Source organism: Astatotilapia calliptera, chromosome 3 (assembly GCF_900246225.1).
Source record: "Astatotilapia calliptera chromosome 3, fAstCal1.2, whole genome shotgun sequence".
NCBI lineage: Eukaryota > Metazoa > Chordata > Actinopteri > Cichliformes > Cichlidae > Astatotilapia > Astatotilapia calliptera.
The window spans coordinates 1,501,453-1,573,541 of record NC_039304.1 but is presented as its reverse complement, the minus strand read 5'-3'; the positions used below and the strand labels follow the sequence as shown (position 1 = coordinate 1,573,541).

The 72,089-nt window shown below is 42.8% G+C and overlaps 2 protein-coding genes and 1 pseudogene across 3 annotated transcripts in view; all 3 read right to left on the bottom strand.

The window, feature by feature from the left end:
* Nucleotides 1–38,180: 38,180 nt before the first annotated feature.
* Nucleotides 38,181–59,500, bottom strand: LOC113015945 (NACHT, LRR and PYD domains-containing protein 3-like; annotated as a pseudogene).
* Nucleotides 52,465–55,018, bottom strand: LOC113016033 (uncharacterized). The gene is made up of 3 exons (XM_026158487.1): nucleotides 54,700–55,018; nucleotides 54,309–54,590; nucleotides 52,465–53,816 (listed from the first exon to the last, which is right to left on the bottom strand). The coding sequence occupies exons 1-3, from the start codon at nucleotides 54,914–54,916 to the stop codon at nucleotides 52,786–52,788; spliced, it is 1,530 nt and encodes a 509-aa protein (XP_026014272.1). The 5' UTR covers nucleotides 54,917–55,018; the 3' UTR covers nucleotides 52,465–52,785.
* A 7,054-nt stretch (nucleotides 59,501–66,554) lies between the features above and the next one.
* LOC113015885 (NACHT, LRR and PYD domains-containing protein 3-like) overlaps nucleotides 66,555–72,089 on the bottom strand; it is a 525,401-nt gene continuing 519,866 nt past the window's right edge. For both annotated transcript variants that reach the window (XM_026158251.1, XM_026158257.1), the window contains 2 exons: nucleotides 67,267–67,316; nucleotides 66,555–67,118 (listed from right to left, as the gene is read on the bottom strand). In XM_026158251.1, coding sequence (XP_026014036.1) covers nucleotides 66,562–67,118; nucleotides 67,267–67,316 — 607 coding nt within the window. In that variant the 3' untranslated portion in view covers nucleotides 66,555–66,561. The remainder of the gene's footprint in view (nucleotides 67,119–67,266; nucleotides 67,317–72,089) is intronic.

Here is a 72,089-nt window from a genome sequence, read left to right as displayed (position 1 = left end):
TTGAGCCACCCAGTCCAGCCAGAGGTTACTGTCACTGAAGCCGGTGACACGCTCAATCAGGTCCTCAGTCCTAGTGTAATCCACCGTCAGGACTGGTCTCCCGTTTGTTTCCTGCTCCTCTTAATGTAATGGTACATTTTATTTTACTTCATCAGATTTACCCAAAATCTATATGCTTTCGTTACTTTGCTCCTGTCTCCCTCCAGTAGCAGCTCTTTTAATAATTTACTGTTTAAAAGGGAAAAAACCTTGGTCACTTGGACAAGTCTTTGTTATTCTATAACTGCATTTTTATATGAAAAGTCTAGCGATCCCCTATTTGACTCATAAATATTACTTTGGTTGTAATTATTTTCCTCTATCAAACTTAATTGACTTCTACAGTGGCCTGCTTTTGTTAATAGTAACATGAGTAGCATCCAACATTTTCTCCCCTTTAGCATTTGGTATTTCCCCACTATATAATTTCATAATAATACCAATAATACCATAATACCATAATCTAAACCAAGTCAATAAAACAGAATTTTTCAAAGTAAACATCAGCAACCCAAAATCAGCAGCCCCAGAATTAAGTCTTGCGCTCCTCCTGCTCATGGCAAAAGCAAAGCAAAGCAAAGCAAAGCAAAGCATCCCCTTTCTCATGCCAGCGTGGTGAATTGTTTGTCAGCATTTATTCATCCTACTCTTGGTCCAGTCTTTATCTCAGTGTCCAGTCAGTCCGACCTTTAGTCCACATCGTCAGTCCAGTCACAGTCCAGTCTATTATTCTATATTTATTTTGTTTTGTTATTTAGGAAAAGAGTTCTTTATGCTCTTGGACTGGATTGACTCGCTGCAATCATTTTAGACAGGGACTTACAACCTGATCAGGTCCCCACAGGTCAGCTTTTCCTCAGCCAGTTGTAATCTGGAAAAGCTCACCTTATATTTGTTCTCCCAAAAATTTTTACAGCGCTGTTAATTCAATCTTGCAGGCCTGCTTAGAACAAAAATGAGAAAAAGAGAGCTGATTATTAGCTCATCAGAGCACAAAACATCATCACCTGACAGGTTTTCTCTAAGTGCACTGTTACCATTTTAAAGGGCCCAGTTCTAACCATGTCCATGTTTAATAAAACTCCCTCTATTAAAATAAGAAAACAACCCAAACCTAACCGACAGAATCAACCCATCACTAAAACAACAACCCCAAAAATCTTAATCACAGAAAAGTTTTGCCTCAAGTTCTTCAGCGTCCTGACAGTCTGAGGTCAACTGACATAGTCTCACCTGATCAATACACAGAAAATCTTGTTAAAAGCTGCACAGTTTTGCAGACCATTGATATTCTCATTAAGCCCTTTCTAAAGACGTTATAACCAACTATCATCACTAAATTCTAAATTTCTTTTCCAAATCTGGACGACTGCACTTAGTCACAGACCTGACCACTTTATTTAATTATCCTGTCTGTTACCAAGCCTTTCTTCTCACACAGTCACAGTGTGTGTTTCAGTGCAAGCTTCACTCATCCAGTCAGACAGGAAACTATCTGACTGGAAGTTCTTCTTTTTCTTTTCTTGTCCCCAGTCATTCAACTCATTTGCATACTGAGTCATACTGAGTCATATCTCAAGAAGTTGCCGTGCGACATTACGTGATGGCAGAGCATTTAAAAAAAAAAAAAAAAAAAAAAAAAAAAAAGAAGTTGCCGTGACAAGACAAATGCATATTTAAACATCACCACATTATTGAATTATTTTTATTTTCTTTCTACAGTAATAACTTGTTTTGATCAATCTGTACAGGAGCACTTCTAATTCACTATTCTAAAAACTACTTTAAGCTTTAATCACTTTTTCCTTTTCACAAAAATCACTCTATTGTCATGGAACGTCCCTGAGTTATTCCTCTGCTTCAGGGTTTAAGTGTGTTACATTCACACTATTTTAACACTGATGAAAGATAACAAGCTGATTTTCATTGCATGTGTGTTATTAGTCAGGTTTAATCTATGTCTGTGCAGTGGAGCTGCAGATCCACCAGGGCATGTTCTCAAAGCTGCCTTTCCTACACATTTCTCTGCTATAACTGGATCATTTTTAACTACTTTGCTATGAGTCCAATGATCTTTGTATCACTTTTTCATCACACTAAGTGACTTGGACAAGATGATAAACAGACTCACATGCTGAAGATGCTGTCTAATCTTCATGAGCTCTCTTGTCTTTGTAAGGTTAATACATTTTCTGCTTGTGTGTGTGATTTTGCATATGTTTCTTTTTGCAGTGTTTCAGACTCCTTCACAATTTTCCCACTTAAGCAGTCAGTTTTCTTTTCCCCAGGTTTGCTAACCCAAATTTAGATTTCCCACATTAAATAACAGCGTTTCTCTGTGTTCTCACCTACTGCTCTCACTCCTTTGTCCTCTCCCACTTCAACAGTCCAATAACAGGAAGTTCTCTTTCAGCTTTGTCCTGCATTCTCCACTGTCTCTCTTTAACTGCCGTGTTATTGCTCTTTGGAGCTGCATTCCTCGTCTTCAGTTAGGAGTGAGAGCTCGCTTGTCAGGTTTAGTGACACATGGCGCTGTAAACAATTCAACCAGAAACTTGGCCTGAACGTTTCCAGTGATGTTAACCTATAACTTTCTTCCGACTGCTGCATGTGGGAAATTGATCCAGGTCTGCTTTTCACCTAAAAGTGACAAAACTAAGACATTTTCATTATTATCATCACTACTTAAACAACACACTCCTCTCTCTCCGGCCAGAAACTCCAATTTATGTCATGTATTCACATTCATGAGTGTAAGCGTGTCTTTGTTGCGTGTATGTTGTGTATTCATATTAATATTGAGTGTAAGCTGGTCTTCGTTGCCTTGATGTGTTTTTATAATCAGGTTTAATTCATGTATCCACTACAGAAGGCCTAAATACCGTGGCTATACATTTATAGCCCATAATTCTTTGGGTTTCGACAGCTATATTCTCCTGGAATACCTCGTTAAACAGGGTATTGCTCCGGGTGTAACAATGAGAGGGAGTCGTGTCATTCTAATGTATGACAAATCCTATGATCAGAGATGGATGGACTCATTTAGCTCTCTGCCCATGCGTTTGGCCAAAACACCTTCTGCCTTGGGATTCGAGGACCTTGAAAAAGTCATTTTTCAACACACATTTAACACAAGGGCTGACGAATTCTATGTAGGTCCTTATCCTGCCCCGTCTTTTTACAGGTATGAAAAAATGTCTGAATTTGAAAAGGAGAAATTGATGGCGTGGTACAAGCCTGCCTGCGAGAAACCATTTGATTTACAGGCTGAAATGCGTAAGTACTGCATTAATGATGTCGAAGTGTTGAGAATGGCTTGTAAAATATACCGCGAGACCTTGATGGAGTGCACGCAGATTGATCCATTTTCACACGCCACCCTGGCATCATACTGGATGGGGATTTTCAAAACCTTGTTTCTTCCAAAAGACACCCTGGCATTGACTCATCACGGTGCGTATGTTGATCAGAATAAGACATTTTCAGACGTGTCTCTTGAATGGCTTCAATACGAAACAAAACATTGTCATCAAGCATGCTCTCAGAGGCGGCGAACAAAAAGTAGGACCTTATTTTGTGGATGGATTTGATGCTTCCAGCAGAACTGCATATGAATTCGTTGGGTGTTTCTATCACGGTTGTCTCCGCTGCTACCCGGAGAGTGATGTTAACCCTGCCGCCAAGCTGTCATATGGCGAGTTGTATCATGCAAGTTGTGAGAAGGTGAATGCTCTAAGAATGCATTATGGTCTTAATGTCGTGGTCATGTGGGGGTGTGATTGGTCATCATTAAAGTCGACTGATCAGTCAGTCAAGGACTTTATGCACAAATACAAAAAGCCTGAGCCTCTGGACCCTAGAGACGCGTTGTTTGGGGGAGGACTAATGCGATGAAACTGTACCACAAGGTTGATGATGGTGGAGATGAAAAGATCAGATACTATGATTTTACAAGTCTTTACCCCACTGTTCAGTGCACGAAACATTATCCAATAGGTCACCCTCAGATCATATCCAATCATTTTGACAGAGTTGAAAATTATTTCGGGTTTGTTAAGTGCACTGTGCTTCCTCCAAGGGGTCTATTTCATCCTGTTCTGCCCTACAAGTGCCACAATAAGCTGATGTTTCCTCTCTGCAGAACGTGTGCTGAAGAGCAGCGCCAGCACAGTGATTGTGTGCATGCTGAGCGTGAGAGGCAACTGTCAGGTACTTGGGTTTCCTTTGAGCTTGAAAAGGCTATTGAAAAAGGGTATCAGATTGTCTGCGTCGCTGAAGTTTCGCACCTCCCTAATAAGACTGACACACTGTTTAAGCCGTATGTCAAAACATTTTTGAAATTGAAGCAGCAGGCATCTGGATACCCGAAAAATGTCAAAACAGCTGAGGAGCAGCAGAAGTTTGTTCAAGACTATTATGAGAGAGAAGGCATCAGACTTGACCCTGCTAAGATTTATGTAAACAAAGCAATCAGAAGTTGTAATAAACTGCTTCTGAACTCTCTCTGGGGGTGATTCTGCATGCGAACAAATATGCCATCTTGCGAGCTGATTACAGACCCTGCCAGATTCACACAGCTGATGTTCAGTGACCATTATGACGGACGCCAGTTTTGTTTCATCTCTGATGATGTTGCAATGGTTCAGAGGTGTCACGCTGATGGTAGAGGCTTGCGGGTGAAGGATGTGAATGTCTTTGTCGGTGCTATGACTACGGCCTATGCGAGGCTCACTCTGTATGACTTGTTAGACAAGCTGCAGGAACGCATTCTTTACTGCGACACAGATTCAGTTATCTTCACCTCTCATCCCGGGGAGTGGGTACCCCCTTTAGGACCACACCTCGGTGAGCTGACTGATGAGCTCAATGATGGCGGGTCTGGAGAGGATGATCACATTACTGAGTTTGTCTCTGGAGGTCCAAAATGCTAATGTTATTACACAAAACAGGGCAAGACTCAGGTTAAGTGTAAAGGTGTAACACTCAATGATGTTAATTCTAAAGTTGTTACCCACGAATCGTTGAAAGGCTTAGTCAAAGCATTTGTGGCCAACAGGGATGCGCGTTTAGTTGCAGAGTCTGACACCATCAAACGCAATAAGAAGAGGTTTCATCTCAGGAATGAAACAGTTGTAAAAAAGGTTCAGGTGGTCTAAAACAAGAGAAGGGTGCTGCCTGACTATACAACACTCCCTTATGGATACTGATCAGGATCAAGCCTTTGATGGGAGGCTCCAGCACCCTTTAGTTTAGTTATTAGTGGGCCGAGTAATTGTGGAAAGACTTTCTTTGTCAAAAGCATCATTGAAAAAGCATCCACTATTATTTCAGCCAAAATTGACAATATTGTTTACATCTACTCCTGCTGGCAACCTTTATACAATCAACTTCTTCAGATAAGAAAAATCACCTTTGTGAATGGTATACCGGAGTCTCTGAGTGACGATGTCCTTTTACCTCCGGATAAGAACAACTTGCTCATTATCGACGATGTGATGAATACTGCGTCTGACAGCATAGAAGTTCAAAATGTGTTCACACAATACGTTCATCATAGGAACTTGAGCTGCATGTGTTTAGTTCAGAATTTTGTTGAACACTAATTATTTAACTCTGTTTAACAGCCCCAGAGATAAATATCAAATTTCAGTTTTAGGTAGTGTTGAAAACAAGCAGTTCTTTGAATCTTTGGGCTGAAGGAAGGACAATACTCGGTGTATAAATGCTCAATCAACAATTCTTTATTTCCATACAATCCAACAATCAGAGCATTACAACATCCGGACGGGAGAGATGTCTGCCGAGGGTCAACAGCATGTCTCAAAATGGTGACAACATTCACAGGCTTTTATAGCTAGTAACAGCCCCCCTCCTTGTCATAAAAGCTGCATCTTCACATGTTTTTCTAATTCTTAGCGAGACTGGCTCCTGACCTTGCCTCCCTGTCTTTCTGTGTGAAAGTAAGAAGGGGGGTAAGGAATGTGGTTTTATCTATTCCCTACAGACACCAAGTCTCCTGCTCACAACCTTCTTCACATGATTCAGCAATAAAACATTTAAAGAAAACAGTGTAAGACATTCACAGCCTGATCAAGGATACAGAGTGATGCACACTTTATCTAATGAACTACAAAATGGTTTTGTGTCTTTATTCAAGAGTATAATAAAGACTAAACTACATACACAGCACACCATCAAAGCTATAGGATTATATATGGCTTACAGCTGTTAAGCTAATCTACTACCTTGACTACTGGTCATAAAATGGCATATGTTTAACTACTAGTCTCCACAATCCCACCTTTGATCTCTTTTCTTCAAAGAGATCACTTACACCACAGATTCCAGGGTCATCAGGTCCAAGTCTCTCCACTCCTGAGGCTCATCCTTTAACAGAGGCAGCATGACCCCCCGGCCCTCCGGCCCAGAGGCTACGGCCCTGTCAATAAGACGAACTACTAGTGCTCTGAGGCAAGGGATCAAACAACAACCACATGTGGTTAAGATTGCAATGAAAACAGACAGTGAGACCATGATTGACATAACAAAGCCTTTCCACCGCCCAAACACAGAAGTCATCCATTCCTCCAGCGGATTCTCAATACCTGAGTGTTCATGCATGTTATGGGCCAGAGTTCGCAGCCCCTCCAGTGCTCTGGTTACAGATCCATCTGGAGCAGTATTATTGGGAATAAAAGTGCAACACATCTGCCCGAACATTTCGCAAACCCCTCCTTTTTCAGCCAGAACCATGTCCAACGCCATCCGGTTCTGCACTGCCATCAGAGAGGTGGGCCCTAATTGCTCTGCTAACCCCTCAACCGCATCACGGGTCAAATTTGACAGTCGAAGAACGTTATAGTGCACATAGTTAATTCTATCTACGTTTTTGTTGGGGGTGACAGGAAACAAGGCAGAAATCACTGGGATGTTTTCAAAACCGGCTGCTATCTGATCTGCTAATTTAAACTCATTTGGAACTCCACGCGGAACACCGATAGAATCTATATATGTGGGTGAATTAACAGTTAAATCAAATGACCACGATCCTCTAGGCCACCCCTGACGTCTGCGCCTAATTGGTCGTTCCACAATCCTCTCGATCTCCCTGGCTTCACTCTTTTGCCCTATTATTATCAGAGGCGCTCCTAGTCTGACCATGGCACAAACACCAATTGCTTCATTTGGTATTCGTACATGCAGACTCCCACCTCCACAATAATAGTACAAACCGGCTCGAGCCCAAGTCCCCACAACCGTGGCGCCCGCACGCGCTGCCTCCCCTCTTCCTGGATATATGGCCTCACACCAATCAGCCGGTATTTCTCCAGCGTCATACTCCTGCATTCCGGGTTCAACTGTGGTAAAATTAAAACAAGTGTAATTAGCTTTCCTAGGTGTAAACGGTCCGGGAACGGTGTTATTATCTATGGGGGGAAATAAAACAGACAATGGCGCACATTTTCCTGCAGTCACTGCTCTCCGAGTAAGTCGGAGCATGCAATCAAAACCCCATGGATCCTCTGGATGCAGAGGTGCCGGTTCAGTAAATAAATGGGGGCGTGCTGCAGCACAGGCCACACAATCGGCCACCTTTTGCTCTTTTGCATTTTCAATCAGCCAGTCCAACCACAGGTTACTGTCGACATAGCCTGTGGCACGAGACATCAGCTGTCGGGGTTTCCACTTTGTATAATCCATTTTTGTTACCTTAGAAACAGAAAGTGGGGCCTTGGTTAATTCGGTGTTGCTGCTGGATACATTACTTGGTGGATCTATAAAATTTATCTTTATTATGCCGAACGGATCTTTCAAAGATACATCTACACCTAACACTAAATAAAACACTTTATCCTCCTTCCTGTACCGCTGCGGTGTTACCTGCCACCCACCAATAGACATTGTAAGTGGATTTCGAGTGTTACTGAAATCACGCTGAATCGCAAACCCTTCCCATCGGCCCCGTGTATCCCAGCCTGGGAGGGTGTAACCGGTCACCATTTCCCACTCTGCGCACGGGCTGAATCCGGTGGCGGTGGGTTTACCTACAAGACAAGCACTCGTGAATCTTATGTCATGACATGCCCAAACTTCGTACCCGTGCCAACTAGTCTCATCCTCCCCACACTTTATCACAGAACAAAGATCGAAAGTGAAGGCTGTGGTGGATCCTCTAACGTAATCCACCTCTATGCCTCCATAATAGTCCAAACAAGCATCTGGTTTCTCACCTACATTGCGTTCAATTCTGGTCGCCTCAGGGTCCGCGAGAGGAAGAGGAGGTGGATGAGTTCTGTAACTGGGCGACTCACACAACAGAAAGACAGTGGTTACTATAGCAACAGTGACCATAGCTAACACTCCCATCAGTTTCCAGTTCTCCAGAAACTTCATTTTTGCATTGGACTTTCCCTCCTCCATTTTGTACTACTTAAGAGCTTCTAATCTAAAGCAGCTTATTTAAATTACTTTAAATTTTTATTTTTATTTTTATTTATTTATTTTTACTGCAGTTAACAATATCTTCTCGTCGGGTGATTCTCGACTTCTTTCTTCAACCTCCGGGGTGGACTACCCTTTGGTCGTTGCACAGACCAGGGGATTATTCTGCCCCTTCTATACTAAGATCTGTGTTTTCTTTTGGGGTCACAGGCGGGTCCCCCTTTTTTGCCAAGAGCCTCTCCGACCGCCTAGGCTCCTCTGCTGCCGCACACTGGCTCCAGTGGTACCAAGTGTCGCCTTTGCCTCTCAGCTGGACCGCGTGAGAGGTTCGAGTGGTCACCTCGAATGGTCCCGTCCACCTGGGCTCGTCCCACTTCCGCTTATACACCTTCAGCCACACCCACTTCGCCTCTGGAGTGGTCACCTCCTTTCCGGTTGGATCTCCCACCTGTGCAGTGAAACTAGAAACAAGAGCTTTTAGTGCTTTAAACTGTTTCACATGTTCAGACACATTTGCTTCCTCTCTTAATTCTCTTACACCTGCGGCAGGGCCTGGAAACTGTCTTCCTGTCAGCAGCTCATATGGGGTAAACCCAGTGCGCTGGTTAACGGCGCACCTCACACTCATTAGAGCTATAGGAAGAGCATCAACCCAATTCATGTTTGTCTGTGCACAGATTTTTGCCAATTTGTTTTTAAGATTTTGGTTCATTCTTTCCACTTTTCCCTGAGATTGTGGATGATAAACTGTACCATACCTATGTTGCAACCCCAACATACATTCCACCTCAGCGAGGTCTCGATTTTTAAAGTGAGTGCCATTATCAGATCTCACCTTCTCTGGGAATCCATGCCAGGGGACATAACAATTCACCAAACATTTGATCACCGTTTTACTGTCTTCTCTACGTGTTGGCCAAGCCTCTGGCCAGCCGGTCAAAGCGTCCACACACACCAACAGATATCTAAACCCTCGAACGGGAGTTATCATGTCAGTGTAATCAATCACAATCTCCTGGCCTGGTCTCTCTGGCAAAGGAAACTTACCCATTTCTGGTTTCACAGTGGGCTTCGGGTTGTATTGTCCACAAATCAGGCATGATCTCACGTGTTCCCTCACCATATTTTTCATGTAGGGATGCCACCAGTGACACAAGTCCCTCTCCATCTGTGTCACTCCTAAGTGTCCTAGCCCATGAGCTTCTTTAATTTTCTCCTGAGCCATTCCTGCCGTGATTACTGGGCGCCCGTCGGGCCCTCTCCACAATCCTTCTGATTGCACTGCTCCTCTCTCCTGCCACACCACCTTTTCCTCAGGTGAGGCTCCTTTTTGTGCCTTCTCGATGTCCTCTCGCTGTTGGGCTGGCAGGTCTCTCCATTCCATACCCATACTTACCATTTGTTTTCCTTCCTGATAGCCTGCCGCCCGTTTGGCTTCCTCGTCGGCTGCTCTGTTTCCTTTCGCCACCCAAGTTTTAGACTCATCATGCCCTTTACACTTTATGATGGCCACCTCCAGTGGTTCTTTCAGAGCGTCCTCCAGCTGTCTCATCTCCTCCTCATGTTTGATTGGTTTATTTGAGGCTGTTCGGAATCCAGCCCTCTTCCTTTGCCCCAGTTCCACATGTGCTGCTCCAAACACATATGCTGAGTCTGTGTAAATGTTAACTCTTTTTCCTTTCCCTAATTTCAAAGCCTCTATCACTGCCACAAGCTCTGCTCTCTGCGCTGACTGAGGCCCTTCCAGTGTTCCTGATTTCTCCACCTGCAGCTGGCCTCCAACTCCTTTCACCACTGCATAACCTGTTTTCAATCCTTCACTCGGATCTCTGAAACAACATCCATCTGTAAAATAATCATCTGCCTCACTCACCGGTTCTGCTCTCAAATCAGATCTTACTTTCTCTTCAACCTCTACTATTTGTGTACAGTCATGAGGTGTTCCCCCCCCCCCCCCCCCCCCCCCCATTTGATCTGCCATGTTAATCCCTTCATGTGTGAAGGTCAAGTTTGGAGACTCCAGAATTTTTGTCAGTCTCTGTTGTCTCAGTGGGGTCATTGTAAATGCCTGTGAGTTCACATAGGCCACCACACTGTGTGTTGTGAGTACTTTCAGTGGGTGTCCTCGCACAATGTGAGCCACTTTCTGAATTATTTTTGCCACCCCTGCTGCATGCTGTGTGCACGTGGGGTGTCTTTTTTCTGTGTTGTCCAGGCCGATGCTGATATACATCAGCACTTGTCTCTTTCCCCCCTTTTTCTGAAACAACACACCATTAACAACTCCATTTGTTTCAGAAACATCAACCGAAAAATCAGAGTTATAATCAGGGATTGCCAAATCTGCTGCACGAGACAGGGCCTGTTTTAATTCAATGAACCGCATTTCAGCTTCAGTGGTCCAGTTCAGATTAGCTGTGAGGTCTCTCATGCCGTGTTCTTTCACCAAATCCCGCAGAGGTTTGGTTTTGCCCACATAGTCAGGAATGTAGTGTCTGCTGTAACCTGTGAGGCCAAGAAATGACAACATTTCCTTAACTGTACGTGGCTGGGGGTGTGACATAATTGTTTCCCTCTGGGATGCCAACATGCCCACCGTCTGCATCGCCACCACACGACCTAGAAATGTAACTTCTGTTCTGACAAGTTGAAGTTTTTCTCTGCTTACTTTAAAACCTGTTTAGCCAGCTGACGAAGCACAGCCATCGTGGCTTGAAAACAAGCACATACTGGATCAGTGTGCATCCTTCAGGTAATACACATGGGGAAAGGGCATTTTTAAGTACCTGATTAAAAATCCCTGGTGAAAGGGCAAAGCCCTGTGGCAGCCGTGTGTAGCGCAGCTGCTGGCCCCTGTAGGTAAATGAAAAAATATCTCTCAAAGATGGATGCAGAGGGAGACAAAAGAAAGCATTTGCCAAATCTATGCATGTGAACCACCGCTGGTCTGGAGATAAATTAGTCAAAGCTGTGTATGGATTTGGTACAGGTACTGTAGGTGTCTTAAGGACAGAGTTTATTGCCCTCAGGTCATGTGCCATGCGATATTTGCCCGTACCTGATTTTTCAACCGGGAGAATCTGAGTATTCCATGCAGAGGAAGACGTTTCCAGCACACCTACTTGCAGAAGCTCTGAAATTGTTTCTGCAATGCCATTTTCTGCCTCTGGACTGTGTCTGTATTGTGATCGCCAAATGGGGGTGTTATCTTTTAACTCAAATGTGACAGGTGAACAACATGTTAAACCCACATCAGTGGGGCCTTTAGACCACAGAGTGTCAGGGAGTTCAGCCAGGCCTTTAACAGCCTCCTCATGATCAGATTTCTCCCTGCCATGTGTTCGCTTTAAAAGTTTGTGTTCTAACATACTCTGATCAGTGGCGTTTACAGAGATTCGATATGTTTTACAACTGGGTGAGTATGAGACATCAGTGAGCTGTGTTTGCTGCCAATCTGTGGCCCTTGTGGCTGTCCTCACCATCGGGCCTAAATCTTTAGCTTGATGACCCTCATGTATTGCCAAAGTCACGTGGGGAACTGCTTCATCACCCATTCTATACCAACTCATTTTATCCTCAGGGAGTGAAACAAACGCTGCCACTCCAGCTGAGCCAACATAAATGTCCTGAGAGTTAAGCTCCCAAGTTTTCTCATCTAAACACTCATTAAATATGTCCTCAAACCACTCAGTGCTCTCGCGATCGTAAAACAATGTCACGTGGTAGGGATCACGCGGGGCAGAATAGACAGACATGGACATTACCCAGGGGCGCCAGAGTTGGTACTGTGCCAGAATTCCATTTGATGTGGTCAGCCGTGCCCAGTAAATCTGCGCTGTGCGCTCACAATCCTCCGACAACAGCCACTGTCCTCTCATTCCTGATTGCAAACAGGACAGCCGTGTGCCATCTTTCAAAGTCACTGTTAGTCCATCAGCTCCACACATGATAGTAGCTCCAAGCTTAATGAGCAGGTCCCTGCCCAAGAGATTAACTGGAACTTGTGGTGACACCATGTATGAGTGTGTCAAGGACTGACGTCCTACTTCAGTCTTTAACGGGGCGGTCACTGGCAAAGTCATGGGTACCCCAGATGTTTCCAGGTAATACAAAATACTTCTTAGAAGCTTTTAATGATGCCACATCCACCCCATACGGGTATCTTCTAATCGATTATAAATCTAAGACGCCTGAGTATTTAAGACTCAGAACCAATTTGTTGTCAGATCGTCAAGTTGTTTATATCCCCAAAAAACAGCTAAAGCGGTAAAAAGGATGTCGTATTCACGGATGCAGAGAAACATTGCACTGTTGGAGTTGTTGTATAAATCCCCACCCAGCGTACGGAGGAATATTATTTGTAATGCAAGCATGGATTTTATTAATGCTCTGTGTGAGATATCGCTCAATGTTTTGAAAGGTGTTATCCCGCTGACTGATCAACAGTACAGACAGCTAAAAAAGAAAAAAAGTAATCAGGCTGGTTGCAAACAAAAAGGTCAAAAGTTTAAAAAAGAGAAGCTCCATCAACCAATCTGGAGGATTTTTGCTACCGTTATTAGGGGCTGCCATACCCTTCATCACCAGTCTTATAGCAAATAGGTGAAAATGGAGCACACACAGAAAATGTTTTTGGTCCCGCAGCATCAGTTGGACATGTTAAACCATCAGCAGCAACAACATACAGGCTCCGTCAGACATGTAGAGCAAAACGAGCGAGACAAAGCTATGGTTGAAGTGCTGCAGCTGCAGATTTGGATGTGTATGAGAGGCTAAAAAGTATTCTGCCATTCTTCACAGATACCGTTCACTTGTGAAACAAGGCATGAGTGAAAAAAATGTGCTAACACTATCTTTGCCTTCTGAAACCGGTCAGGATGCATCTGACCGCCAAAGCAATGTTGGTGGCGACAGACAAAAAGACATGTTTGGGATGAGATTTTGTCCTATATGGCAAAAAGGAGCAGAAAAAATGCAGAGCTTATTTTAACAGTGCTCACTCGTGTGTCGGGAGTTTCTTGGAATGATAGGGGTGAGATTATTATTGACAACCAGAGAATCCGAGGTTCGCATCTCTATGATTTGATCCAAAGTGCAACAGCAACACGTAGAGCAACAGATGTTTCATGGCCTGCAGGGTGGTCGACATTTTTAAAAACACTCGCCCGCTTAAATGTTCCTCTGTCTGCTTTTCCTAATGCTGAGGTGAGGAGGACTATTAGCCAATATAAAGGCGACACTGGCGACCCGAGTGTTGAAACAAATGGTTTGCACAAGAAGCGGTCACTGAGTTATCAAAGCTTATTTACCACACATAAAAAATCAAGGCAGAGTAGAAGCGGGTGGATCGATTTTTAATGTATTTTAAAATTATGTTTGTTTTTCTTATTCTTGAAAAAAAGATCATTTAACCTCGCATTTGTTTCCCTTTTTATAAACTACTACTTATGTGTTTTTTTCTTATTTATGTCTATATTGTTTTGTTAAACAGATGACAGTTTTCCCCTTTTTACTACTTTTTGAACTCTGTGCTGATGTTTAAAGATTGTATTATTACTAAATAATGTTTTTAACAATTAGGTGAAAATAAATACCAGATGAGACGATATTCTCTTCTGTTATCTTTTATTATTTGTTACTTGAATCAGTATCCGCACTGCACACAATCAAAGTTATTTTCAAAACATGCAGAAACAGGTCTTATTTTGTTAACAAAATGACAAACCATTGCATCGTTACAAACAAGGTTATCACTGTACATATTAATTAGTCTTGAATAAGACGCTCCTTTTTGGACATGATATAGAAAAAGCACACAGTGTTGTCCGCAGGTTACCGAAAAGTCCTTCTGAACCTGTCTCCCAGAATACAATATCCGAGCGGTGTTTTTTAAAAGAAAAACTTTTATCTCAGGTGAAAACTTATCAGGTGAGTTACCGAAGCTGTCAAAAAAGTGCCCTTGCTTGTCTTTTGTGATATAGAACGCCAACCAGTGCTTCCCAGGTAAGTCTGATGGATCTGTATTCACAATGCCCATGCATGGATATCTGATGGGCTTTGTTGGCAGCTGGTCACATGCTAAGACGCCTAGAAGATGAGCCCTGTTACTAATCCTTTTAACAACGCTGGTTAGTTCTATTGTATTCATTTTGAATGTTTAGTAGTCGTCCAGCAGCACTTGTCTCATATTAGATATTTGGATGACTGAATCAAATACAGAGTAACACACCAGGTTCATTGTTCGGGGTAGCGGATTTCTGAAACGGGTTTCCAGTCTCACGTTCCCTGTTTGAACTAACGATACGTTCCCTGAATGTCCTTCATCAGGTTCCAGATTGAAACAGAATAATGTGCAGCCAAAGTCCTCACGTGTTATGGCCAATGGTCTATCCTTTAAATGTCTTCCAGTGGTTTGTATCAGCTGACAAAATTCTCTGGTGTAGTGTTTTCTCTGAAAATTTGGCTGGAATTGTTTGGCCGGATACGACTGTCCATCAGCGTATAAACACATGAGTTCTATATCACAGTTTTAAAATTAAATGGATTACGTGTAAAAGAACCAGGATAAGCTTCGTTATCCACGAAGGCGATGATGACAAATTTAGGCAACCTGCCCATAAATAAGTTGTCATTAGTTGATATTCTTGCCCCAGCAGGTGTGGAGAAGGTCTTTAAAGAAACTCTGTCTACAGCATATTTTGCATTTGCATGATGCAGAGCCTTGCCGTGTGCCAGCCTGACACTTGGTGAGACGCTGATTCTTTTCACAAATAAGCTGGCTGAAGGAAAATTGCCGTCCCGGTTTTCCCTCCGTGGCGTGAGCGATAAGCAGAGTTTTTCCCTTTCCTTATAAGACTCCTAATTATTCAAAGTAACACTCAGGTATGCCATTCAGCAGGTTAGTTACGACGTCGGGAGCAGTTAGGAGAACAAAGTGACAGAGACTGTTCAGATTGCTCTCCCACAACTCAAAGGTTTATTTAGTACATAACAGCTTATATAGAGGAAAAAGGTTCGTGTGTCAGCAGGTTCTCAATTCAAACCGGTACAGACCAAATAAGGAAACGTCTTCCTGCCTTGTGAGCAAAGAAGTATCCTTTGTGTAGTTTATCAGTCCAGCTACGATTTATGATCATCCCAGCAAAATACACTCCTAGACATAGAATACAGAGTTCTTTCATTAGTGAATTCTGAAACAAACCACCTGGCTTTTTAACAAGCTCTTTTCTAAAAGATAAGGAAGGGAGGATGGGAGTAAGGAAGTGGTCTTGTCTCTGTGGTATTTTCGACCTTGGGGTACCAGCCTGTGATTCTTACACATCAATACATGGGTCAGAGAGAAAGAGAAAAACAACTAGTAAATGGGCCTTATTGAGTAATAGTTTTCCTGTATAATATCACTATAAAACAATATCCTGTAAATGCTAACCGTAGTATCAAAATATCACAACAGTTCTCTCCTTTTATCATGAAATGATAACATAGTATAAAGACAGAATGTAATAACATAATCTAAAGACAAATCATAAATGTGAAGTAAATCATAAATGTGACTGGTCTCTTCTTGGATAATCGAGTAATTCTCAATCTAATGCTCAATACATACATCAGGATCATCATTGATAACATCTGACACATAATCTGGGTCAATTTGTGCCAATTGCAAATACATTGAGGCAGCTGTACTAGTAGCTATACGGGTTATCATTGAACGTACACAGGGTACCACACAACAGACAATAATCATCAAAAACAAAATAATGCATGCTACAATGGTTACAAAAGCTACAATTAGTTCCTTCCATTTTCCAAACGTGTCCTGCATCCACTTGTCTAGCCACTGACCGTGACCTGCATTGGCTCTTAGTTCTATCTGCAATGCTTCAAGTCTATTCATAGCTTGTGTGAATGAACCGTTAGGGGTGGTGTTATTGGGAATGAAAGTACAACAAACATCTCCAAACATCGCACAAACACCTCCTTTCTCAGCTAACAGCATGTCTAAGGCCATCCTATTTTGCATGGTCATTAAAGAGGTAGCAGACATCTGTTCTCCTAGGGCCTTAAGGGCCGTATTGGTCAAATTAGTATGTCTTTGCTGATTGTAATAAACATAATTGATCCAGGCTACGTTTTTGTTTATCTGTATATACGGTAGTATTGAGGCAAACCCTGCGGATACTTCTCCTTGTGCCTTTAATTCACTTGGTATCCCGCGTGGAACTCCTATAGCGTCTATGTAAACGTTATGTGAGTAAGCGGAACGTTTTGTACGTCTGCTGGATGCAGGCATATCCGAGGTTTGTTGTATTAGTAGTTCCTGAGCTACAGTTACTAGACCGCAGGTGCCGGTCCAATTAACAGGTAAAGCTGATCTAAGGGTATTATTGCACATCCAATAAGCATGTGGGATTGGTCTGGTCAGGCGCGAAGCTGTATAGCCTTTTAATATGCCTCCCCAGTACGAGTCGTTCAGTGTGTTGGGGGCATGCAAGATTTTTACTGAATACTTACTCACATATGCCTGTATATAAGAAAACATATCTCTATCTTGTGTCCTGTCTATACTCGCTGATAACCATGTTTCGGTACAGCGTGCTCCTGGAGATTCAGAAAAGAATGTATAGTTTTGTGCGTCATAAGTTATGTTTTTAAGCTTTGGTCGGTGTATGCATATCATCGAGATATTTGGGTGATGGCGTACCTGTTTTGGGGGCGAAAGAGGTTCAGTCCGGTCTTCGGGGCGCTTTATGCAGGGGTAGGTAGTGTTGTCAATCATTCTGACATCTGTACCAGAGACTTGTCCTGTGTATATGAGTAAACAATCTAAAGGACTTAGTTCTGCTCGCGCTTCCATCATGATTGCTGTTAAGGGCCCCTTTTTATCATTATTGAATAGCATCTTTGTCAAGGGAAAACCTGAGATTGGGTATCCCACTATAACCTGTTCTGGATTAGCCTTTGAACAGACATAACAGTTACTGTTTCCTAAATCACGAGCAGCTGTTCTAGCATTTTCATACCAAGAGTTAACTCCTGCTCTAGAAGGCGCATGAAAGGGTTTATTAGTGGCATCTATGTTGCTATTTACTGATTTTAGGGAACGTAAGGAACGTATTAAGTGGGTGTCTTGCAAAATAAAGCATGAGGTATTGTCAGCAAAATGTGACCTGCAGAAATGTGAACATGGTTGCAGTTTACAATACAAAATAGTAAAGAAAAATCCTAAAAATAATGCGATAAATATGATAAATAACCTAAATATATAAGAAAAAACACAGTTCTTCAGTCGTCTCCTGGCCTGGTCCCAGGTTCGAGAGACATTGAATAAGCGTCGTATGATGACAATGGGCATTTCATTTTCTCCATTATCAGGATGGAATGAGTCTGGCTTTATCAGGTTAGACATCATGTGGTACTCTTGGCTTTCTATTCCTGCTGGATGCTCGAGTACCTTGTTTTTGTTCAGGTGAAGCATCAAAGAGCTCTCTGAGTCTTGGCTCTCTCAGGCGTTGTGTGTTAATCAGTGATTGCGTGTGTGTAGGTGAATTGGATCCTGGCGCTGGCTCGCCTGAGATGTCGTCTACTTGATCCGACGCCTGAGGTGGTCTGATTGGGCTGGTCTTAACCCTGCTGGCGTGTATCCACTGAGGTTGTCCGTCTGTAAGGATGCTGGTTCTCGTCACTGCCAGTACAGTCTGGGGGCTGGAAAACGCGGCCTCCCCGAGTGTCCTTGGTTTTAGCAACTTCACCAACACCGCGTCTCCTGGTCTCCACTGGTGCGTTGGAGCTGTGGGGGGGAGAGGCTGGGAGAGACAAACTTTCTGATAGTTATTATTCAGTGTTTCTACCAGGTTATGAACATAGTCAGACAATGCAGTGTCTATGTCCCCTTCCAATAGCGGTGCCCCTCTGGAAGCTGACCATGGTGTTGGAAACGGTCTTCCCATGATTATTTCAAATGGAGATAATTTGGTTGCTGCAGATGGAGTCATTCTAATCTCGCAGAGGACTTGAGGAAGTAATTTGGTCCAGGTCATTCCTGTTTCTATCATTGCTTTAGTCAGGCGATTTTTTATGGTCCTATTCATTCTTTCTACAACTCCTGAACTCTGAGGGTGGTATGGCACATGATATTTCCAGTTTATTCCTAAAGTTTTAGCACACTTTTGAATTACTTCTGATGTGAATGAAGGTCCTCTATCACTGTTAATCTGGTGAGGTATTCCAAATCTGGGTATTATTTCATTGCACAACTTTTGACAGACTACTTGTGCAGTTTCTTTTGAGGTTGGATAAGCTTCTACCCATTTACTAAATTGATCCACTATTACCAGTAAGTACTTGATGCTTCCTTGTGCTGGCATGTGTGTGAAATCAATTTGTAATGTATGAAATGGAAAATCTGGTTGTGGTAAATGCTGATGTTTTGCTTTTGGTTTTCCTACATTAGTTCGTGCACATGTTAGACAGGTTGCTAATATGCTTTTTACTGCATGCGATGTTTTCTCAATTACAAATCTTGATTTTATTGCTTCTGAAACCCCTCTTTGTCCGACATGACTCACCCCATGAAAATGTCGGACAAGGACTGGCAGCAGGGAAGATGGGAGGGCAATCAAACCCTCAAGATTTTTGTATAGGCCATCCCTGTCATCTAAGGTACAGTCATTATTCTCCCAATAGGTGTAATCACATGCAGAGGCTTGCTCTTGTATGAATTTCAAATCAACATTTGTGTCTAAATAGTCTGGGAGTGTAACAAGTGGCAGCTGTAGGGGCACAGATAATACTTCCTGTGGAGATGGGAGCTGCGACGCAGCTGCAGCCTTGGCTGTCACGTCTGCTAGGGCATTACCTGTTGCTTCGTCTGTGTCAGCTGTACTGTGTCCTTTTGTTTTTACAACTGCAACGGCCGATGGTAGCTGTATAGCCTGCAAAAGTCTTTGCACAAGATCAGAATTAGCAATCGGTTTTCCATCAGCAGATCTAAATCCTCTTTGTCTCCACAATGTGCCAAAGTCATGCACGACGCCAAACGCATAGCGGCTGTCTGTGTAAATCGTCACACGCCTATCCACATGTAACTCACAAGCGCGTATTAAAGCCATGAGCTCTGCTTTTTGTGCTGAGTGAAATGGTAATGAGTGAGCCTCTAGTATGATGTCAGGCAATGTCACCACTGCATAGCCACAAAGAAATGAGCTGTCATTCGGCCTCGAACAGGACCCGTCCACATAAACAATGACTGAGTCTGGGATTGGTGTCTGCTCTAAGTCTGGGCGTGGTGCTGTGGATTCCTGAATACGTGTCATGCAGTCATGATCGTCAAGCCTGTCTGAGCCAACCTGTCGGTCAGAAGAACACAGCATACGAATCAATAAATGTGCTGGCGAATCAGGTGTGCTGCTCGCTTTTATGGTGAGGTTTGCTGTGGAGGTCAGTGTAGCTTCATAACCTGAGCGACGTTGTGCAGTCATATGTTGTGTAGTTATGTTTGCTAGAATGGTCGTGACCTGGTGATTGGTGTGTAGAATAGTGTCATGTGAGAGTGTGAGCTTCTCGCAGTCCCTTATCATGATAGAGCAAGCCGCTACTGCCCTCAGGCAGGCCGGCATCCCCTGAACAACCACAGGCAGTACTTTCGAATAGAAGGCTACTGGACGGTAGCCACTGCCATGCTCTTGGGCCAGTACACCTGTGCAGGTTGTGCCGTTCTCTGTGACGTATAGGTGGAACGGTAAGTGGTAGTCAGGCAGACCCAAACAAGGGGCGGAGGTCAGCGCTCCCTTTAATGCATTGAAAGAGGCAGTCATTTCTGTGGACCACAGTATTCGAGGAGGCTTGTCTTTTTTGCAGCATTCACGCAGAATGTGGTCATGAAAAGAACAGTCTGGTATCCACTGTCTGCAATAGTTCACCATGCCTAAGAAGGACAGCATTTCCTTCTGTGTAGTGGGCCGAGGGACGGAGGTCACAGCTTTGACCCTGTCTGCAGTCATGGAACGTTTTCCGTGAGACAATGTGAATCCCAAATATTGAACAGAAGTCTGACAGTACTGCATTTTCTTTGCCGATGCTTTGTGGCCAGTCTGTTGGAGGTGCTGGAGTAGCATGTGTGTGGCAGTTTGACATAGTTCCTCACTCGGAGCACAGAGGAGGAGGTCATCCACATACTGGATCAGAGTACAGCCCTCTGGAGGAGTGAAGCTGTCCAGGGTAGCACGGACCACCATTGAGAAAGCAGCAGGGCTATCTACCATGCCTTGGGGCAAACGGGTCCAAGTGTACTGCTTATTTCTATGTGTGAATGCAAATAACGGCTGTGTGTCTTCGTGCACGGGTACTGAAAAAAAGGCGGAGCATAAATCCACCACAGTAAAATGTGTGGCTGTTGATGGAATAGATGTCAATATACTGGGGACATCTGGAACGAGAGGTGGCAGAGGCATAATGACTGCATTAATTTGCCTTAAGTCTTGTGTGAAACGCCATACGCCAGGTTTGTTAGGCTTTGGCACAGGATTGACAGGAGTATTATATGGAGATACTGTGGGCTTTATTACTCCTGTAGTCAATAAATCTCCTATGATGACATCTAGGGCTGCGGCTTTTTCGGCAGAAATGGGATATTGCTTGACATATACTGGCTTGTTGTGTTTCAGCTGTGCGTGATAAGGTGTGCAGTCAATAAATCCCACATCATTCTCACCTTTAGACCATAATGTCATATTCTGGTATTCAGCTGGCAACGTAACTGCAGAAATAGTACAGTGGATAGGGTAGGTTAGATCTATGTGTCGACATGGTGTAGTTATGTCATAACCTATGTCTGAGTTATGTGACAGAACCACTGTTTGACCTTCACTGGTGTGAGCAGTTATCATGTTGTTGAACAGTGTGAGAGAGACAAAAGTGTGGCTCCCAGATATGGGATTACCTGGTAGTGGTTTCTGAACACGTCTTTGGCACATTGTGTGTCGTGGAATACCAGACAAAAAGGTGTTGAGTTCATTCTCTGCTGAGGCGTCCAGCTGACACAGAGGCTGTTCCTTCTCCATAATGTCGGTACACAAGGCAGAGAAAACATAGCTGTTATCAGTATCAGCAAACATTTCACCCTTTGTGTTAAATGAAATACACAGATTCATTTTTGCCATTAAATCTCTGCCTAATAAATTCACAGGCGAATTTGGAATAATTACAAATGGATGATATGTGATTTTATCTGGTTTTGGGCCCCAACGTGTCTTTAGAGAATGAGTTTTAGGGCATTGCACTACAGTTCCATTAATTCCCATAGTGTTGATGCACACAGAGGAGACAGGCCCATTATAGAATTTTCCAGACAGTGAACTTTTAGTGGCTCCACTATCCACTAAAAATGGGTATTTCTTACCATCTATTTCGACTTCTAGCATGGGCAAATGTTCTGTGTTAGAGGACAGTTGTAAATGTAGCATCGTGTGTAGTGCTTCACACTGCTGTCCCTCATCATCACCTGGGCCTCTCTATTGGCGATCCAGCCGGGTATTACCAGATGATGGGAAAAGATCATGGTGAGAATTGTAACGCACCCTTTCCCATTCTGAGTCATGCTCTGGGTTTCTGCGGCTACTGGAAAACTGAGCTAAATTTGCACCTCTAGCTTGTCTACCTTGTGGGTTATAATGCGGATTATAAGGCTGCGGCCTAGGTGTGAAGCCTTTATTGCATATTTCTTGTGGTTGCCAGTTACCTTGACTGGAAGAGCTCTGCTGACGCCTAGTGGCAGGAACTTGTACTGCGTTCTGTGGTCGAGGCGCGTGTGCCCTGTTGGAGGCTGCAAAATGACATTCCCTGGACCAGTGTCCTCCCTTTCCACAGCAAAAACACACATCTCTACTCTTATCTTTCCATCTTCCGAAACTCCCTTTCTGTGCTGGAGCGGGTGATCCTGCATACATTAGTTTCTTACTTTCCTCTGAGCCTTCAACGTCAAAATTCAACAACATCTTAACACTTTTAGCTTTTGTGGTAACAGGGAAGAGATCGGCACTGGCCTTCAGTTGTACAAGCTTTAAGAAAGCATCTTTACTCAGTTCGTAGAGATTATCAGTAGCTGTCACTTTTAGCAACTGAGAGCATTCAGGGTGGATATTGTTCAAAAAGGTAGTAATGAAAATCTGATCATTACCATCCTCTGGCATGCATGCCTCGTTAGTCCAACAGTGCATAAAGCGTTTTATGAATACTAGGATAGATTCATCAGGCTTCTGTTTACACATAGTTACTGCATTTAAGTCAATTTTGTCTCTGGACATTGTTAGCAGGAATTTCTTTAGATTCTTAAAGAAATCGGTGATTTTGTCATTGTTTACCCACAAAAACTCTGCAGTTGTGGATGCTTTATCATGCTTTGGATCTAATTCACCTATCTCTCTTATGAATTGTGACTCGGTTACTCCAGGAATGCATTGACACAATATGTACCTGTAATCCGGACCACCCAAATGGTGATATCTGGTACTTCTCTGTAGTGCAGAGACAAAGGCTGTAGGATTTTTAAGAGGATCGGGAAGCTCTTTAATAGTTGCCACTAATTCTGAGATTTTAGGGGGCTGAATACAACACTGGTCTCCTATTATCATAAAGGGGTAAGTGTCATTGACGTCACTAGATTTTGGTTCTGTTTGTTTACTACTGCGAGTGTTAGCGTGAGGACCTTTGTCATTCCGGCTTTGTTTTTCCTTTTTTTCTTTTAGATAAGTCTTTATTAAAGTTCGGGTAACAGGTATTTCTTTAGCTACCTCTAAACCTCTAGCTACGATACCGTGGCGTTTCATGTGGGTGTCTATTGTGGACACTGCCTGATGCAAAAGTTTTTCTTCATAGTCGTCTAAATTGTTTTTCATAAGTTCCTCACATTCTTCTTTCAAAAGTTTTTCTCTTTTTCTATGTTCTGCTAATTCTTCCTCGCGGCGTATATATTGTTTTTCCTGATCTTGTTCAATTAGGTGGCTAAGATCCGTTGCATGTGATTCAGGTTTTTTGTCGCTTTCATTTGAGCTGGTTGGATCAGAATGCTGACATTGTTTACGTGCAGCTGCTACAGCGACTATTAATTCGGTCTCATCGTAAGGGGGTGGGGCTGTAGGCTGAACGGCTGAACATGCAAGACTAGCTTTTCCTGCGGTAGGTTTATGTTCTTTGCTAGAGCCTGCACTAGTTTTATTTGATGTTAAAGCATCTACACCTGGTTCCGGTCCCTTTTTCCACAGCGGTAGCATTTGATGTATCACGTCACGACATTCTATCATGTATTTTCTACAGGACTTTTTAAGCAGACTACTTTTCTTATCGCAAATGGTATTCAACATTTCTACTGACCTGGTTTCTGGCGATAATCGTTCGGGATAGGGCTCCGAAAAGAGATTAGAATGCATCGTACTTACAGTTCTTAAGTTGTAGACAAAATCAGTCACATAAGCACTTCCACACGTTCTGGAAACGTAATCATGGAAGTCTTCACCGACTCGCGGGAGTGGGTTGCACGTGACCGGAAGTGGGAGGCGCACTGAGCCGTCATTCGAAACTTTATATTTTATTTTATTATTTTTTGGTTTTACAGATAATTTTGATTTTTTATCGGACCTGTCTGTGGTCTTTGAATTATTCTGACCCATGTTCAGTGATTTCCAGAGGGGTTTACACGCTTTGAAGGATTTATGTTAGTATTTTGCTGTGGCACAGCTGAGGTTACTTTAAATTTATTGCTAGCAATTTTTGTTTGGGTGAGTAACTTCTCACATAACGAGCAACTTCTCGCAATACAACAGGCAACTTCCTGTGTCTTTTCAATACAACAGGCAACTTCCTGTGTCTTTTCAATACAACAGGCAACTTCCTGTGTCTTTTTAATACAACAGGCAACTTCCTGTGTCTTTCTGCTTTTAATTTACCTTATTCGGGGACTAAAGAAGTCGTCAGTGTATCTCTCTGGATCACTAAGTGAAACTTGCATCAGCATATCCCGTTTTTTTTTTATTTTATGGGTAGATCACTGAGAGAGGTATAATACAGTCTCATATAAATATAAAAGACATATATTTACCTTCGTCAGCGTCCCACTTCTTGACACCAAAATTGAAGGAAAATTGCCATCCCGGTTTTCCCTCCGTGGCGTGAGCGATAAGCAGAGTTTTTCCCTTTCCTTATAAGACTCCTAATTATTCAAAGTAACACTCAGGTATGCCATTCAGCAGGTTAGTTACGACGTCGGGAGCAGTTAGGAGAACAAAGTGACAGAGACTGTTCAGATTGCTCTTCCACAACTCAAAGGTTTATTTAGTACATAACAGCTTATATAGAGGAAAAAGGTTCGTGTGTCAGCAGGTTCTCAATTCAAACTGGTACAGACCAAATAAGGAAACGTCTTCCTGCCTTGTGAGCAAAGAAGTATCCTTTGTGTAGTTTATCAGTCCAGCTACGATTTATGATCATCCCAGCAAAATACACTCCTAGACATAGAATACAGAGTTCTTTCATTAGTGAATTCTGAAACAAACCACCTGGCTTTTTAACAAGCTCTTTTCTAAAAGATAAGGAAGGGAGGATGGGAGTAAGGAAGTGGTCTCTCTCTGTGGTATTTTCGACCTTGGGGTACCAGCCTGTGATTCTTACACATCAATACATGGGTCAGAGAGAAAGAGAAAAACAACTAGTAAATGGGCCTTATTGAGTAATAGTTTTCCTGTATAATATCACAATAAAACAATATCCTGTAAATGCTAACCGTAGTATCAAAATATCACAACACTGGCAGAGACAATTCTAACTTTATACGCGGTGTTAGCTCCAGTCATGAGAGCAAATTCGTCTTTAGAGCGCACAAATTTCAGCGACAGATCGATTCCATTAAGTAATAATTTTTCTTGAAAAAACAGGTCTGCATGTACTGGAGCAATCAATTCAACAATACTGCTATTCGCTGTATAAAAACCTCTGGTCATGGTCTCTATACATGTACCATTCATGTGCGAGGCTGTGTCTGTACAGAATAAAGCGCTGCTGAACAGTGTGTCTAAAGTCTCCTTATTATAATTGATAAGACATACTATTATGCCTTTCTATGGATACGTGCTGGATGATTGGCTAATCAAGCGATCCCCCAAATTTACATCTACCTGACTAAATAAGGTGCAACCTGTGTTGTCTTCGTATAGCTTTGAATAATTACACAGCATCCACTTGTGTTTTACGAGCGTCTGCTCCAAACATTTTATTATCATTCACAAGTCAGTCTTCTTTTATAGAGGCATTCATGAGCCCTCTCAAATACAGCGCCCCCTACTGGCAAAACCCCATTAGCACATGAACACCCACACATTACCACATCCCCTTTTCTCTGACAACATAGGGCCCATGAATCAACATATACACATAATTGTATTACATCAATATGTCTCCGCCTTTTTTTTTTAAAACACCATCAGAATATTAGATAAAAACAAATCCAGTCGTAGCTTTACAAATTAAGCCTAACTGGTCTTTGGACCTTACGCTCTGACCTCCTCAATACCGGTTCTGAAACAACTGCACTCTTCTCCTCATGTCCATCCAATGGTTTCAAACCAGACACTGTCTCTGCATGTGACACATCAACATTTTCATCTTCCTCACCAAATTGTTCCTCCTGAAATGTCTCTTTAGTCTTCAGCAAGTTACGACGGTTCCTTCTGAACACGTCCTTCTTCAGTTCTTACGTCATATGATCTCGGACCTGCTTCCTGAAGAACAATGGCTTTCCTGCTCCATGCATTCTGATCTTGAATTCTCACTACATCATCCTTTGCAAGCAACCCAAGTGCTCTTGTCCCCTTGTCGTATCGCAGTTTTTGTTTCCATTTCAGATGCTCTTGTTTTTTTATAATTCCTTCACTCTGCTTGCATTCTGGATAGCAGGGCAAAGTTGTGTGTAGCTTACGATTCATCAGCAATTCTGCAGGGGATAAACCACAGTCAAGAGGAGCAGTCCTGTAGCTCAGCAGAGCTAAATAAGGATCTGATCGACTATCTGTAGCCTTCTTCAGAAGCTGCTTGATGATATGCACTCCTTTTTCAGCCTTGCCATTTGCCTGTGGATGTTGAGGACGTGATGTGACATGTTTAAAGCCGTATTCTCTTGAGAAATTCTGCCATTCTTTGCAATTATAGCAAGGACCATTGTCACTAATGACAGTTTCAGGTATTCCATGCCTTGAAAAGATAGACTTCACATGTGTGATCACATTATTAGCAATTGTACTTGTAAGCAGTGCAATCTCAGGAAAGTTAGAGTAATAATCTATCACCAACAGATAGTCTTTCCCATTAAAATGAAATAAATCTGTTCCGACTTTCCTCCAAGGCGCTGTAGGAAGTTCAGGAATCATCATGGGTTCTCTTGCCTGTCTGCTCTGAAACTTGTTACATGCTTCACACCTTCCGACCATGGTCTCAATGTCTTTATTAATGCCAGGCCAGTACACAGTGTCTCTAGCCCGCCTTTTACACTTTTCTATTCCCAGATGTCCCTCATGTATTCTTTGAAGTATCAACTGTCTCAGACTATGTGGTATCACAATCCTATTGCCTCTCAACAGCAGTCCATTTACCACACTGAGCTCCGATCTAACATGATAATACTTTGAACAAGACCCTTTGGGCCAGTCTCCTTGGATATTTTCCATCACCATTTGCAGCTCCCTGTCGGCAGCTGTCTCCTCGCATATTTGTTTTATTTTTGCATCAGAAACTGGCAGAGACTCCACTATCATATTAACATGATCGCCTAAGTCTTTCTCAGTGGAGCTTGCGTGACACACCTCTGATGCTCGCGACAGTGCATCCGCTAAAGCTAAATGCTTCCCTGGTGTGTATATCAAGTCAAAGCTGTACCTTTGTAGTTTCATCATGAGACGTTGAATCCTCGGCGACATCTCGTTCAGATTTTTCTTAATGATTGACACCAAAGGACGATGATCTGTCTCAACTGTAAAGGTAGGAAGACCATAAACATAACAGTGAAAAATATCAAGTCCATATGACAGTCCGAGACATTCTTTCTCAATCTGAGCATATCTAGCTTCAGACTTAGTCATGGATCTAGAAGCATAACCAACCGGTTTCCAGCCCCCTTCTTCAGCCTGAAGTAAAACAGCTCCAAGCCCATCCTTTGAGGCATCTGTCGAGATTTTCAGACTCTTAGTTGGATCATAATAGGCAAGCACTGGGCGCGTTGTCAGTGTGGTTTTTAAATCATTCCATTCTTGTTCATGCCTCGCTGACCATTTAAATTCTATGGAATCACGAAGTAACTCCCTTAGTGATGATGTTCTCACTGACAAGTTAGGTATGAATTTTCCTACAAAGTTTATCATTCCCATCACTCTGAGCACACCTCTCTTATCTGTCGGGCATGGCATTGTTGCGATGGCTTTTACTTTTCTTTCATCTGGCTCAATACCTCCAGCAGAGAATTTGTCTCCCAGAAATGTTATTTCCTTCACACCAAAATGACACTTGTCACGATTTAGCTTTAATCCATTCTCCCTCATCCGCTGCAGCACCTTCACCAGTCTTTCATTATGTTCTTGTAGGGTGGAGCCCCATATAACCACATCATCAACATAACAGCGAACACCTTGTAAACCCTCTAACATGTTGTCCATGGCACGATGAAAAATCTCAGATGCTGAGATTATGCCAAATGGCATTCTGAGGAATCTATACCTGCCAAAAGGTGTATTGAAAGTACAGTATTTTGAACTTTTCTCATCCAGCTTTATTTGCCAGAAACCCTGTGCTGCATCTAGCTTTGAAAAGTATTTGGCACCTGCCATTTCACTTGCAATCTCTTCACGCTTTGGTATCTGGTAGTGCTCACGTTTTATGGCTTGATTTAAATCGCCAGGGTCCATGCATATTCTCAAATCATTGTTTTTATTCCTTTTATCCACACATACCATTGAGTTTACCCACGCAGTCGGCTCTTCCACTTTTGTAATGACCTGCAACTGTTACATCCTGTTAAGTTCTTTCTTCAAACGGTCCTTCAGTGGAGCGGGGACTCTACGTGGTGCATGGATTACTGGCTTTGCATCCTCTTTCAGCTGGATACTGTAAATGCATGGTAGACATCCCAAACCTTTGAAGACATCCTCATAATGCTGTACAATGGAGTCAACTGCTCCTCGCTGTCCACTTTCTATTTCTGGACAGCCGATGTGGTACACTCTTTCTACTAGGTTCAATCTTTTGGATGTCACGCCACCCAGCAGTGATTCACGACCTTCTGGAACAACATTAAACAACACATCATAATCTTTATGTTTTATTGTCACTTTAAGCCTGCATTGACCACTGCTCTCAATATGCTTTCCATTGTAGTCTTTTAGAGGTACTCTTTTTTTTTTTTTTTATTATTTTGGGCTGTTAGGTGCGGCTGTGTGCAGGCAGGAATAGGACCCAAGGTGCAGACTCCGGAAACAGATGTGAACTCAAAAAGGCTTTAAGTACTCAAAATATAACATAACTGAACAAAGCTCAAAACAAACTTAAACTAGAAAAATGACAGAACACACAGCAAAGTAAACGGTAGATCGCGACACAGACACCAAGAAACACAGGGCTTAAATACACAGAGGGAGCAATCAGGGAATGGGTAACAGGAGGGAAACACAGCTGGGGCAAATCAGGCCTAACGAGACAAGGGGGAAGCAAAACCAGACACATTAACATCAGACATGGACTTTCAAAGTAAAACAGGAAACATAACACAGACTCACGGGCAGGCACTATAACAAAGGGAACAGAGACGTGGGAACAGGGCAGACACAAACACTGACTGAACACGGGGATATAGGAACTTAAGATACACATAGACGCAAACTAGACAAGGGGATGCAGGTGATAGGGGAGACAGAGCAACTAAAGAAGACAGAGACCTAAGCCATAAAACAGAACTCAAAGAAACCAAAAACTAGGAAGTATACATAATATTATAAACTCAAAAACCCTGGGTCGACGACCCAGGCATCCTAACAGTACCCCCCCCCTCAAGGGCTGGCTTCCAGACAGCCCAAACCAGAACATCAAAAAACAAAAAACAACCCAACCAGGGCGGGCGGCGGGGGAAACAGGATGGAGGGCTCGAAACAAATGAAACCCAGAAAACCAGAAACCAAAACACAAGAAACAAAGTCCAAAACAACAGCACAAAGGCCCAGGAATAGTCCAAAAACAAACAAACAAATGAGCCCATGAAAGGCGCAGAGGCCCAGGCAATAGTCTCGAAAAAGTTCAGGGGGCCGGCCCGGAGGGTGACAGCACAACAGTCCAATCCCGGGCAGTTCAGGGGGGCGGCCCGGAGGCTGATGGTCCAAGAGCCCAGAAAGCAGTTCAGGAGGCCGGCCAGGCAGAAGGCCCCGGTGGCTACGGAGCAGATCAGGAGGCCGGCCGGGCGGGAGGCAGCGACGGCGACCGAGCAGGTCAGGAGGCCGGCCGGGCGGGAGGCACTGGTGGCGGAGCAGTTCAGGGGGCCGTCCATGACGGCGGCGTAATTCCGAGGGCTGTCCATAACGGCAACGACGTCCAGTCATCGGCCGGACAGAACGTGCAAGACGAGCAGGCTGGACAGGATGTGCAGGATGTGCAGGCCGGACAGGCCGTGCAGGACGAGCAGGCCGTGCAGGACGAGCAGGCCGTGCAGGCCGGACAGGACGAGCAGGACGAGCAGGCTGGACAGGACGTGCAAGCCGGGCAGGACGAGCGGGCCGGGCAGGACGAGCAGGAACAGACAGATTGGAGACCTCAGGGGCAGAAAAAACTGAACCCTCGGAGGCCGGACCAGGCGGAGCTGCAGAGGCTGAGGCCGGACCAGGCGGAGCTGCAGAGGCTGAGGCCGGACCAGGCGGAGCTGCAGAGGCTGAGGCCGGACCAGGTGTAGCAGAAGCCGAGGCAGAGGCTAATGGCGGCTGGATGGGCTCCTCGGGCCCTCCAGCTGAGGTGGCGTGAGACTGAACGGGCTCCACGGGCCCTCCAGCAGGAAGAGACGGCTGAAGCGATTCCTCGGACCCTCCAGCGGAGACAGGTGGCTGAAGCGATTCCTCGGACCCTCCAGCGGAGACAGGTGGCTGAAGCGATTCCTCGGACCCTCCCACGGAGACAGGTGGCTGAAGCGGTTCCTCGGACCCTCCCGCGGAGACAGGTGGCTGAAGTGATTCCTCGGACCCTCCAGCGGAGACAGGTGGCTGAACGGATGACCGAGGAGAGGAGCGACGGTGGCGTCGCTTCCTTTTAGACGAGGGAACAGGAACCGGTGGAGAAACGGAGACCTCCTCCTCATCCTCCGACCACATCGCTGCCAGAAAAAACGCAGGCGACCGAGACCCCGGCTGGTGCAGGGAGGGAGAGGAAGTCCGCGGCAATGTTGAGACAGGTGGAAAGAGTGTGTTGTCCTGGGGCAGCGGTGGGGAAGATGTAGTGAGTGAGAGAGCAAGCTCACCAGCCTTGACTTGCTCTCTCCAGGCAGTAATGGTGCCGTCCAGCTTAGTGTCCTTAGCGAACTGAGAAAGCTGAGGGTTATGGCGAATGATGGCATCTACTGCACTCAACCCGACTGCCATAGTCCGTAAATCCTGTGACTGGGCAATGCGGTCAAGCAGGCGCACCAGCCGCTCCATCTCGCCGTCGAACTCAAAAGAAAAAGAGTCTGCAGGGTCCATGTTCTGGTCGCGATCTTCTGTTGGGTGAGGCTGTGTGCAGGCAGGAATTGGACCCAAAGTGCAGACTCCGGAGACAGAATTTAAACAAAAAACAGCTTTAATGCTGAACGCAACATGAAAAAACTAGAAAAACCTCAAAATAAACTTACACCGGTGAACAGGCAAAACACACAGCAAAGTAAACGGTAGATCGCGACACAGACACCAAGAAACACAGGGCTTAAATACACAGAGGGAGCAATCAGGGAATGGGTAACAGGAGGGAAACACAGCTGGGGCAAATCAGGCCTAACGAGACAAGGGGGAAGCAAAACCAGACACATTAACATCAGACATGGACTTTCAAAGTAAAACAGGAAACATAACACAGACTCACGGGCAGGCACTATAACAAAGGGAACAGAGACGTGGGAACATGGCAGACATAAACACTGACTGAACACGGGGATATAGGAACTTAAGATACACATAGACGCGAAGTAGACAAGGGGATGCAGGTGATAGGGGAGACAGAGCAACTAAAGAAGACAGAGACCTAAGCCATAAGACAGAACTCAAAGAAACCAAAAACTAGGAAGTATACATAATATTATAAACTCAAAAACCCTGGGTCGACGACCCAGGCATCCTAACATGGGCTTTGGTTTCATAGCATGGATCTCTGTCATGCTGATTAGGTTTGCCTGCGCACCTGTATCGATCCTTAGCGCCACCAAAGTTCCTTGTATTGGGAGTGAAACAATCCACGTGTCGTCATACTCTGAGCATCGCCCACTGTCCTCTGTTTCGTTATGCTCACTTTTCACATCCTCAAGTGACACCATGCCCACAAAGAAAGTCTCGCTTAAGTCAGTCTCTTCAACTACATGCACTGATTTGGGTTTGACTTTCGACAGACATTGTTTGGCAAAATGATTTTTTCCATCGCATTTCAAACATCTTTTGCCATAAGCTGGACACAGTCTAAGTGCATGTCTGCTACCACATCGCTTACAGGAATACACTGTATCCTCTTTGCTGGGCTTCTGCGACATATTCTTCCTCACGTTCTTTTTAACCATAGCTATTCTTGCACCATCATGTACTGCAGCGACGCTCGTCTCATTAAATGTCTTTGCATGCTGCAGGGCTAACTCACTCGCATGACACAGTCTTTCTGCCTCATCCAGAGTTAGCTTGGAATCTCTGAGCAGCCGTTCCCTAGTCCGTTTATCATGGATCCCATACACAATTTGATCACGAACCATAGAATCTTTCAGCTCTCCAAAATCACATGACTGTGCCTTTAGCTTCAAATCAGTCACAAAGCAATCAAAAGTCTCTTCTGGTTGCTGCATCCGAGATCGGAAAACATACCTTTCATATACTGTGTTCTTCTGTGGTGAACAGTGTGCATCAAACTTTTCAATCACTCTGTCATACGTACTCCTGTCACCAACTTCCTCAAACTCAAACGTGTTGAAGACTTCAATGGCCTGAGGACCAGCTACCGTGAGCAGCAATGCAATCTTCCTGGCATCGGGTTTAGAGTCCAGTCCCATGGCAGCCATGTACAGCTCAAACTGCTGCTTAAAACACCGCCAGTTGCTGTCCACATTCCCCACCAGTTTTAGTCCATCCGGAGGCTTCAAACTTTCCATCTCAAACAGAACTTTGAGCTGCTATTGCTTCCGCTCTCCCACTTTTACTCCTGGTACCATGTGTTGTCTTCGTATAGCTTTGAATAACTACACAGCATCCACTTGTGTTTTACGAGCGTCTGCTCCAAACATTTTATTATCATTCACAAGTCAGTCTTCTTTTATAGAGGCATTCATGAGCCCTCTCAAATACAGCGCCCCCTACTGGCAAAACCCCATTAGCACATGAACACCCACACATTACCACACAACCTGGATAATTAACAAGTTTGTGCCGTCAGCATCTGTGATTCTTACTCGTGTGTAGATATAGGAATCGTTTAGATCCAGGTAATCCTCTCCGGACAATGAGATTTAAACTCGATTGGACCTCCGTCTGTGATTGCAGAAACTGGCGGAATTTCAATAAAGGTCGTTTTCTCTATGGACGTTTGTGTGTATGGGACAGTAAAAAGATCGAGCTCTGTTTTTAGACATTCTCTGATTGGTTGTGTAACAGAGCCATTTAGAAGATGTCAAATGCTGTAGTTTTTGAACGACTGGTTCTGGGTCTTTTCACTCCGCGTGGTTGTCTCCGTTTGGTGTCTTTCCTGGCAGGTTTTGTCGTTTTACGCTTTTTATGCGGCGGCATATCACGCATGCGTGCAGTGGGAGGGGTCTTAGAAGGTTTGGGTGTGGTGTATACACATACAAGCTGTTGCCATCCTGCTCAGTAGATGTTGGCCTGGTTATGTTGGATATCACATCAGACACTATGCCTGATGCTGCTGTTTTTAGGTGGGGTTTGACTATGCTGACTCCTTTTTTAAACAACAGTACAGCAATTCTAAACAGGCTGCTGAACAAACCTCCCAGACCTGCGCCATATTGCGTGCTAGTCCCAATATAACCATTCAATTCGCCACCAGCCTGATTTAAATAATATCTTACATATTTTGCTTCATCTGTGTTGTAGACAGACATCCTTATTTTTTAAAAATGGTGTCTTATGGGTCAGAAGTGGAGCTTGACAAACACCTTCCCGTATAAAAAGGGTATGTGTTGATTTTGGTCGTCTATCAAGTCAATTTCTATGTCATCGATTAAGGATTTCGAGACCAGTGTGTAGTGTGTGCTGTCAAATTGAAGAATGGCTCCCCGACGGTCATCGTCTGTTATATTTATTGCTCTTAATAGCCGCGCATGGGCGTCACCCACAAGCTGGTAATCAACGATATCTGCATAAATAAAAATGTTCTATTTTCCACCGTATACGTCTGCAGGATGTGGTGCGTATGTGTTTTTATAATGAAGTACAAACGGGTCTTCTGATTTGAATCCTAAGATTCCTGCCAGTCTCCCTCTAAATGTGAGAACTGTGCCCCTATAGGGCCCATAACACTAACATGGTTACTAACTTCACTGTATTGTGTTTTAATGTCGGTGTTATGTTTTAATGTTTTATTATCTGCGCCACAGATGCATAATGCCCCACAGACAGCTCAATCACGGTTATGGACAATGCTCCATCTTTGACTGGATCATAAATTTCCACTCGCGAATCTGATTGTGGAAAAGACAACCATAGTCTTGGGTATTGAAATTCTATAACACCAACCTCATACGGTTTATTTAAAACAATAGGTTTTGCTAGCTTTGTTCTAAAATGAGATTTCTTATTACCTGGATAAACATGTGCTGAAGCATTCGAGAAGAGGCTCACATAAAAGCCTGCGTTGTTGTTGTTGTTGTTCGTTTTATCCATTCCTTCCTTCCTTCCTTCCTCAGTCTTTGTCTAGTGCAGAATGAAAGTATGCAGAGCTGCGGCGTCTCTGTTAATCACACTTCAATGATGTCTTTTTCAGGGATCCATGAATTCAAATGAGAAGGCCAACCGAGCCATTTGACCAGCGCTAACTTTTTTCGGTCCTCTTTTTTTCTGCCAAGTATTTTCTCTATTTTAAACCTTTTGTTTTTGTCAATAGTCACCTGCTGTATCTCAGGTTCATAAAATACACCTTTCACCGCAGCTCCTGTGAGATCCTCTAGTTTGTATACGGGAGGGTCTCTTCCTAAATGCTCCTTTATTGTCACGGTTTGCCGGGGCGAGCCGTGTGGAGTGGTAGAGAGGACCCAAAAGGCGGCAGCTCTGGTGCAGGTGAGTATTTATTAATGAAAGAAATACAAACAACAAAGGCACTGGGAACATGAAACTGAAACCTAAACTGGGATAAACTAACCAAAACAAACCAGAAACTAGTGATGTGACGTTCTGTATTGAGGCTTCGAAGCGTGTGTCGAGTAATGTGTGTCGAGGCTTGCTTCATTTATGGGAGGAGCTGAAAATGATGACGTCCGAAGCCTCGCTGCCCGGCTGTACCACGTGACTGGTTCAGAAAGCGGTTCGAACTTTGCCGCGAGCTATCACAGCGATATAAACTCCTCAGACCCCATTCAAAATGTGGGCGTTTGATGGAGAGTTGCGGTTAGTGAGAGTTAGAGACAGTTTGGAAAAAAAAGAAATCGCCTACGACCTGCCACAGTGGAGAAAATGTTGTTTTTAAATAAACCAATGATGTGTCCCCTAAACACTAATCACTGTCCTTGCCTCAATGTTACGAAAACACAACCACTGTCCACACCTCACCTCACAGTATATGATCATTTCCATTTTAGGCGTTTCCAAATAATCATTTTCCATACTGCCAGCATAAATATACACAGTATACTGCCATCACTACAATATAGATGTTTTACACACTCCTTTTGTTGTTGACATTCACAGGCTGTGTGCAAAATGCCACACTCTTCAAATTCATGCCAATGAATATTTTTACGTCCAGTAGGTGTCCTGCTAGAGCAAATGAAGCTTCAAGAAGCTTCGCGTTGGGGTGAACCAATTGGATGAAAAGCTTCAGTGCTTCATGAAGCTTCATCTGCCCATCACTACCAGAAACGAAGATGCAGGGTGATCCGGGGAAATACACATGGAGAGATGCAGGGAGACCGAGGGGAAACAACACAGACGAACCAGCAACTACTAAGACAGAAAACACAACTTAAATACACTCAGAGAACACAGGGAGATTACACACAGGTGGGAAACACAGCTGGGAGTGATTAACATGACGAGACTAGGGAGGCAAGCTGAAAACACTCACATAAGACGCAGACCTTCACAATAAAACAGGAACTTACACATGAAAGGACACAAACTAAGAAACGCGGACTAGATACAGGAACACACGGGCAGAACAGAGTAAACACTAACCAGAGGAACAACAGAACCAAAATTGTGAAGAGAAAACACAAAACGCTGGGTCAAAAGGAACCAGGATCATGACATTTATGGTAAAGTACTCGTCTGTGTAGGTCTGATGGTAACCCTTTCAGAATATGCCTCGTAATTTAGATATTCTCTCTGTATCGCCCACATTAAATTTAAAAGTCACCGGTTTTTGGGGTTTCATTTTGTACAGGGTGTTAAAAACTGCTTTCTCATTATCTTTGCACACCTTGGTGGGGGTCATTTTGATAGAGCTGTGATAAGACATGTTATAGGACTGTACAAGATCTTGGATCACATTAACATATCTTGGCGAGTTAACTGATGTTAAGTATTTCCACATTTTCCCCTTTAAGGTGCGGTTAAAACGCTGTACCACACATGATTTCATTTCACTAAAGGTTGAAAAATGTGTGATGTTATGCTGCTCCATTAGTTTTTTAAATGTTTATTATAAAAGTCCTTCCCTAAATCTGTTTGGAGTTTTTCAGGCACACGGCCCTCTCTCAGAATATCACCAAAAGCCTCAGCAACAGCCTGTCCTGTCTTGGTTTCAAGGCACCTAACCCATGCATACTTAGAAAACACATCTATGCATGTCAATAAGTACCTAACATTATCATTATCCGCAGAATATTCACGCATGTCAACCAAATCAGCTTGAAACTGTTTGTCAGTCCCATCCATCCATCCATCCATCTTCATCCGCTTTATCCGAGGCCGGGTCGCGGGGGCAGCAGCCTAAGCAAAGAGGCCCAGACCTCCCTCTGCCCAGCCACCTCCTCCAGCTTATCCGGGGGAACACCAAGGCGTTCCCAGGCCAGCCGAGAGATATAATCTCTCCAGCGTGTCCTGGGTCTGCCCCGGGGCCTCCTCCCGGTGGGACATGCCTGGAACAGCCCACCCAGGAGGCGCCCAGGGGGCATCCTTGTCAGATGCCCGAACCACCTCAGCTGGCTCCTTTCGATGTGGAGCAGCAGCGGCTCTACTCTGAGCCCCTCCCGGATGGCCGAACTTCTCACCCTATCTCTAAGGGAGAGGCCAGCCACCCTTCGGAGGAAGCTCATTTCTGCCGCTTGTATCCGCGATCTCGTTCTTTCGGTCACTACCCACAGCTCGTGGCCATAGGTGAGGGTAGGGACGTAGATCGACCGGTAAATTGAGAGCTTCGCTTTTACACTCAGCTCCCTCTTCACCACGACGGACCAGTGCAGCGTCAGCATTACTGCAGCTGCAGCCCCAATCCATCTGTCGATCTCCGGTTCCCTTCTCCCATCACTCGCGAACAAGACCCCGAGATAAAAATAAAAAAGTTTTCCATGCTAAAACACAGCTCCACCTCCTGCAGTTCTCCCTCTGAACCACTAGATGTCTCTGTTATCTAAATGAAGACGTGCAGCACAGCAACCACAGCAGCGCTCAGATCACACGTGTCCTGTTATTATGTATAAGAGCATGAAACAGGTGAGACAGGTGGGATCAATATTAATGTTGTGGAAATATATGAAAAAGCAACAGAAGAGTGAAAACATTTCGTGTTTCTAGAAAGATCTTTCAGCTCACAGCTGCTCACAGACTGTATTTACAAGTGACAAACTGCAACTCTACAGTACATCTACAGTATATATCAAATATATTCTGTATTCAAATCTTGAGTGTTGTTTGAAAGTCTTTCCAGGTGAGTTTGATCCAGGAGGGTCTGAAGCCAGAGTCAGACAGAGACTGTGCAGAGACTGTAGAAGGACAGAGCAGCAGCAGAGCAGTCCAGATACACTGATGATCCTCTGTCAGATCCAGAGGGACACACAGGGATGATGCTGGACTCTACATTGTGTCTGACAGTGGAGCTGTTCTCAGAGCAGTTCACTCTGCAGCACTGACAGTCATCTGCACTTCTTCTCATTCCTCTGTCAGTCACTGCTGGATGAAGCTCTCCTCTCCACCTCCCAGTAACATGGCCCAGTCAGAGCGTCTCTACACACAAGCTGCTGCTGCTTCAACCTCTCTGGATCATCAGGACACAGCTCCTCCTCTCTCAGCACACACACCGCCCTGTTTACCATCACCAGCTCCACCTGCAGAGAGAAGAAGGAAGAGCAGAGGAGATAAACGAGTGTTTCCAGAGACTCTTCATCAGCTGTCAGTCAGTGATGCAGCACATCCAGTACAAAGAGCAGCAGGGACTTCAGTGCTGGGACTGTACTAGGACTCATTGTTGCTTCACTTTTTCTAATCTTTGGATTTTTATTGAAGTTGATGAAAATGTTTTTCCCTCCTAGTTTGAGTTTGGACTTTCATTCATTAGAAGAACCTTGGTGTGTCCACTCTGAGCTCTGTAGGAACCCCAACAACAAGCCCAACAATCCAGATGGATGGTTCCAGCTGTTAACTGGAGGAATTCCATCCAAACATCTGCTCTCACTAAATTCTTCCTCACCTACAGACTATGTTCTTCACTGCTTTAAACTTGGAAATGAATGCAGTCATTGGTCTGCATGCTGCTTTGTTCAGAGAGCTGATTGGCTGTTGACAGTTGAAAGAAACTCCGTCCCGGATCTGGTCCGTGGATCGGGTTTCCCCGAGGCGTGGGCGTCTATAAGCAAAGTTTTGTCTTTACCCTATAAAATTCAAAATTATTCTTAAGTAACACTCAGCAATATATTCTCAAGTAGCACTCAGATATGCCGTCAGCGGGTTAGTTACGACGTCGGGAGCAGTTAGGAGAACAAAATGATACAGAGACTGTTAAGATTGCTTTCCCAAAATCAACTCAAAGTTTTATTCCTTTGTGCAGCGGTATTTATAGGCAGAAAGTTTGTGTGTCAACAAGTTTCAAGTTAAAAAAATATAAGGAAGGTCCCCCAGCTCTGAAAGAGGCCTTCTACAATCGTATCTCAACATACCTTTGACAGGTCCGTTAAACACTAGACAGTTGGAATCCTTTGTTCTACAATTGCATTAAGATGCACTCTCAAGGCCTATAAATCTTATACAGAGGTCTCCTACATCCGTGAGTTCTGACACAACCCAGATGGTCTTCACATAAATATCTTCTGCAAGGGAGTGATAAGTAAAAGAGTGATTTGTTGGTGTTTTCCCTTCAACCTTAGTATCTACTTTCACACCATAAAATCTTGAGTTGACAAAGCAAGAGTAAATGAGGTTAACATAAAGAGCCATGTTGAGTCACAGAATCTTCTGTTCTAATATCATCAAAAAAAAGTACCCAGTACATGCTCCCATAATACTAAAATATCTAACAACAGTGTTTGATCAGAGCGTGTCAGCCGTTACTATGGTGACCATGATGGTCAGAAACAGGAAGTGTTTGTGTCCAATCCTGAAGCCTGTCACCATTCTCCTCTCACAGCTTCACTGAGAAGCTGCAGCTTTACAGGAAACACTGGATCTTTGTTTCATACTGACTGTGTTTAGTACAATACTGCTGACAGCACCACCCACTCACTCCATCACTCTACTGACCCCAGAGTCTCCAGTCTGTAGTCTGGACTCTGCTGAAGATCAGACAGCTGCTTCACATCTGGATACTTCAGGTAATTTGCCCACAGCTCCAGCTGTCTCAGATGGGAGGGGTTGGACTTCAGTGCTGCTGCCAGATAATCACAGCTGATCTCTGACAAACTACAGTCCCACAATCTGTATAAAGAATGAAAGATGTAAGTTTATTAGACAAAGTGTGAGCTTGAAATCATTCAGTGTTTGATCATATGTTCAGAGCTGAAGAAGGTTCAGAATGTAGAAGTTTAGAAAATGGAAACTCCAAACAGCTGAAGCCAACAGGAAGCAGCTTCAAACAGGAAACTGTGCAGAGTTTCAGACTATATGTCCTGATGCAGCCAGTTGGAATTTGGAGATTTGAATCTCTGTTCTGTGACTAAGTCCTTGAATCATTTCTTCCAGTTGGTCCAACAAGACAGACTAAGTATTGGACATGTGTTGTGGCTCCATTAGGGGAGCTTCTAAATGTGATGTGATGGCCCCTCTGGGTCTGTCAGGTCACAGGACTGAAGAGAGCTCAAACTGGGCACACAGTTGTTCCAGTCTGGACCAAAGACTCTATACTGGGACTGAGGGACTGCTTTGACTGCACCCACTGGGACTTTTTAAAGGCTCATGTTCTCACTTAGATCATCGATTTCTACTGAGATTTCTTTCTGGGAAAAATGGGGATTACTTTGGAAACAGGAAGTATTTTCCTCAATAAGCAGCCCTGGATTAGTAAATCACTCCAACATGTTCTCAGGCAGAAGAAGCTGTCTTGTTATGAGGGAGAGAAGAAAAAGATTGAGGCACAGAAACTTGTTGAAAGAGAGATAAAGCAGCTAAAATCAGGTGTAAAAGTAAAGCAGAGGATGAGCTGAATAAAGGACACTCAAGGCTGGCTTGGAAAGGAATGAAGTCCATGGTGGGGATGCAGGACAAGGAGCAAAGATGAATGTGATGCTGAATCAGCAGAAGACTTGGACTCATTTGATTCCAGCTTTGATATCATTGATTTCAATGAAGAGCTTTGTGATTGTAGCAAAGGGCTGGTAGCTTTGAGAGTCCCACTGATGAGGTGTTTGTGTGGAAATCTCTTAGTGGGACCAAAGAGAGAAAAAGCCCTGGTCCTGATGCTGTGGGAGGGAAATGATTGAAGTGTGCTGTGAGGAACTGACTGGGAGATTTTCACACATTTTCCAGTCCTCCTTGGAACAACAGGAAGTTCCCAGCATATGGAAACAAAGGTTAAGTGTCCTATGGCACTCAGTGATGATGGTGCTGTGGCCCCACCACCTCCACCTCTTTGTAAAGGAACTAACTGTAATCTGAAGCTTCAAATGGAACTAAGACTTCCTCCACTAGGTGGCAGTGTCTGATGAGAAAGTGTTAGTGGAGCTGGCCTGGAGTCAGAAACAGGAAGATGCAGGATTTGGGCTGAAATGGGGAAAAGTGGTTAGCACTAGTGCCTTAAAGCAAGAAGGTTGTAGGTTGAAGCTTGTTGGCCTTTCTGTGGAGGTTGGATGTTCTCCCACAGTCCAATGAAATGCTGCTTAGGTTCATTGGTGCTTCTAAATTGGCTGTAGGTGTGGATGTGAGAGAGTGCTTCTCTGTCTCTCTCTGTTGGCCCTGTGATGGACTGCTCACCTGTGCAGGTGGACCACGCCTCTTGCCCTATGACAGCTAGGGCACAGGCTGCAGCCCTGTGAGCCTAAGCTGAATAAACAGTTAGCAAAAATGATCCATAGATGGCCTGAAATCCCCCAGTTAGCAGTTTGGTAGATAGCTATGACATGCTAATCCCATCCAGCAGCTGTATTCTACCTGTAAACTGATCCCTGCTGAGCCAAAGCACTTTTTCATATACAAATTACAACCTTTAATAGAAACCTATTGGTCAGCATCTTATTAGCCTGCTGTTGGCTTCATTCCTCAGAAAACTGAGAGAAACTAACAGAGTTGATAAAGAATAAAGAGAAATGTGCTGATTTAAAGCCTTTGAAGTGCTTCAGATGATCTCTGTCCACTTCTGTCCACTCATTCATTCATGTAAGCTTTCTAATGCAGCTTTGATCTTCACAGTCTGCTTCATGAAACTCATTCTAACCCTGAATGTCAGAGTGTTCCTCCTTCTCTTTCCCATCATTCATGCTGGCAGTGGAGGAGATTTGGATGTTGGACTGTGTTTTGGATGATGTGTGTATGTTTGTGTTGGACTGCTGTCTGTAAAGCAAAAGCACATTTTGCTTTGGATTTCAGTGTCAGACAGACTTTAAGGTGGAATGAAGAGTTGGAGAGTTTCACAGTGAATTATCCAGTGGAGGATTTTTCTTCTTCTTTGAAGGTTTGAAATGTGAACATTGTTCTGCTGCAGTCAATGGATTAAACCAGAGAAGAAGAAAACAGACTTTACCATGAAGATCCTCAGTGTGGATCAGTATAATATCAGCCTGATGTCTGCAGTTTAGTGTCAGTACAACTTTCACATCATATTCATCTCAGCACAACTAAAACATGCTGACTGACCTCAGAGTTTCAAGTCCACATCCTGGACTCTCCAGGAAACCACACAGATGCTTCACTCCTGAATCCTGCAGCTTGTTGTTGGAGCTCAGGTCCAGCTCTCTCAGATGGGAGGGGTTGGACTTCAGTGCTGCTGCCAGATAATCACAGCTGATCTTTGACAAACCACAGTCACTCAATCTGTATAAAGAATGAAAGCTGTAAGTTTATTAGACAAAGTGTGAGCTCGAAATCATTCAGTGTTTCATCATCTGTTCAGAGCTGAAGAAGGTTCAGAATGTAGAAGTTTAGAAAATGGAAACTCCAAACAGCTGAAGCCAACAGGAAGCAGCTTCAAACAAACACAACAAGAGAAAAAACTCTGAATGTTTCACATTAAAGTCGTACATTTATCATAAAAACAGGACAAAGACTTGAAAAAGTTATGTTTTTCCTTCCAGGAACCACAAGGCTTCACTTTTAAAGGTGAAGTGTGAAAGAAATGGACATATTTGAAGTCCAACACCTTTTTCCAGTCACATTATTAAAGCAGACAAACTACAAGCTCATTTTCATTCCAACAAGTCATCTTCTGACCTGGACTAACAACACTGGTCTCTATGTGCAGCTGGCTGTGAGACCAGTGCTCAGGGAGCGTCTACAAAGTGCAACACTGAAAGAACATCACACACTCATTTGCTTCCATCATCCAACCTGAAGAGGAAACAGAGACGGCTCCCCTTCAAAGTAAAAGCTGCTCCTTTTGGACACAGTATCAAAGAAAGTCTACAGTATAACATAGAAAAGACAGAACAAAGTTTTGGTTGTTTTAAATTGTGCAGAAATGAAACTACACTAAGCTCAATTATGTGACAGACATTTCATCCCATGTCAGTTTGGCCTCATCCTGGGCCAGATTATCCAGCACACACTCTGACCACAGGCCCAGGGGCCACGCACAGCTGGGCTCCATCCAAGAGACAGGAAACAAACCAACACAATAATAAAAAGCACCATGTGATCTTCTTACATCTTCAAGACAAACATAGTAAGAACATGAGCATATTTGTTTCCTGATAAAATGATGTGACAGGTAGAACAGAGTAAAGTGGTGGTGTTACAGCCTTTCTCCCATCTGCTGCCGAGGCTGTTAGTCTCTCCCAAACTCAGCTACAGGACTTCCAAATGAATGAAAGCAGCAGATGTGGCTTTACAAATGAAAGAGGAAGAGGAGAAGAAGAGGAGAGGGAGGCCACCCTGACCATCACTCCAGCTGAAACATCACACTTCCATTAAAGTTGGTGAGGAAATGTTGAGCAGGATGAGCTGCTGGCTAATCTGGAGGCTGTAGCAGCAGCTCACAGTCACAGTGGATTTCCACTCATGAAAAAGCTCTGGCTGCTTCATTTCTCATCTCATATCAGAGACTTTAATGCTTCACTGAAGCTGTACTGTGATGCTTCCATATCCCAGTGAGGCCTCCATAATGATTTCAGCTGTTCTGTACACACACTGTGTGCCCTTTATGGCTCAAAGTCTCTGCAGCCTGTTTTTATCTGCTATCATCAGATCTTCATCATCCTCATTCACATCCCTCACACACTCTACAGCCTCATCAGCACTGACTTCATCTTCACTAACTGATGGAGCACAACATGAACCTGTGGAGGCTGAAACACTGTCCTGTCAAACATCTCCCCGTCACCACTCCACTTCTGTCAACCTTTAAATGAACCCTGCTCAAGTCTGTCACTTCTGTTTGGAACCAAAAGGAAAAACTGCTGTTCAGTCGTTTGGAAAGACAACATTTCTGAAAGCACTCAAACTTCTTCATATTTGTCCTCAGAAACATCCTGAACATTTAGGAACTAAAGAAAGTTTCAAACATCAATCAAAGACCTGAAATATAGAAAAACAACAAGAGCCGCAGTCAGTGAACTCACCTCAGAGTCTCCAGTCGACAGTTTGGACTCTCCAGTCCAGCACACAGAAGCTTCATCCCTGAATCCTGCAGGTTGTAGTTTCTACTCATGTCCAGCTCTGTCAGATGGGAGGGGTTGGACTTCAGAGCTGAGGCCACAACTTCACAGTGAGAGTCTGAGAGTCCACACTGAGTCAGTCTGTGATGATAGAAAATATAAAATGTGTTATTATAAAAGCAGAAAATCTGCATTATAAACACAGACTGAATGTATATGAAGACAAAATAGAGTGAGGTCATAATCTGATGAATCTGCTCTTCACATCTGTGCTTCAGCTCCTCTTACTGTGTTTGACATGACACAACGATTGAGTCTCTCTCAGACCTGCAGACCTTTAATGAGAATCTTTGTTTGGCTTTAATCTGCAGATGAAGGAGGAAGATGGTGTCACATTTAGGCTTCCATAATGTCCACAGTCTGTCACTGAGATCTGATCCAGAGTCAGAGTGAAGACACACATTTGGACTGTTTCCTGTTTTGACTCCAGAACATTTTGAATGAGTTCAGCTCAGTGAAGAGTTCCAGCTGGAAAGATGATCTCTGTTTGCTACCTGCTGTCAGGTACGACTGTTCACGTCCACACGCAGGAAAAATCTGCTGACTGTTACCAAACGGAGCAGAAATCTCATCACTGGACAATGGACAATGGACAATGATGAATGAACTCAGAGCTGCTGATATCAGATCTGATTTCAGGGGAACTAAACACAGAAATGATTGGCTCATTTTAGCTTTCTGAGCCATTATCTGCTGGTGTGTCGCTAGTTGGCAGAAAATGATTTGTATTCCTGTTCAGGGCTTCAGTGTTTATGAGTCCAGATCCAGGTGACAGCAAGTCACAATGATGTTACCTGTCTGTGTCCAGCAGCAGCCTGTATTCACTTTGGATATTGTTATAACCTGACATGGATCAGTTTGTCTTTGATTGGTTTGTAAATGTCACTGTTTCCATTGGACCTGAGTGACGTACAAAGACAGAGAGGGAGAGAAAGGAGAGAGAGGATGGAGACAGCAAAGAGAGAGCAAACACAAACAGGTGAGAGTGGACAGGTGACCAAGGTCAGCAACCAATCAGAGAGCTTCTGTTTGACCCACAGTCACTGATGATGACTGCACATAACCAAGCAGTGTGTTACTCTGATATCAAATATGGATCCTGCTCTTATAATAATGATCATCAGATGATGTTATTGTGTTATTTTGTAGCTGAATACGATGTTTGTGTGATTATCAGTGAAAGAAGCAGTGAGGAGGATGGAGAGAGAGAGAGGACAGAGGGTGAAGTTAGAAACACTAAAAGGATTTTTCATGGATTTCATGGATGATTTGAGTGATTTCCAGCAGGACACTTAAACATGTCAGTGGACGTCCTAAAGAACATATTCACTGATATGAAACGTGTCATTGAACAGGATTAATATCAGTGGAAACATGGTGGAAACAGCTGTGACTGCATGGATGTGACACACTTCAAATCTGTTCTCCACTCTTGGATTTGGGATCCATGGAGCTGCTGCTGAGTCTGTACAATAAAGGAATGGTGTGGAAGGTTGCAGCGTACGGACACAAACACTTTGTGGTTACAATCTGATTTTATTTTCAAAATTAAACTACTAACCTACACTGATCAATGATGTTAGTGATCACATCTGGACTCACCGAGCCTTTCTGCAGTTCCTCACAGCTGGAATCAGTCTCAGTCGTCCCCGCACTGATGTGTTGTACTTCTGCAGGTCCAACTCATTCAGAATCTCCTCTGACATCTGCAGCATGAAGGCCAGAGCTGAGCACTGGATCTCAGAGAGTTTCTTCTCTGATCTGTTCTCTGACTTCAGGAACTCTTGGATCTCCTGAAATAATGAGAGGTGGTTCATCTCCATCAGACAGTGGAAGATGTTGATGCTTCTGTCAGGAGAGATTTCATCACTGTTGATCTTCTTCAGGTTGTTGATGACTCTCTGGATGGTTTCTGGACTGATCTCTGTCTGACCCAGCAGACCTACTAAGAGTCTCTGGTTGGACTCCAGACAGAGGCCATGAAGGAAGCGAACAAACAGGTCCAGGTGGCCATTTTTACTCTGGAGGGATTTAGACATGACTTTAGTTAAAAAGACATCCAGTGATGTGAAGCTATAAGACTTGAACATGTTCTTAAAGAAAGATCTGATTTTGTATTCTTCTCTGACATTCCCTAGAAAATCTTCTACCACCTCTGTCTTCCTGTTGGTGTGACAGTGGAACATGTAGACAGCAGCCAGAAACTCCTGAATGCTCAGATGAACAAAGCAGTAGACTGGTTTCTGGAAGATCACACACTCTTTTGAAGATCTCTGTACAAACTCCTGAGTACACCAAGGCCTCTGTCACATCCAGACCACACTTCTCCAGGTCTTCTTTGTAGAACATGATGTCTCCTTTCTCCAGATGTTCAAACGCCAGCCTCCCCAGCTTCAGAAGAACTTCCCTGTCAGCCTCCGTCAGCTCCTGTGGACTCGTCTCGTGTCCCTCATGGTACTTGTTCTTCTTCCTCTTTGTCTGAACCAGTAGGAAGTGTGAGTACATGTCAGTCAGGGTCTTGGGCAGCTCTCCTCTCTGCTCTGTAGTCAACATGTGCTCCAGAACTGTAGCAGTGATCCAGCAGAAGACTGGGATACTACACATGATGTGGAGGCTCCTGGATGTCTTCATGTGGGAGATGATTCTGCTGGACAGCTCTTCATCACTGAATCTCCTCCTGAAGTACTCCTCCTTCTGGGCGTCAGTGAAGCCTCGTACTTCTGTTAGCCTGTCAACACATGTAGGAGGGATCTGATTGGCTGCTGCGGGTCGGGAAGTTATCCAGACGAGAGCCGAGGGAAGCAGATTCCACTGGATGAGGTTTGTCAGCAGCTGGCTGACTGATGACTTCTGTGTGACATCAGACAGCAGCTTCCCGTTGGTGAAATCCAACGAAAGTCTGCTTTCATCCAGGCCGTCAAAGATGAACAAAAGCTGAGAGACAGCCAGCTTCTCTGCTGTGACCTTCTGTAATGTTGGATGGAAAACATGGAGCAGCTCCAGAAGACTATACTGCTCATGTCTGATCAGGTTCAGCTCCCTGAATGAAAGCAGAACCACCACACTGACATGTTGGTTCTCCAAGCCCTCTGCCCAGTCCAGAGTGAACTTCTGCACTGAGAAGGTTTTTCCAACACCAGCCACGCCGTTGGTCAGAACCACTCTGATGGGTCTCTGTTGGTCAGGTGAGGCTTTAAAGATGTCCTGGCACCTGATTGGAGCGTCATGGAGGGCATCCATCTTGGAAGCTGTCTCCAGCTGCCTCACCTCATGTTGGGTATGAACCTCTTCACTCTGTCCCTCTGTGATGTAGAGCTCAGTGTAGATCCTGTTGAGGAGGGTTCTACTTCCTGTTTCATCACTTCCTTCAGTCACATGTTCACATCTCCTCCTCAGACTGATCTTATGTTCATCTAAAACCTCCTGCAGACCAACATCTGCTGAAAGAAAGAAAAACAATGAGACTAAAGAGAAAGAAAACTCTTCAATGTCTGAACAACACAAGAAGTCCAGTTTTCAGAAATGAGTCCATCAGCAGACAGATGTTCAGTCTTACTTTGTACACAGCTGCTCTGACTGGCTGTCTGCAGTCCAGCTCTGCTTCTGGATCTTTCTCCACACTGTGCAGAAGCTCTGATGGTGACACAGAAAAGTCAAAGTGGAGATACTTCTGTCCACCTTTGATTAGACTCATTATAAAAAGGAAAACAAAGTTTGAACACAGTCATGTTTCCAGTTCACTGACTTACATTTATTCCATGGACACTCACGCTAACCTGAACCACAGCTACAACCCAACATTGTTGAGGCCTCATCTCCTCCTTTCCTGACTGTAGAGGTTAAATATGCAACAACCAACAAATAAAAGAATTTGGTTCATTTCAAAGAAATTCACACGGTGACCAAGTAAAGTAACCGTAGTAAAGGAGACAACATCCCGTTGATGGTGGGATTATTTGAAAGATTTGCTTTAGTCACGTCACCAAATGCAGTTGAACCACCCGTGGATCCATGTTTGACCATTCTACCACTCTGAGCTCTGCTTTTTAATCATTTTATTATCATCATCATTCATTTATTCATTCTTTGGAGGGGGGCTATTTCCTAATGCCGCCCTAATAAGCTGATGTTCAAGGGGAAATATAACAGAAACTCTTTCAGTGTTATTCAATCTCCCAATTGGCATCCGGGCGTCTGATTCTATTCATTCTTTTAAATCACGGCTCAAAACATATCTTTTTAAACTTGCCAGTTAACTCTACCAGTTAAATGCTGGCTTGCTTGCAGTGACCTATTGTATTAAATTCTCTGCTATCTTTCCATTATTGGTGTCTTTTATCATGGTGGTACAGTCTTACCCTGCTATAACCTATGTGCTGCAGTTTACTCTTATTGGTGGCTTTTACCTGTGAACATAATCTGTTACTTTTATGAATTTGATGTTAATGTGTGAACTGTTTTATTGTGTGGATGCCTTAATAGGCATCCACACTATTGAGATCCTGTTTCTCTTTATACTTTATTATACTTTATTCTGGTTGCTTCCGTACGTTTTTTGCCGCTTAACTACTCCCTCAGTTTTCAGCCGATTTTCTCTGTTCAAACTCTAAACTGTTCTGCTCTTTCTGCTAATGTGGGCTATGACTTTTGGTGTTTATTACTATTATACTTTTTAAAAATTACACTTTTTTCCTTTAATTTGTCCCATTGAAATGAATGGGAAACTTCCACAATTCTGCTAAAACTTTCTTGTCTTTGAAACTTAACTACTGCCTCATACTTTCACCTAGAAACTCCATTCAAACTTTGAAATGTTCTCAAATGATTTGGCTATTCCTGTATGATTCAGCTTTTTCAGATCTTCTACCGTTTTAATCTTATCTCTCTTTAAGTCTTCAGTTGCAAAATTGTGATTTTTCAGAAAATACATGCGTTGCTATGGTTGCTATGCAATTAACTCAGAGGGGACAGTGAAACTGTTTGAATTTTCTCTTCATGTCCAAACAACTTCTTGCTACTTGCTCAATTTCCACTCAAGCCGCACAAATTATACATCAAAACATAGGTATTTTTGCTGGCTTTCAGAAAATGTCACTATCATTGTTGTGGGACTCATAGATATTTTGCAAATCTCCTCAGAGTAACACAAAGTCAGAAAACTCTCCATATGAACTCAATGGAGAGTTTGTTCAGAATCACCGCTGGATCTCTCTAATGAGAGGCATTTTCGAATCGTCATATCTCCTTAACGAAGCGATGTTAAGACATAAGGCTTGTCCCGATATATCTTCAGACACTCCTGATGCTCACAATTCAAGAATTATTTTCTCACCTATTACCGTTCTGAGATGAGTTAGACTTGCTTGAGGGTAGGAAATTTGTCCCTCGCTCAGATTTCATCAGATTTCAAATTCTGGAAATGAGGCACTTTTTTCTCTCATCATATCTTTTTGATGGGTTTCCACAGAGCCCTGAAAATTTCCATGACTGTTCACCAAAGCCTGCTGTTTCCTACGGTGAAAGAATGATTTTGATGCTCCATATAGATTTAGAGTTACCAAAGGTTGTTTGAGAGCAAGTCAAGGCAGTTTTTGCTTCGCCTCTACTCAGTTACAATGTATTACAAGTCATATATCTTTAATAATTTATATTTTATCTCTGAATTATGAAGACCTGAAGATTCCCCCATCTCTTCTGAACAAAACGATGTCTGAATGACCGTTCTAGCCTCTACGGTTAGGAAATTATGGCCATTTGTTCAAGGGGAATCCTGAATGTCAGAAATACACTGAAGAAAACTCACACCTCTCTCTTTGTCTGTGTGTGTAAGGGCTGACTACAGCAGGTGCAGCTAATACTTGGGTTGCAGTCACGTGGTTCTGATGACGTGCGGAGGCAGCGCGATTTTTGAGTGGAGGGCGGAAGTAAACATGGAGGACACTGTGGAGAGTCAGGAGAGCAGCTATTGTGCAACTTTAGACCCCGTTTCTCGGGAGAGATATAAACAGATAGTTAAAAAATATATCGGACGTGATCCGTATTCTTTGAAAATGTCCGAATACACCACAGAAGTAAAGGATTTGCCTACTATCGACGCTGTGGATATCACCAACTACTTGGTCCTCCAGACTTCTTACTACACTAGGGAGCAAATGAAAGCTTTCAAGAGTCTGGAGGCGTACAATTTTTTTGTCAGCGGGTGGGTCCACAACCTTGGAACAAAACGTCTCCGTGATGGATACAGTTTGGTGTTTGCAAGGGTGAGTGTTTGTTCTTATATTGCTTTATCTTAAACACGCTAACAGTTAGCGTTAGCGGCTTTAACGTCAACAAACATGCCAAATCCTTAGGACTTCGTTAGAGTGACAGTTGTTTGTTTCAAGGTAAACCATTCTCAGAGGTCTAACGAGACACCTCTGAAGACTTGGGTAATTGCAAAGGAGGATGGAGAAGTGATTGCAGCCCATTGCAATTGTATGGCAGGGTTAGTAGCCTAATTAAGTAGGATGTTATTGCAATGAGAACACACACATACACACACACACACACACATATACGCATAGGGCACTGCTAGCATTTTGCAGGTGTACTTCAGTAGTAGTGGGGAGAGGGTGTTTTCTTTTAGCTAAGAATTCATCAGCTAAGAATTTGTGTGATTGCCTTAGATCCCTCATGACACTCAGATGCATTTTTCAGATAGAGGGTAGAACTATTCAGTCATGTCATCACCTAGATAATGATTTCTCTATAGGCTGTTGAGAAAGAGTTAATGAATAAACATGTTACTTCAAATAAAGTGCCATTGCACATTAGTATTAGTAAGCTATGCATCATCAAAATGTACTGTAAATATTGCATTTCATGTTAAAAAGATTATGTGCTCTATTGTCCCAAGTCCAGGCTGTAGAGAGGGCGACTCGAAGTCAGAGTGCAAGCAGTATTTGGTTTAGGCAAAGAGCTGGACGCGTAACTCCCTCTAAGCTGAAACAAGTTCTTAAGACCAACCCCCAGCAACCATCAAAGAGCTTGATCAAGGCCATATGCTATCCAGAGGCATATAGGTTCACCACAGCTGCTACAAGGTATTTAGGGTTTGATGTAGGGTAAGGCAGAGTTAAGATTTGGGGTATGAAACTGTCCATAACTGTAACTAAAAAAGTGTTATGAAGATGGAGGTTAGTTATAGGCTTATACGGCTAGGGTTATACAGGGTAAGAACTAAGTATAGTTTAGGGTAATGGCATATTGTATAATACATCACTTTACTGTTTTACACATCCAATACTAAGTAATAATTTCCTTTTCATGTTTGGCATGTGTACTGTTTATAGTTACGGATGCAAACATGAAGCACAAGCCAGAGGAGCATATGAGAAGCTTATGAGCCAGGAGCATGCAGGCTTCTCATGTATGGACAGCGGTCTCTGGCTGAACCCCAAGTGGCCATACATGGGGTCCACCCCTGATGGGATAGTCACTTGTGACTGTCATGGAACTGGCATCTGCGAGATTAAGGTATTGACTCTGTTGTAGTCAAGGCCATAGGTGTGACATCTTTCCATAAGAATCAGTGAACTGAGTAAAAATGCAGGAAATACCTTTTCTAATTTCTAATCTATTGTTCAATTAAGATAAGATGAGGCTTTATTGTCTGTCTCAAATAGACATTTGTTTTGGGCAATGAGAGATTATGATAACACAGACCACACCCATCATCTTTGCTTCTTCACTGTTTCATCAGATAAATCTTGATTGTTGTTCTCATCACTGTGATTTTAGTGCCCACACTCTCAGAGAGATGCGGTCAACCTGCGCATGCGTGCTGGGGAGAAGGGCTTCTGCCTCATCAGTGACGGGGATAATGTCACACTGGACCCAACTCATGACTACTATTACCAAATTCAGGCACAGCTTCACATTGCAAATGCAGAGTACTGTGACTTTGTTGTGTGGAACCGCAATGACATATTTGTTGAAAGGATTTTGCCTGACCTTGAGTTTTGGGATGATGCGATTCCTAAAGTTGAGTGTTTTTTTAGAAACAGTATACTCCCAGAAATACTGGGACAGCAAGTTACAAACATACATGTGTAATGTGATAAAAGGACGACAACATAATGACATTTTGAATATTGTTATGACCTGATGGTAGTCATTATGAGTTCTGGCTATTGTATTTGCTCTGACGTAGCATTAGAGCACAGATTGTCATTTAATTTTATTGTACATTTAATTGTGTCATTTAAGTGTTGTGTAACACTACACAATGATTAAATGCTATTGAGGCAGCATAATAATACATTGGTGGTTTATTTACAAGATTAGACTTTTAAACAAATAAACAAAATAGATTGCAATCCATCTCACAGTATAATACTGTACAAACTGCCAGCACAATATGACAGTTGGAGAAAAATATTTCATTTGAAAACATTTACAGACTAATCAGGAGTCAGGACTTAGGTACTACTATTACTCTACCCTGTTCTACTTATCACCAGAGCCAAGCAGCAGATACTGGACACTACTCTTCCTCTCCACCCCCTTCTGTGAGCCGTGACAGTGACAAGACATTTAATTTTTTTTAACTGATTGATTACCACCCACCCCCCTTACTCCAGTGGGACAACAGACTCGGAGAGATTTGATAAGGCACAACAAATTACCCCAATCTTGTCGATCAATGCATGTGTCTCACCTGGCTTTGTGGACATGTTCTCTATTGGCATAGCCCTGCTCTGCAGAATTTGATATTTCCTCCTGACTAAACCTATGACTCGCTCAACATGGATACGCAAATTGGCTATTTTCCTTGTCTCTGCCACTTCATAGGCTGACAGCTGTTTTCTCCCTTTAGTGAATGCCGGTGTCTGTAGTGAAGCACAGTAAAACCCCACATTATCGCCAATATTGAACCCACGATCTGCAAGGACAATATCTCCAGGTAACAAGTTCTTTAGGAGGCCACTCTCTATTGTGATCTGCTTATCGCTAATTCTCCCTCCCCAGGCAGAAGATATGTAAGTGACGTAGCCTTGGGGGGCAACACCAATCAAAAATTTTACAGTGTGATGGTGCTTGTAGTTGGACCAAGTTTGAGCTTGTGCAAGAAGATTAGATGGTCTCTCAATAAAGACTTCAAAGCAATCAACAATCACAGCCACTTTACATCCAAATGCCTGTCTGAAACTCAGTGGCATCGTAGCTTGAAGAACATGTCGCTCTGGCCACTCAATTAGGAACTCTAACCTTTTATGAAGTATGTCAATTACTTTATGCCAAACTCTAGAAGCAGTGGACAGAGAAATATTGAACCTGAAAGCTAAATCTTTCAGGGGCAGATTTAGTCTCAGCCTCAGCAAAACTAGTATGAATTGTTCAAATTTGGACAACAAAGACATAGGTCCCGAGGTGATATAGGGCTCGCACAGTTCAAAAATCTGAATTAAAACTAAGAAGTTGGGGAGCCCTGTGTAGAACTTTGTCTTGTCTTCATTTTTTTCAAAAGCCTCCTGGCTGAACTGTGTGTCCAGAGCCTTGCTCCGAAGATCAACCAGCTCTGCTGTGTTCTGTCTCAAAACATCCTCCATCTTCTCGATGTCATCCATCGTCAGCTCTGTCTGGCATCCAGCATCCGCACAGCCTGCAATATAACAGTGGGGGAGCATAATCAGCATAATAGAGGCAACCTCAATTTTTACTCATTTTCACTGTAGGAGTTTTTTAGTGGGCTATTAGAATCTGGTGTAATGTGTTTAATTCACTATGTTAATTTAATGTAATTATTTTTTTTAATCAACAAAAAAACATGTTGCGTCTAAACAAAAAATATATTTATATGTTTCTCACCACAGAAACCTTACATTACGGATATCTTTACTTATCTGTGAAAGGAGACTGTCTGGAATCTGGCAATATAAGAACCACAGCAGTGTACAAAAACCTGTGGTGTGTGCCTGACGGTAATAAGTGCCACTTTTTCTTTTTTTCTGAATAAAATGGTATGGATTTACTCTGTGATTAAAAAATCACAAACATGTAATATGTAACTTGGACCATAATCATTACAGATAATGGCATCTTTTTCTCTTTGACATGATTCTTGTTTGTTTTACATCTCAGCACAATATCTTACCTGGATAAGTGAATGTCTCATTCACACTGAAGTCTTCTGGTTGTGGATTCTCAGCTGGAAGCTGCAGTTCGGGGTTCTCCACTGTCACTAGGCTCAAATCCGGGCTCTCAGCCGTCTGTTGCATATCCAAAATCGCCTCTGCACATCGATGCTGTTCTGCCTTAAGCTTCATTCTTTTATCTCGTTTGAGAACTGATTCCGATCTGGGTTTTCGTTCGTAGCCGAGATTGACCGTCGGAGCCCAGTCCTCCGACTCTTCGTCATCCAAAGCACTTGGGCAGCCTATAGTCCCAATCAAGTCAATATTAGACTACTAACTTAAAAGCACTAAGTAAACGAGAATTTAACGACAACATAATGCTAATAAGTTCGTTTGCAAACATAACATTACCTCTGACGAAGTGGTCGCTGCAGACACGGGCATTGGCAGACTCTGCTCCTCCCGACTGTAAACGTAAATTTAAAATCCATTTTTTCCTACGTTTTTCGGTTAGAATTTTCCATTTTTCTCCTCTTCGTTGGGCTATTTTTGGTACCCTAAAATACCGTTTATCAGTTTCTCGGGTCGACCTACTGGAGCATCCGTAAACACAACAGGACAAAGGCATTTTGCGTACTGTCTGTCTGTGATTTTGCGCTGATCTTTTTCACTTCCGCCCTCCAGTCAAATTTCGCGCTTTACGTCGACGTCACGTCTACGTCAAATGAAACCCAGCTATTTAACTGACCTACACCAAGCCCAGACTCTCCACAGCTCTTGTTCCCTTTACTGTCTGTGTATGTGTGTCTGTGTATCAATATTTCTCCTATGTTTAAGTATTACTCCTCAATCATAGTATTTCTGCTAAAGCAAAGTACTTCTACTACATCTTAGTACTTTTGCCAAATTATAGTATTTCTGCTAAATCATAGTATTTTTGCAAAAATCATGGTATTTGTGCAAAATCATTGTTTTGGGGCCAAATCATAATATTTCTGTTATTTTATAATATATGTGCTGAATATATTATATGTGCCAAATCATAGTATTTATCCCAAATTATAGTATTCATGCCAAATTACAGTATTTCTGCTAAAACGCAGAAATAGTACCTTTTAGCAGGAATTTTTACCAAAAGATAGTACTTCTGCTAAATCAGAGTATTTCTGCTAAACCAGAGTATTCCTGCCAAATCATAGTATTTGTACTGAAACATAGTACTTCTGCCCAATCATAGTATTTGTACTAAATGATAGTACTTTTGCCAAATCATAGTATTTGTGCCAAAGAATCGTATTTGTATGGAGCCATAGTATTTCTTCTAAATCATAGTATTTCAATCAAATCTCAGTAGTTGTTGTTAAAATGCAGTATTATTGCCAAATGATAGTATTTGTACCCAATCATAGTATTTCTGCTAAATCACAGCATTTGTGCCAAATCATGGTATTTGTGCAAAAACATAGTATGTCTGCAAAACCATAGTATATCTCTTATGTTATAGTATTACTACTAAGGCATAGTATTTCTGCCAAATCATAGTATTTGTTGCACATCATAGTATTGGAACCAAAACATAGTATTTGTCTCAAAGCATCGTATTTGTATGGAGTAATAGTATTTCTTCTAAATCATAGTATTTCAATCAAATCTCAGTAGTTGTGCAGTATTGTTGCCAAATCATAGTATTTGTACCCAATCATAGTATTTTTGCCATGTCATCGTATTTGTGCCGAATCATGGTATTTTTGCCAAATCGTGGTATTTGTGCCCAAGTAATAATTCTATAATATGTTATAGTATTACTACTAAGTCGTAGAATATCTGTTATGTTATAGTGTATCTGCGGAATATAGTATGTGTGCCAAATCGTAGTATTTATACCAAATCACAGTATTTGTGCTAAAACATAGTATTTCTGCCATATTGTGGTATTTGTGCAAGAACCTTGAACTGTTATGTTATAGTATTACTACTAAGTCATAGTATTTCTGTGTTGTTATAGTATTTGTGCTAAAACGTAGTATCTCTGCCGAGTCACAGAATTACTGCAATTTCATAGTTTTTTTAGGAAATCTGTTATGTTATAGTATTACTACTAAGTCATAGTATTTGTGCCAAATCATAGTATTTGTGTAAATTTGTATACTGTAATTTCACTGTATTATGTAGTGGCTAAGTAGGGGGCTGACTGTTTACTAAGTGCATCAGTGTAAATAGGTCATCTCTTGTGTTGGAGTGCCCTCTTGTGGCGCCTTTTGGGTAGTGCCTTAGTAAACGTGAACCCTGTAAGAAGTGATATCATATGAGAACCGGTTTGGCTCAGTGAGATGAGTATGAGATGAAATTCTGCTGATTTACCTCTTTTCTGCCAAATCTTCAACCATTTCACCTCTTATCAGCATAATTCTCAGCAGCTTCTGCTCTTTTCAGCAGAATTCTGCTCATTCACCTCATTTCAGCAGAAATTCTGCTGATTGAACTCTTTTCAGCAGAAATTATGCTAATTGAACTCTTTTCAGCAGAAATATTTTCTCACCTATTACCGTTCTGAGATGAGTTAGACTTGTTTGATGGTAGGAAATCTGTCCTCCTCTCAGTTTTCAAACTCTGAAACTGAAGCCGTTTCTTCTCTCGTCATATCTCCGCGATGGAGATACAAAGAGCTATGTAAATCGCAGTCAAAGTACACCAAAGTCCGCTGATTCACCCAGTGCAAGAATTATGCTTCTATCCCACCTAGTTTTTGAGTTACACGACGTTTTGTAACTCCAAAAAACGGCAGCTTTTCTAATATGGACCTCAGATTCTTGTTAACAGTCTATGGCAGAAATACATACAAGTACACAGCGTGATGAAGCAGACAGAAGCAGTACCTCTGATTGGATCAGCATTTTCACCTCTTATCAGCACAAATCTCAGCCTCTTCTGCTGTTTTCATTAGAATTTTAAGCTTTTCCACCTTTTTTCAGTTACGTGAGAACCAGTTTGGCTCAATGAGTAGCTGAAAAATATCAGCCTCTTCTGCTGTTTTAGCAGGATTTCAGAGTTCAGCTTTTTCACTTGTTTTAAGCACAAATTTCAGTTTCTTTACCTCATTTCACAACAAAGTTCTTCCTCTTCACCTCTTTTCTGCTAATTTGAGCTTCTGCTCCACAGTGCACATTTTCCCTCTCATCATATCTTTGCTTGTGACCAGAGCTCATTTGGCTCAGAGGGTAGGGCAGCTGCCGTGAGACCCGGTGGCAGAGGTTCGAATCCTACCTGTGACAGGTGCTACACATGTTCCCTGCTTGCATGCGCTCTGCTTTCTTGACACTCTCCAGTGTGTCATTACACATACAGCCATCTTCAGCAAGCACTTCTGCTTCTACACCTCTTTTTGCTTCTTTACCTCTTTTCAGCAGAAATTCTTCTGATTCACCTCTTTTCTCCCAAATGTTTAGCCTTTTCACCTCTTATCAGCACAATTCTCAGCCTCTTCTGCTCATTTCAGCACAATTGTCAGTCTCTCCACCTCTTCTTTGTGAGAAAGAGCTTGGTGCAGTGACATGAGAACCTACCTTGAGTACCAGAAGGGCCAGGTTCAAATCCTGCTCAGGGCAGCTTTTTTGGGGGGGGGGGGTTCAGCTTTTTTCAGCAGATATCTTCAGCCCTTAAGGCATCCACACAGCATTTTCGCAGGAAATGCAAATTTTTCTAGTTTTTTATTGTTTTATGTAAAGCACTTTGGTATGCCCAAGGCTTTTAAATGTGCTCTATAAATAAAGATTGTTGTTGTATTCATTAATAAATTAACAGATAAACTGTGAAGAAGAAAAAACTGAGATTTAAAGGAGAGAGTGAGAAACTTGATCATCCATCCTCATAGTACATGTTTATCAGTATCTGCTGTGACCATACTGCAGTAATAACTACAAGTCTACATTTCTGTGACTGTTGATCAATCACAGCAGGAATCTGAGCTCATCTCTGCACACAGAGCAGCTTCAGCTCTGGGATAAACTGCTCGCTTCACGTCCTTCTCAGCTCACAGACACTCATCCTGATATTTTCCTTTAACATTTGATGGTATAATTCATCTGAGTTTACACTTTATCTGCATAAATACAGAAAAACAGACCCAAACACCAGAAACCATCAGTTTCACCATGTAGAATATATTGTTGTTTCCTTGCTTTTAATTCAGAGAAAAACTCTGATTTGGATTTTCTCTGTTCTCTTTGCCACAGCCCATCCCAGCAGCAGCTGAAGCAGCTGACTGTCACAACACTGAATAACACTTTAGGAGGAATTTCAGAGGTCAGTAAAGCTCCAGTTTCAACATCAGTTAATTAATCATAGTTCATCATAAATGTGAACCTGGCTGGCACACATGTTAATGTTATCCATTTAAATATTAGCAGTTAGCTGAGGCCACAAGAAGAAGAGGCCCTAGAAGAACAATGGATGATAAGATTCGATTTCCAAGACTAGGCAGAGACGTGTTTTCCTTTACTGTCTCTTACAGAGGAGGGAGCAGATACCAGACGAGGTCACGGAGGTACGGGGAGGATTCGCAGCAGACAGCAAGACTGCCACGTCCATGCGAGAGAGCGATGGCTACGATAATCTCTGTTTTTGTCTCCCTATATAATGTTGTACAGCCCATGTGAGGGTTATCCTCTCTGTGAACCAGATGCTTGATTTCACACAGAGGTCCACCAACTGAATTTGATCAGTTATGGAACGATTTACCTCGACAGGCTCCTTCACTCGCTGCTTTTAAACCTCCTTTAAAACACACTTTTACTCCCTGACCTTTGACCCAGTGTGACATGTTGACTCACTACCTCAGACAGCTTAAAAATAGTCTTTTTGTTTTTAGGGGCTGCCTAAAAGAACCGTGAAATATCTGTCCTATATACAGTTATGTTCATATATTTTTGTGCTACATCAGGAAACTCAAAAACATAGTTTGTAATATTTTAATCCTTATTTTTAAAACTGTTTTTGTCATTTTTCTTCTCCCATTGCATCAAAAATCATTATTTACACTGAATAAATGAGTCAGCAGCTCTCTTACATTGTTGCTGCAGGTTCATTACTGAAGAATGGAGGTTCTTCTTTGGACCGGTCACTCCTCACAGACACACAGCTGGATGCTGCAGATCCTGCTCCATCCTCTTCCTCCATCTTCTTGATGTCAGGGTGGAGTTAGTCTGAGAGGCAAACACACACACTCAGAGGTGCCGTTGTACTTGAAGCATCACACTGACAGGTTTCTAAAGTTCTCATTGATCATTTCATGGAGTTTCTATGGTAAACACTGTCCTGTGACGTATGTGTTATGGTGAGGGTCATGAGGGCTAACCAGCCCCACTCCTTCCTCCTCATATTTCAGCCTGAAGCACAATAACAGCCTAAACCTAACCAGGAGGCTGTAACCTCAAAGGGACTTCATGGTTAGAAATAAAGGTTCAATGAAATGAAGCAGATCATAAGAACATGAGTTCCAACTTTAAAAGAAGCATCCACACGATGACGGCACAGCAGAGGAGCACTTTCTCTAACACACTGATTCAGTTCCACTGACACAAGGACACACACAGGAAGGCACACACACACAAGCCTTTATAAGAAACAACACAATCATCTGCGCTTGACTTGTCAATCCAAGTCCTTAGCCCATGAGCCCGCGGTATCACACCACAGATATTCCCTTACTTTGAAAAAATAAAGCCAGTTTTCAGAACAGACCTGATGTTTATGCTACAGCCTGTTTACCAATATAATCAATATATGCCCACTGAATACATTGCAAAGTATTCACTGGGCAAGTAATGAATTTGTGCACAAAGCAGATGAAACAGTGTGTGTGACTGTGTCTGACGTCACTGTGTGTGTGAGCCACAGAGAGGTGTGAAAGACAAACATCCAAACTCAGCCTGCAGTTCTGTTCTGTGATTCTACATTTGACTATCCATTGAGTTTGGTGTGTACTTCTGTTTTGTTCAGATGCAGGAGGTAGAGCTGGTCACCTACTGATCGGAAGGTTGATGGTTCGATCCCAGGCTCCTCCAACCTGTGTGTCAAGTATCTTAGGCAAGATACTAACCCCAACTTGTTATCAGCCTGTTATCAGACCCGGAGTTAGCAACATCCCCCAAGAACCTGAAGAGGAGAGTCCTGGCCCCCAGCCCTGCCAGTGTTGCAGAAATGTTGACAGATGATGATGCAGCAGCAGCCGTTCTTCTCTGGGTGAGTAGCTTAATGTTGTTCGTGTGTAATTTACATTGAGTAGGCTAACCACGTTATTACATTAATATAAGGTGAACAGCCATCAATAGCATGACAGTCTTATTCATTATGATCCACGCATTTTATTTGGTAAAGCTTTAGTTCAGAAGGCCCTTACTAATGCAACACTCCCCATTTACCCACGCTGGCACTTGGAGTACACTGGCTTGTGGCCCCTTGTGCCAGCATTAGTGCTTTCATCCTTTCTGCTGCTCACAATTCACCGATCACACTTTGACTATTACCATTAAAACAAGAGTCAGAAAATTTAGCAACAGAGCTACGATACTTTAAATGTTAAAGTTTCATGATTCACGTGTGGATGTTGCATAAGAAAAGCATGATGTATAAAGTATAAATGTTTCTGACCAGTTGTTCATGTTCCTTCATTTTTCCCTGAAATCTATCAAATACTGTCCAACAGACTGATGGCACAGCAGTGCAGAGGCTGCAGAGGCTGCAGAACCTGCGTCTGCATCGGAGAGCAACATGGGGTTAGTATCTTACCCAAGGACATCATGCAGACTGGCATTAAACCACCAACCTTCTGGTTAGCAGGTGACCTGCTCGACCACCTGAGTTACAGCCACCTCATCAAAGTGACCAATCACATTAGAATCCTGTCCTGCTTTGGGCTCCGCCTCCAAACCATCCAAAGCGGGTTTATTTGCACCATGTATGCAGGTAAACTCAAACATCCATTCAGCTGCTTCAGAAGGAAAATGTCAGCTTGTGGTTTCAGTCACAGGAAACTCACAGGTTAGAGTCCAGCCACCAAATATTCACCGGCTTCACTTCCTGATCCAGGATTCAAAGAGGACGTTGCACTTACTCAGCTTCTTCCCATGAACGTCTTCCCTCTGCAGCTCTGCTGTCTGGACCAGGTCTGTGTAGAAACAGAGACAATCTTCTGCTTCATCAGTCCTCTGTGTCTGCAGGCTGAAGTCACATTAAACACTTCACACCAGCAATGAGTCTGAAGCTCACAGCTCAAAGGTCAGCTGCTGCACCTTGTGTGATATTGTTTGATCAATAATTAACCTGCAGCAGGTTTCTGCTCCAACTCCGACACACTGAACAACCCTGAGAACAAATCAGAGGATGTGGGTGTGTCTGCAAGCTTCAATAGTATTACCGTATTTTCACGACCATAAGGCGCACTGTGCTAAAAGGCGCAGTCTCAGTTATGTGTGCCCTTACTGTATTTAACACACACATAAGGCGCACTGGACCATAGGGCGCATACAAGTACCGTATGCGTATTTAAAAATAAAGCGGGAGCAAACCTGAGTTCGGTACCTTACTCACATTTTTATTACCAGTAATCGTCATCATCAACAACACACAAGCATACAAGTGTGCGTATTTAAAAATAAAGCAGGAGCAAAACAAAGTTTGGTACTCACATTTTTATCATCAATCAAACCCATCGAAGTCCTCATCCTCTGTGTCTGAATTGAACAGCTGCGCTAAATCTCCATCAAACGTGCCAGGTTCACTTTCTTCACTGTCAGAGTCACTTTCCGTGCCGTGCGGCTCCTCGGAAATGATGCCGGCTTTTGCGAAAGCTCGAACAACAGTGCCAGCAGCCATGTTAGCCCAAGCATCTACAATCCATTGGCAAATTGTGGCGTAACTCGCCCGGCGCTGCCTTCCACTCTTGGTGAAACTGTGGTCTCCATCGGTCATCCATCGCTGGATGTGTTTGTCGCCGATGTGTTTGCTGCAGTAGGAGCGGAAGATGGCCAGCTTTTCCTTATAATCCGCTGGAAGTTGCTGCGCTACCGTACTCCTGGTCCGGATGGAAAAATGGCACCGTTTCATAAAAAGTGAAAGTGAAACTGCTTTTAGCCGAATGGTGACCGTCGAAACGCTTCTCCCGCTCGTTCTTTGCTCGATAATCGCCTTATGTCCGTGGAAACTCAGCTGCGTATTCTTGACCTGTCGGAGCTTGTTTTCCAGCTTCCTCTACTTGCGAACCATCGATTCATTAACCTTAAATTCTCTCGCCGCTGCTCGATTTCCATGTTCCTCCGCGTAGCTGATGGCCTTCAGTTTAAACTGTGCTTCGTAAGCGTGTCTCTTTGCCATTTTCAGGGTTGTTAAAACAACGATGTCCTGCATAATGCACATACCTGTTCTTTTATACAGGTATGTGCGATTGTCCCGGTATATACGATCAGCGCCCACACTTCACCCTTTAACGTTCTCATGGTGTTCTCTACTACGTCCTCCTTACAACACAAAGGGCGCACTGCGCTATAGGGCGCGCCGTACTTTTTGAAGAAAATCTAAGACTTTTAAGTGCGCCTTATGGTCGTGAAAATACGGTAAACACCTCACACCAGCAATGAGTCTGAAGCTCGCAGGTCAAAGGTCAGCTGCCACACTGTATATAATATTTCAATATGTATACAACCTGACTGCGGGCGTGTGCGCAGCCATAAACAGTTTAAACATTAAACACTGAACCATAAAAGAAGCTTAAGCTGCAGCTCACAGGTCAAAGCTCAGCTGCTGCAGCCAGTTATGACTTTACATAAATCATCATGTTTTCCCTCTCAGCACTTGGGCTGTTTTGACTCAGCTACACTACGGCAAATGGCCAATGGTTCCACAGCTGTTCTTGTTCACAGCATCATCCAGTTAGAGAGGAAACTGTATAATGCAATGATGATGTTCCAGCGTCATGTTGTTGCTCCTCCTCCACATGCTTACCTGCCACAGTTTAACTCCGCCTCTCAGACAGTCATGTCACCTGATCTGCATGTTTTGTTGTACGATGACATCATCTTGATGTTGACGAGGAGGGCGAGAAAAACTAGTTTTGTCCTGCAGATGGCGATCTTGGACCGTGTTCAGAGAGCCGACACTTTGATGGTGCTGGTCTACTCAACTTACTTTTAGCCTGGGTTGGACTCTATATGAGCTGCTTCCACTCTGGTTTTCATTGTTAAATACACTTGTTTGATTTCACGTGTAAAAGTTGGAAAATAAATATTAAATTATTTGTTGGTACATTTTTTGCTTCATTTGAGGAATGAACTGTTAAGGTGAAGAAATGAATCAGGTTAAAATAGTGGTGCTTTAAACCACTGCAGATGTATAATGTAATTTAACATGTTGATAATGGTTGTAGTGGGCTTGTAATGTAAATGTGGTCTGATTAAATGTGACATTAATGGTGACGCTGCATAAACCTGATAAAACAGTTCTATTAGTGGGTCTGTGTGATCAGCATGCAGTGGGTGAAGGTGAGGCCTTGACTAGTAGAACGTCATGTTGGTGTATGACAACACATGAGCCAACATCAGACTCCGAGCGCTACGATGCTCAAGATCAGAAGATCCAGTGTGACATCAAGCGTTACCTGGCAACAGACGCCCTCAGCCCATCTGACTTTATTGGAGGATATTTACACCAGCAACACTGTTTAGTTTGATATGACGGATTAACAACATGCTGTGATATCCAGTTCATCTGTAATAGATACTGGATCAGACAGCAGATATTTGATCAGGAAGTCAAGAAATTCATACTTCGCCAAAATAATCAGTATTAACAAAAATAATCCCAAGGTCCTCTTTTCCACCATAGATCATTTATTTAACCCTGATTTTAAAAGCTCCAAAAGAACCCCCACAGACTTGCTCTGTGAGCAGTTTGCAGACCACTTCAGGGGAAAGATCAGCGCCATCAGATCTGATATTTTATCTAATCGCGATATGATTTTAAACACATCTGAGGGCTCGATTGTACCTGAGGAGACACTGGACAGCTTTGTCCTGTTTTTTTTTTTTTTTTTTTTTTTATTTAATTTTTTTATTATTTTCACAAATAGTACATAATTACATAACATAATACAGTGTACAATTCAAAACCAAAAAATAAACAAACAGACAAACAAACATAAAACAAACAACAAACTGATAACTAAACACAAAAAAAATAAAAAATAAAAAACAGCTCAGTTCCATTACAGTTTAAACACTCAAGAGAATCCTTGTAACATAATATTAGAAACATCAGGTTCCACATAGTTCAAGTATGGTTCCCACACCTTAAAGAATTTATCTGTTTTTGAATCCAGTATACATGTAAGATATTCCAGTGGCACTAAATCCAACACTACTCTTTGCCAACCTTTAATAGTTGGTACTTTTCCATAAATCCATTGGAGTAGTATATTCTTCCTTGCCGCATAGGTGAGAACACAGTACAATCTCCTATTATTCTTGGATATTAATCGCCGGCTGGGGAGGCCCAGTATGAGAGACAGAGGGTCCATCTCCAATTCACAACCGAAAATCTTCTCCATTTCAAGTAGCACATTAGACCAATATTCTTGCAATTTCAAACATGACCAGAAGCTGTGAGTTAGGGTACCAATTACTGTCTTACATTTGAGGCACATGGGTGAAAGGGTAGGATTATATTGATGTCTGCGAAACATAGATATGTGCATTCTGTGTATGATTTTTAACTATTGCTTTGGTACGATTACAAACTGATATTGATTTGGCATAACTCCAGACATCTTCCCACTCCTCATCATCAATTACTATACCTAATTCCTTTTCCCATTTGCCTTTAAGCCTCTGTGACGTCCCTGAGAGTACAGAATATAAAGCCTTATAAAATATCTTCACAGGTACCTCTTTGTCTGTTAAAAATAATAATTTTTCAACAGGAGAGACTTCATGACTCTCACTAAAGTTAGTACTATGCAAAATATAATGCCTTATCTGTAAGTAACAGAAAAAGTCATGTTTGGGGAGAGAATATTTCTCAACCAATTGGTCAAATGGCATAACTACATTATCGGAGAATAAGTCCCTCAGTCTCTGAATTCCTTTGTTCTTCCATTCCTTAAAACCTATATCAAACATCCCCGGTTGAAAGTCAAGATTATTCACAATAGGAGTAAACATAGATGTTAGCTTCAACATTCCCTCAATTCGACATACTGACCGCCAGGCCTTAAGTGTATTAAGTGTGACTGGATTATCACAGCTCAATCTAATATCTTTAAAGTTCTTAAAAAACAATAGGTCCCTTAATGGATACTTTGAAAGAGAGGTTTCAATCCCCAACCAGATAGAGTGTGAATTATTTGTGACCCAGTCATGAATATAACTCATGTGAGTACTCAATTGATATGTTCTAATATTTGGTAAATCTAGACCTCCTACTGAACCTTGGAGCTGCAGTGTAGCCATCTTAAGTTTTGGTCTACGTTTGCTCCATATAAAAGAGCTTAGCCAACCATTCAGATCCTTCATCACTCTATTTGAAAATATAACCGGAATCATTTGGACAGGATATAACAATCGAGGTAAAATATTCATCTTAATCAAAGCTATAAGTCCTAGCCAAGAAACAGGTAGGGAATTCCATCTCTCCAAATCTTGCTTTACCTTCTCAAACAGAGGGGGAAAATTTGCTTTATACATTTCTTTAAATTCTGGAGTTATAAATATCCCTAAGTATACAAAACCTGTGGGGGACCATTTGAAGGGGAAAGAAAACGGTCTAGTTGGCACTGAATTAAAGCTCCCAATTGGCATAGCCTCTGACTTAGTCAAATTTACTTTATAGCCAGAAAATTGACTAAATGTATCAATAATGTTAAGTAAAGCCGGTACTGATGTCTCTGGATCAGAAATAAATATTAAAACATCATCTGCATATAAACTGATCTTATGCTCATAATCGATTTGCAAACCCCGTACATCAGATGCCGTCCTTATAGCCTCAGCTAATGGTTCGATAGCCATGGCAAACAAAAGAGGTGACAGTGGGCACCCTTGCCTCGTTCCTCTATACAATGGGAAACTATCTGATTTCAATCCATTACACAAGATGGACGCCTGGGGATTATCATACAAAATTTATACATACAGACAAATCACATATACATATCATACAGACTGACTCTTGAATCTGTTCAAGAGTCAGTGTTTCTCTAACAGGAGGACACTCTTTACACTCAACTCAGCACAGGGACACTGAGGCACCAGAACCGACTGTAATTCCAGAAATCTCCTTTCTGAATCCTACCCTAAACCCACAATAAAGAGGTTCAGTGAATGTGGTGTTGAAGGTGTGGAGGTGGATCAGAGTGTCAGAGGAGACTCTGTAGAAGGACAGAGTGCCAGCAGGACAGTCCACATACACTGCTGCTCTGTTAGAGACAGAGGAGGAGGAGGAGAGGAATGTCCCTCTGTTATGGTACCAGACGGAACGAGGACCATCATCAGAGCAGTAGAGACTCCAGGACTGATCATTCCCTCCAAACTCACAGTCTTTACTGCCTCCTTTCCTTCTGATTCTTCTGTAACTCACTGAAATATAAATGTCTCCTCTCCACTCGACCTCCCAGTAACAGCGACCAGTCAGACCATTTCTACACAGCAGCTGAGAATAGACATCAAATCTGTCTGGATGATCAGGATATGACTGATACCCCTCACGTGTCACCTTCCTGTTGTCGTCAGACAGTTTGAGTTTTCTGCTCACTGTGTTTGTGTCGATTGTGAGTTGACAGGAATCTGATAGAGAGAACAAACACAATCCAGCTGCAGTTATTGATCCATCATCTGTTCATTGATTGACACTTTGATGATGACTCCTGACATGATGAAGATGGTTGAATGTGTGCTGCTTTGTTTTCATGAATCCCATTAAAAACACACTTACACTTCCTCAGACCTCCTGGTCTCAACCATCGGACTCCAGCAGGCTCCACCCTGAAAGGAGGAGGGGGGTCAGAGCAGCACAGTCAGCATGCACACATGGACATTACATGGCTCTCATACACATATTGTTAGACACTGATAAAGGAACAGTCACACATTTTTACAAATACACTTCAAACCATACATGGATCAAACTGCTGAGGGTTTAGACTGATCCTGCTTCCCGTCAGTACACCACTGTATTGAATGAAATATGACTAATTCAAACTTGGACCTTCATTATCTTTATATTCCTCTTCAGTTTAGCTGGAAAGAACCCCAACCTGCCTTTGCTGCTTGTATTACTTCTGCTGTGATAAATGTGCATGACTCCTATTCAGCTCAATTCAATTTTATGTATATACACAACATTTGCCTCAATGCACCTTATCCTGTAAGGTGCATTGATGATACCCAGTTATATCTCTCTTGCAGACCTGATTCCTCCCTGCCACCTTCTTCCCTTACAGATTGTCTATCCGAATTAAGATCCTGGTTTAGCTCTAATTTTCTCAAGATCAATGAGGATAAAACTGAAATCCTTCTTATTGGCACCAAATCCAAGCTTTTGAAGGCGAACCATTTTTTACTCACAATCGATAACTCCACAGTTTTCCCTTCTCCTCAGGTTAAGAGCCTTGGTGTCATCCTAGACAGTTCACTTTCCTATAAATTTCACATCAATAATCTCACCCGTTCTACCTACTTCCATCTACACAACATTAACAGATTTCGTCCTTCTCTCTCCACCCAGTCTATGTCCATTCTTGTCCACAGTCGTGTTTCCTCCCGTATTGACTCTTGCAATTCTCTTCTGCATGGTCTCCCCAAAAATCCCTCCATAAGCTTCAACTGGTTCAGAACTCTGCTGCTAGCATTATCACCAGAACCCCCTCCTACCAGCACATCATCTGTTCTTCAGGAACTTCACTGGCTCCCAGTGAAATTCCGGATAATATACAAACTTCTGCTCACTTTCAAGGCCATTCATAACCTCGCACCTCCTTATCTTTCTGACCTGTTAAGCACTATCTTTTCTGCCCACTCACTTCGATCTTCTTCTATACAGCTCTCTGTGCCTTCCATCCGTCTCACCACCATGGGAAGCAGAGCTTTTAGCTGCTCTCCTCCCAGGCTGTGGAACCAACTCAAAACCCATCAGTTCAAATCTGCATATTCACTGTGAACCCACTGTTTGTTAGTTTTATCTTGTGCTTTTGTTTTATTGTTCTTCATTGTGTCATTGTCATTGTTTTATTATGTGTTTTTAGCTATTGTACAGTGTCCTTGGGTGTCTTGAAAGGCGCTTTATAAATACAATTTATGATTCTTCTTCTTCTTATTATTATTATTATTATTATGCAGGGCTGATAATAATCATAATTTGAAAAATGTTTAAAACAAGGAGAGAAAAAAAAAGAGCTGTTAAAGGTAGGAGTTGTGACCATTTGTTTTACAGGCAATCAAATGGGTCTATTTGACATTGACCAATACCTTTTTTGAACCTAAGCAAACAGAGGATTCAGAGGTTTCTAAAAGAGGATGAAGAAACCTTCCTGAAGTCTTTTTGTTAATTATACTGATGTAGATGCCATCTTCTGCTGCTGTGCGAGCAGGGATGCTGTTTCAGCAGCTTCTACCCAGTGCTGAGTTTTTCTCTTTTTAATTGGTTTTGTTTACATCCAGTTTGCTTGTACACATAATGGAGAGGTACTTTTTTTAGACAGCTATGTTTTTATTTTCTCTTTTTACAGTTCTTGTGCTCGGAGACTGGGTCATGTTCCTGATGTTTACACCAGGGATCAGCTGTTAGCTCTCCATAGCTCTGTGGTGCACGATGTTCAATTGAATTTTATTTATATAGCGTCAAATCACAACAACAGTCGCCTAAAGGCGCTTTATATTGTACAATAGATCGCACAATAATAGATACAGAGAAAAACCCAACAATCATATGGCCCCCTATGAGCAAGCACTTTGGTGACAGTGGGAAGGAAAAACTCCCTTTTAACAGGAAGAAACCTCTGGCAGAACCAGGCTCAGGGAGGGAGGGGCGGGGCCATCTAGGAAGACAGGATAAAGACATGCTGTGGAAGAGAGACAGAGATTAATAACAGATAGGGTTCAATGCAGAGAGGTCTGTTAACATATAGTGAGTAAGAAAGGTGACTGGAAAGGAAAAACTTAATGCATCATGGGAATCCCCCGGCAGCCTATTGCAGCATAACTAAGGGAGGATTCAGGGTCACCTGGTCCCACCCTAACTATATGCTTTAGCAAAAAGGAAAGTTTTAAGCCTAATCTTAAAAGTAGAGATAGTGTCTGTCTCCTGAATCCAAACTGGAAGCTGGTTCCACAGAAGAGGGGCCTGAAAACTGAAGGCTCTGTCTCCCATTCTACTTTTAAATACTCTAGGAACAACAAGTAGGCCTGCAGAGCGAGAGCGAAGCTCTCTAATAGGGTGATATGGCACTACAAGGTCATTAAGATAGGATGGGGCCTGATTATTTAAGACCTTTTATGTGAGGAGCAGGATTTTGAATTCAATTCTGGATTTAACAGGAAGCCTGTCAGTAAGGCAAGGCAAGGTAAGTTTATTTATATAGCATAATTCAACAACAAGGTGATTCACAGTGCTTTACAGAGAAAAACACAAAAACAATTAAAAAGCATGATTTAAAATTGATTAAAAAAAATAACAGTAGATAAAATCAGTTGTTAAAATGTTAGTTTTGAAATTTAAGTTTAAAAGTGTGGATTTGGTGCTTTATTTAAATGCAGCTGAGAACAGGTGAGTCTTCCACCTGGATTTAAATAAACTGAGTGCTTCAGCTGATCTGAGGCTTTCTGGGAGTTTGTTCCAGATATAAGGAGCATAAAAGCTGAATGCAGCTTCTCCGTGTCTGGTTCTGACTCTCGGAACTGATAAAAAGCGGATCCAGATGACCTGAGGGATCTGGAAGGTTCATGCTGGGTCAGGAGGTCACTGATGTATTTTGGTCCTAAACCATTCAGAGCTTTATAGACCAGCATCAGAACATTAAAGTCTATCCTCTGACAGACAGGCAGCCAGTGTAAAGACCTCAGAGCTGGACTGATGTGGTCCACTTTTTTGGTCTTAGTGAGGACTCGAGCAGCAGAGTTCTGAATGAGCTGTATTTGTCTGACTGATTTTTCAGGTAGACATGTAAAGATACTGTTACAGTAATCATGCCTGCTAAAGATGAATGCATGGATTAGTTTTTCCAGGTCCTGTTGAGACATCAGATCTTTTATCCTTGAAATATTCTTGAGGTGATAGTAAGCTGATTTTGTTATTGTCTTATTTTCTCGCCTGGTTTGTGGTTTTTAGGTGTATAGATTGAAGTTCTCTGGTGACCTGTAATCGTTTTTCTTTGGCACCAAAGACTATTGCTTCAGTTTTGTTTTTGTTTAGTTGGAGAAAATTGTGGCACAACCAGTCATTAATTTCCTCAATGCATTTACCAAGAGTTTGTACAGGGCCTCGGTCTCCTGGTGACATTGTGATATATACTTGTGTGTCATCTGCATAGCTGTGGTAGTTTATTTTGTTGTTCTTTATACCGGGAGTGCAGAATTATTAGGCAAGTTGTATTTTTGAGGAATAATTTTATTATTGAACAACAACCATGTTCTCAATGAACCCAAAAAACTCATTAATATCAAAGCTGAATATTTTTGGAAATAGTTTTTAGTTTGTTTTTAGTTTTAGCTATTTTAGGGGGATATCTGTGTGTGCAGGTGACTATTACTGTGCAGAATTATTAGGCAACTTAACAAAAAACAAATATATACTCATTTCAATTATTTATTTTTACCAGTGACACCAATATAACATCTCCACATTCACAAATATACATTTCTGACATTCAAAAACAAAACAAAAACAAATCAGCGACCAATATAGCCACCTTTCTTTGCAAGGACACTCAAAAGCCTGCCATCCATGGATTCTGTCAGTGTTTTGATCTGTTCACCATCAACATTGCGTGCAGCAGCAACCACAGCCTCCCATACACTGTTCAAAGAGGTGTACTGTTTTCCCTCCTTGTAAATCTCACATTTGATGATGGACCACAGGTTCTCAATGGGGTTCAGATCAGGTGAACAAGAAGGCCATGTCATTAGTTTTTCTTCTTTTATACCCTTTCTTGCCAGCCACGCTGTGGAGTACTTGGACGCGTGTGATGGAGCATTGACCTGCATGAAAATCATGTTTTTCTTGAAGGATGCAGACTTCTTCATGTACCACTGCTTGAAGAAGGTGTCTTCCAGAAACTGGCAGTGGGACTGGGAGTTGAGCTTGACTCCATCCTCAACCCGAAAAGGCCCCACAAGCTCATCTTTGATGATACCAGCCCAAACCAGTACTCCACCTCCACCTTGCTGGCGTCTGAGTCGGGCTGGAGCTCTCTGCCCATTACCAATCCAGCCACGGGCCCATCCATCTGGCCCATCAAGACTCACTCTCATTTCATCAGTCCATAAAACCTTAGAAAAACCAGTCTTGAGATATTTCTTGGCCCAGTCTTGACGTTTCAGCTTGTGTGTCTTGTTCAGTGGTGGTCGTCTTTCAGCCTTTCTTACCTTGGCCATGTCTCTGAGTATTGCACACCTTGTGCTTTTGGGCACTCCAGTGATGTTGCAGCTCTGAAATATGGCCAAACTGGTGGCAAGTGGCATCTTGACAGCTGCACGCTTGACTTTTCTCAGTTCATGGGTAGTTATTTTGCGCCTTGGTTTTTCCACATGCTTCTTGCGACC

Coding starts and splice junctions, on each gene's coding strand:
- LOC113016033 (XM_026158487.1), bottom strand. CDS start 54,916: ATGCCTTTGTCCTGTTGTGTTTACGGATGCTCCAGTAGGTCGACCCGA. Junction 54,591..54,699: donor CAGCGACCACTTCGTCAGAG/GTAATGTTATGT, acceptor TTGGGACTATAG/GCTGCCCAAGTGCTTTGGAT. Junction 53,817..54,308: donor TGAGACATTCACTTATCCAG/GTAAGATATTGT, acceptor GTTATATTGCAG/GCTGTGCGGATGCTGGATGC.